Source organism: Mesoplodon mirus (assembly GCF_964341445.2).
Source record: "Mesoplodon mirus genome assembly, chromosome: 14".
NCBI lineage: Eukaryota > Metazoa > Chordata > Mammalia > Artiodactyla > Ziphiidae > Mesoplodon > Mesoplodon mirus.
In genome coordinates, this window is record NC_138990.1 from 28277374 (window position 1) to 28349462 (window position 72089).

Below are 72089 nucleotides of genomic sequence, written 5' to 3' on the forward strand. Positions count from 1 at the left end.
ACACTTTACTTCTGAAAACTTCAGGGTCTTCCATCATGTCCCACTCACTTCCTGTACTGTAATTTGATCTAACTGCTGATAATAAAATTATCCAAAATGTATAGAAAATCTATTACGTGCCAAAGACTCTGTCAGGTGATTTACACATGTTTTCTCTAATTCTCACAATGATGCTTCAAGTTAGATAATATCACCCCCATTTTGCAGTTTGGGAAACTGAGCCAAAGAGAACTTGCCCAGGTACATTGCTAGTGGAGGGCAATTCCAGAAATCAAGGCCAACTCTGTCTGATTACAAAACCTTTCCAATATCTTTGACTAACTTCAAGGGCCAGGTGCCTTTCAAAGTTTTTATCCTGAATTACTTTCTTGTATTCCCAGTTAAGAAGCCATTGAGCAAAAAAATAGGAAAAAGACCATAATCTAGCATTTCTTGTTCATAAAGCCATAGACACTAGAAAGCAAATTTCTCACTTCACAATTATGAAAAAGTCCAGAAATATTAGTACTGGAGCTCAATTTCCTTAACACCAAATTTGTCATTTTTCCTTGAGTAACAGGCCCGCCAGAGATATGGTCCATGAGACACAGACATCAGGACTCCCGTTGTCTTTCAGATTTACCGTCAGCTGCCCAGTGAGGTTTCAACTGTCATTTGGGTCCACATTTAGAAATAATATTTCACATCCCTCCTCAGCAACCACCTGTCCTGAAATAAAAGAAAAATAAAAAGGATTCAGAGACCTCTCTTTAGAGACTGTAAATTTCCATGGAAGTATTTACACAATCTATTAGGTCATATTATAGTCAATTGTGCAGAAGAAGAAAACCTATTCAACAACATTATTTAATGGCATTTTGATGTGTGATCCGCTAGACACAATGATGAATGCAGGAGCGGGGAACAAACAGCTCTCCTGTGATGTTTACTTCCCAGGCTTAAATGAGCTCAGCGCTTACGAATGATTTGCCTTGACATTGGAATCCAACTGGAGTCAGGAATTAGTATAACTGTTTTCGGGTTGGGTGATTTAATCAGCAAATCTTCAATAGTGTGATATGCATGTACTGAGCTGATTCCAGACTGAACAGTCTGATTTATACACACTACTTGCAGACAACCATTACAGCATGCATGCTAGCATCTGTTTGCCTGAATCTTTATAACGCAGATACCCGTGGTAATGTGTCAGAGCAATCGAAGTCTATGCTTTACATCGTTAAACCCAAACAAAGAGACATACGCAGGAGACCATTCAAGGGAGAGGGTTTTTTGTTTGTTTGTTTTATGAATTCTGAAACTCATTCACTCACTTATTTAACAAATAAATATGTGCACTTGCAGTGTATCAAGCACTGTGCTGGGCTCAGGGAAGAAAGGTCAGGAGACAAGGGAAGCAGAGAGAAAAATAAGATGTGGCTCCAACATGCATGGGATAAAACTGTCAGATTATATTAACAGATTGAACACAATATAAAAAAGGGATGCCCTAAACCATTAGAGCTCCCAATCACCACTGGCATGTGCATTTCTCTTGCCTGTGTGGTGGTACTAGGCATTACATGTATTCACTGATATAAAATATGATCACCACAGTTCACACTCTCTACTCCCAGACCCTGCTTCTAATCCTGTTGCAGATGGAATGCCCTGGGAGCTTGGCTTCCTAGAAGAAGGTGTCAGGAGGAAGAACTAGCCTGTCTGCCTCCTGACTCTGAGATCTAAAAGTCTCTGCCTTAGGAGGACACAGCAGATTCCAGACAAAATGTTTAAGGAAATGGGGGATTAAGGGGAACGTTCCCTTTTCTCCTGGCCACCACCATACCTTCATTGTTATGAAGATTCACAGAAAGGAAAGAAAAAGCTTGCTGGGGGAGTTCCAGATGGCGGAGGGTCCTGTTCCCTGATTCTGAGCAGGAACCCCAAGGAGGCAGAAAAACAAGACAGGTGAGAAAGTGGATCTGGGGAGACAGGATTTTGCACGGGGCTGACAAGAAGCTTCTGCCCCCGGGTGACACACAGAGGCAGGAAGACCCCGCATGACGCCCAGCACTGGAGAGAGTGACCAACCAGGAGGGCAAGGTGATACGCAGTGATGCCTCGGGCTCCACGCACCTGGCAGCAGACATCTCAGCAGATGAAACTGAGCACAGATGATTTCAGAGCAGAGGTATCCCCTCCCCTCGCCAAAGTCCTACAATATAAGTCCTCCGACACTTAGCTCATCACAGGATAGAACTATCCCTAAATACCTAAGAGTCAGTCTCTGCCACCTTGGTTGACTGGAGACTCAAGACAAAAATTAAGCTGTATTACAGGAGGACAAAAAGAAAATGATATTTCTGTTAACATCTGAGTTATGGACTGAGATATATAACTATTATCCCTGATTGGAAAATGTTAAAGAATTCAAAAAAATTAAAGTTGTACATCCTTTCTCTATCCCCCAATTTTTTTTTAAATGATATAATTTTAAAACTCATGAATGCTTCTGATGTCATGTGTCCTATTATCCCTTGAAACAGCTCACAAAAGGTAAGAAACAATGGAAACGACTCTGGATAGAATTATAAAGTCTTCAAAGGGGGAATCATTCTGAGCCACTTTGCTTTGCAGGCACCGCTGATGTGCAGGAAGTATCCTGGTGCCAGAGAGAGGGCATGGGGTCAGCTACTGCCCTTTCGCTTACCAGCTGTGTAACTTAAGCTGTCAGCTGCTTTGGTCTTTGTTGGTGGGAAAAAGGACGTCGGATTGGATGCATCCATACTCTGGGATTTTGGTGTGGGTCACATGAGACCAGGTATTTAAAGCATATTGTACAGGAGATTTTACTTAATTTATCATTCTAATTATGTACGTTTTACTCCCCAAACTAATGACCCCTGGTAAGAAGCAAGCTCAAGACCCTTCCTCAAACTGCATTTCAAAGCCTTCTCGGACTACCGACATTCCTCATCTTTCTGAAGCCTCTTCTCAGCCTCTGTACTGATTTGAGCAAACCCTCCCAGGCTCCTTTTTCTGTCTCCTCCTGTCTCTCCTTACTCTCTCACCTCCACCCCAGTTCCTTCCTTCCTTCCTCTTTCATGTACTGGGTGACCCACTACAGTAACAAAGGCAAGTGAGACAGCGCTGATGCTTCTGTCCTTTTCAGTCTAAAGATGTAGTAAATGTACACAGTCAGTGTAATAAAGGGTAGCCATACAATGATAGGAGTATATGCACAGAATAAATCATAGATACATACATAGGTGTGTATTCTATGCATGCAGCATATATACGATATGTACTTGTATACACATGCCTGTTAGTGCGTGTGTGTGTGTGTACACATACATACACACACAGACAGCTCATGTAAGGAACTAAGGAGAATCAGTGAATTCTTCTTTGGGGGAGTCAGAATCCTTCACAAAATACATAAGACTTCACTACTGAAAAACTGCTGGTTACTTGTTTTTTCCATGTGGCGTAAGACACTAGAGAAGATGGGGAGAAAGCATTTCAGGTATCTTGGGGGCATCTCCACAAGCAGCTGCTGAGATGGAGTTGGGGTGCAGGAAGTGTATTAGCAATCAACACCCCAGGAAAAAAAGGGAGGAAACAAGGCTTGGCAGATGTAGTGGGTAGCCAGTGAGGCAGGCAGACAGGGAACTGGGGAGCCCTGGAGCATATATGTATATAGGAGAGAGAAAGGTTGATTTTCAATTACTGACTAGCATGATTGTGGAGGCTTGTAAGTCTGAAACCTGCAGGGCAGGCCAGCAGGCTGGAGACCCAGGGAAGGGTTGATACTGCAGCTCAAGTTCAAAGGCCATTTGGAGGCAGAATTCCCCCTTCCTCAGGGGATCTCAGTCTTTATTTCTCTTACGCCCTTCCCCTGCTTGGACGAGGCCCACCCATATTATGGAGCGTCACCTGCTTTACACAAAGTCTACTGACTGTAAATGTCAATCTCATCTAGAAAATACCTGCACAGCGACATCCAGACTAGGGTTGACCCGATATCTGGGCACCATTGTTCAGCCACATTGATGCATGAAATGCACTCTCACAACCCAGAAGCTGGGAGCTGGGGTCCCAGTGCTGCTGTTGGTCTGGCAGCCACAGCATCATGGCAGCTGGAGCTCATTCTTTCCTCCCTACACTTCGACTCTTGATGCCCCTCATCAGCTATGCTTCTGGACTCAGTGACTCACCGATGGGGGAATCCAGCTCCTCCTGCTTGAGACACTAGTCAACATGCCATCTCATGCAGAGTCACTCTTCTTGTGTGTTTACGACTCCAGGGGTGAAAGAGCCCCAAGAGTCACCCAGGGGACCCCCGGCCCTGCCATGTAGCAGCTGTGAGCCAGCTCTGCTGGAGCCGCTTCAACACCAGCCCTGCCTGCAGAGGAGAGACCCCCAAACTTTTGGCGATGCTTCTGCCACTCTCCCTTGGCAAGTGGCATGTCCCCTGGGCCTCCCTGTGGAACATAAGCACCTGCAGCCTGCCTGCCACCGTCTGCATCATGCTTACAAAAATTTAATTATAAATGGCAATAATAGTGATAGTGATGACCACAGTGATGGCCAAGGTGATGAAGAAGAAAGATGCAAGTTAGTCCCTAGTCAGCTCTATTTGCCCCTAAAATTCAAGAATTAACCAGAATAAACACACTGAAGCCTGGACACAGAAGGTCACCCTTTCTCTTTGAATGAATTAAATTATTTAAGTTAAATCCAATTTACCAGATAAACCTAGGTAGCTCATATTTAACTCCAGTTTATCCACCAAAAGAGGAAAATCAATTAATTGCAATAGAAAAAATCAAAAATGATCACGACCCCTTTCTGGAGGTCATGATTTTTACTTGCTGAGAATTTTATCTGACAATTTTAACTTTCTTAAAGAAAAATGTTTCTTTACAAAGAAAGCCCTGACAGATGTGTAACAACGCAGGGCAAGCACAGAGCAGTCGTAAAGATAGCTGCGGATCAGCATGATTTACTGGACGATGTTGTCATAAAACCCGAGATAAATTTTGATAGTGATTATGAAAGATTGCTCCAAATCTTCTCCCCTCGCGTAATAATTAGGACTAAAAGGTTTTCAGGGTTGGAAGGTTTTCTGTGGTAGATTTAATTTACAGATGGTTTGCTGAGACAAAAGGGAGACATACATTGAAAATCTATAAATGCATTCATATGTAATGAATTGGGCTGATCCTAAATAGCAAAGGGGAAAAATGGCAGAAAGTGGAGGACTGCTTTGGCTTGGGCAAAAAGTTCTGACTTCATTTTATTTCATTTAAATAAACATGGATCGTACTTTTAGAATCGCATGCAAGGGGCGATATCAAAGGTTTAGATGGGAGATCGAGAATCTCCCTGGCATGACATGTGCTTGCATACTTGACGGCTCCTGGAAAATCTTGCAATTCTGCAAATCCCATGAAAGAGAAATTTAGACACTTGTGCTATCAGAAGCAGCCACTTTGTTAGAACTCTACCAAGAAAATCTTTTTTTGTTTCTTCCTGTGTCCCCATTTACAAAGAAGCAAATGATTAAATTTGCTTCACCAAATTAAAGTTACCCAGCTTCCTGCTGGGCTCTGGGGAGCGTTTCCGGAAGACCACCTGCAGGGCAGCTGCTCTGTTCTCTATGGCCTGAATATCATTAAACTGCCTCCCGAAAGGCTGTTGGAAATTTGGGTTTGCCACGGGGCTACACTGGGCTTTGGGGAAGTGGGAAATTCTGAGAACCCTGTTCTGGACAGAGCAGACACCCCAGAGATTCAGGAGAAAGTCTGCTGGTGAACAGAGGGCCAGATGAGCCCTAAAGAAGCAGGACTCTAAGAGAAAAGAGAGGGAGGGAAGTAGGGAGGGAGAGGGGTGGAGAGAGAGGAGGAAAGAAGGAAGGAAGGAGGGAGGCATGGATCCATCCTTCTGCTCGGTAGATTACGTCAACTTGTAGTCTCTTTTTACGTGTGAACTTAGCTGAGATGAGTGTGCAAAGATGGGTGCAAATATTCAGTTTGTGTTTATCTTTACACAGCATTCGACTCCCCATAAGGGTCCTGTACACACCTGAAGAGTAGACCTCATGGTTTAACCATGTGGATATTTACATGGGAATGTGTTCCCTTCAGTTATAAGTCTAGCGTGAAATTCCATCTGCAGCGTCGCAGGGCACGAGCTCCTGAGTCCACAAGCCACTGCAATTTTATGTAAGCAAAACTCTGACCATTCACATTCAAAGATGAAAGTGCTAAAGAATACCACACATCTGAATCCCCTAACATATGAGTGGGAACATAGCCCCTCTCCATAGTTTGCTATTCCATAATCTCAATTAATGAAGACACTTGTTACTATGACCTTCAGTTTATAAGGAGAAAAAGGCTGCAAACACTGCCCTTTAAGTGACAGAACAGGAGAAGGACGACAAACAAACACACGTTAGGGCACAGTAAGGAAAGGAAATAACCGATTTTAAAAAAGAACACCACTGCAGCAACATGGATGGACCTGGAAATGATCATACTAAGTGAAGTAAGTCAGACAGAGAAAAACAAAGATATGCTGTCTGTTACATGTGGAATCTTAAAAAATGATACAAATGAACTGATCTACAAAATAGAAATAGACTCACAGACACAGAAAACAAACTTATGGTTACCAAAGGGGAAAAGTGGGGGGAGGAATAAATTAGGAGTTTGGGATTAACATATGCACACTACTATATATAAAATAAACAACAAGGACCCATTGTGTAACACAGGGAGCTAAACTCAATACCTTCTAATAACCTATAATGGAAAATAATTGGAAAAATAATATATATATGTGTGTGTGCGTGTGTGTGTATAGCTGAATCACTTTGCCATACACCTGAAACTAACACAACATTGTAAATCAACTCTACTTCAATTTTTAAAAATTTAAAAATTTTAGAAAATAAAGATAGAAAAGAATACCACCAAAGCTCACCTGAGGTTCCTCTGAGGGCAGCAGTACAACTGCCTTCAACACTAAAATTCTGGATGTGCAGTTGAAACAGAACTCTGCACCCTTAGGACACTGACCTGCACTCAATCACTGAGAGCAAACATAACGTGTACTTATGTTCACTACACTACAATTATTAAGCAGAAAACACATGGACCACTCCACCTCTAAAATGTATGTAATAGAAAGATTGCTCAGGTGTCGCCAACTTTTAGGTCTATTGGAATTTACACTCACTCACTGTGGCAGTAGCCGAACTGCATTCCAGAAACGTAAGATGATCCAGAGAAGAGAGAGAGCCTGCCCCCACCAGTCATTGTTGATACAAGAAAAACAGGCCAGAGCTCCTGGCCTCCAAGAATTCCTTCTAGACAAAAGGCTTCAATGTAAATTTTCACCGATATTTGACAACATGATATAATGAACTCAGATGTTCCTTCCCTACTTCTGAATAAACAGTGCCCAGGGGCCCCTGTAAATTGAAAACAGGACTCTTCCCTCCTTCTCTATCTGATGAAATCTTACTCATTCTTCAAGGCATTGATCAAATATCATTTGCTTTTTGAGGTTTTTCTGGATCACTCCCCTCTTGGTCTGGTCTTCCCACACAACGTTGTTTCTCTGCTTCACAGCATGTTTTGCTTAGTTGTTTGCACTCCTGACTTTTCCTCTAGATCATAAAAGCTTTGAGGATAGAAACTAAGCTTTTTAAAAAAGGTATGGTTCTCTAGTGTATGAGAAGGGACCAGGCACTTCATAGACTTTCAATAAACTTCTGTTGAAGTGGATTTTGAAATGGTCTCTGCATCAGGCAAGTCAAAAATAGAATCAGGCTCTATTATTTGTTAACTCTGTGACAAGGGTAAAGTGACTTACCCTCTCTGAGACTAAGCTTCTTTATCTTTAAAATAGAATTTCTAATCCTTACTTTATTAGGTGACCTGAGCATTTACTGAGGTAAATGAAAAGAGCCCAATATATAGTAAATCTAAACTTCCTCCTTTTTATTTCACTTTTTTAAACTTCAACTTTATTGAGGTCTTAATTCTCATATAAAATTGCATGATATCTAAAGTGCATGTCTTGGAGTTTTGCTATGCATATACATTGGGAAAGGATTCCCCCATTTAGTTAATTAGCACATCCAACACCTCACATATGTATCTTGGGTTTTTTTTTGGGGGGGGAACATTTAGGTTCCAATCTCTTAGCAAATTTCAACTGTACAATGCAATGTTATTAAGTACAGTCACCACGTTTTATATTAGATCCTCAGATCTTATTTATCTTATACCTGAAAATTTGTACACTTTCACCAACCTCTCTCTATTTTCCCAACCCCCAGCCCTGGTAACCACATTTCTACTCTCTCTTTCTGTGAGCTCTTTTTTTTATTATTCTTTAATTAAATGTATTTATTTGTTTGTTTGTTTGCTTGTTTGTTTGTTTCCAAATATAAGTGATACCATGCAGTATTTGTCTTTCCTTGTCTGGTTTATTTCACTTGTTATAACACCCTTGAGGTCCATCCATGCTGTTGTTGTAAATAACAGAATTCCCTTCTTTCTCGTGGCTGAATAATATTCCATGATATATATTTTTTCATCTTCCTTATCCATTCATCCATTGAAGGACACTTAGGTTGTTTCTGTATCTTAGCTAATTTCCTTTTTCTTTACTGTCATTCCAGTATTGTACAGTTCAGGAAGGTCTAAATGTCAATTGACCTCATAAAGAAGCCAAAGCATCAATCTTTTGAAGGGATGGCGTTTTGATTTCTTACTGGAAACAATTCTTCTTCTCTAAAGACAGGAAGGTTAGAAAGAGCTTTAAGTCACCACAGGATAAATGTATTGGCCCATTTTAAGGAGTTACTGGCTCCATGGCTCCTGTGATTCCTGACCATGATTGTTGACATAGTGGACAATAATACAGAATTGCTTTTCGGGGCCCGTGAGGGCTCCCTCTAGAATATTTGACTTCTCCATAGAGAAAATGATGTACCCAAATATGTGAATAGTCCTAATTTTAACAAGAAAAGAAGATTGGGCTGGAAAGCGTAGTTTGAAAATTGAGCCATGTTTGTACAAATTGATGAGATCTGCCCTTAATCACCAATTTTCAATCTCTGCAGTCCTGGTCCTTTCTAGAGAGTTCAGCTGAAATCCTCTGATGATGTGAGCATCCTGGGAGATGGGACACCTGCAGAGCTCGGCCCGTGGCTCCATTGCTCCACCCCTGGGGGCTGTCCTGTCAATCCTACTGGTTGACCTCTTGGGTTTTGGTTGAACTCTTGGGTGTGCGGATTGTCCCAGGCTCACACCGCACACTCAAGGGCAGTGGAAGTAAAAGAGGATCTCAGTGTTGGATTTAATTTGTAAAACTATCATGGAAGCTGCTCTTCACAAAAATGACCTCTCACAGTGAGAGTTCACAGGAAGACAATTTGTCCATGTTTCAGTGCTAAGAATAATGCATTCTGAAAAAATATCTGGTTTGTCTTTACATAAAGGACCCCAGGAATCAGGTGACGGATCCTGTTTCCCTTTTCATTTTGGTTACTTGCTATATTGAAGCTGAATATTTAGCCCCAAGGAATCCTGATCCCTGTGGGATGCATTGGAGGCATCAAGCTTAACCACTGTTTCACTGGCTTTTTCTAATCTTGATTTTCCTTTGTCTAGAATTCTCATATTTGGTTTTGCTCTATTGTTTTATACACATTTTTGTAAATTGCCTGAACTCCATTTTGAAAAAAAATTTAGACATCCACATGTCTTTTGCTCCAGCACCACTGTTGGTGGGATGTCCACCTGGAGACCAGGGTTTAGTTAGGGAGCAGTAAAGGGCTGGCAGGAAAAGGAATGGCTAGGCCTTCCTTAGGATGCCTGTGTTGGACAGAGGATTCTGTCCTCATTTCAAAGAACTATGGGAATCTTGGAAAGGTTTTGAGCGAGGAAATGACAGGTCAGCAATCCCAGGTCCTCGTCTGGGGAAGGTGGCTGGTGAGGTCCACTGGCCTCCTGGTGCACTCCAGCTTTCACCGGGGGAACTCATGAAAAGGCAACTTCCGATTCAGGGATGAGGTGAGCCCAAAGCCTGCATTCCTAAGAAGCTTCCAGATGATGTCAACCTTGCTGGTTGGAGACCAGGTTTTAATAGCAAGGGCTTAGCCTGGTGAGGATGAGACCAGACAGAAGCGGTAAATTGTGGGAGTGGGAGAGCAGGGTGGTGGAGGGAAATGGAGCACTCAGGACACTGGGTGTCCTTGGTAAACGGCCCACGGTGGCCGGGCCGGGGGTCTGTGCCCAGGGCCCCCGGGAGTCCTGGCGGGTGGCCAGCTCTGTCGTCCAGTGTCCCCCCACCGGCTCCTCCTGCAGCTCGAGGCACCGATGCTCACGAAGCCCCTGGCCCCTCTCTGCCTGCATCCGCAGGTCCTGCAGCTGAACACCTGCCCAGCTGGGGACTCAGGCTCTGGGCGGGAGGTGGCACCATGGTGGCCCTGGGATGCTGCAGAGGGAATCGTCACTCGGGGAGTCTAGGGACGAGGCAGCTGCAGAAGGAAAAGCCTACGGTGGGGGTAGCGGTTTTTATAAAGGGGGGCCTCCCGAGAGATGTGGTTCAGGCAGGTGTCTGGGGAGCCGGGAGTCCTTTCGGAGAAGAGGGAGGCGCCGTCTGAAGGGGCAGCCAAGGGGGGCAGGCGGTCTTCACCGCCCAGCCTGGAGCCCGACGCTGAGCAGAAGGGCGGCCAGGCTTGCAAAGAAAGCTTCCTGGAATGAACGTCTCCAAAAAGGCACCCTGACCTTCATCTAAAGCAAGCACCCTAACAGTTAAACTGAAATAGAATTGGTTCTTCTTTACAGCAGATAGAGAAAAGGATTGTATTTTAGGGTTGGTTTGTTTGTTTATGTTTTAAGAGCTGCTAAAAAGCCAAGTTTTTCTCATTTCAATGAAAGTCTTACTTAGATGCTTTTTTTTCCCCTGTATTCATTTAAGCCACCGAATTTTTTTTGTGATTTTTAAAGCCATTCACTCCAGAATGAGTCATCCTGAATGCCGTGTGGGATTATTCACATAAAATCTATGCACAAGGGCTTCCCTGGTGGTGCAGTGGTTGAGAGTCCGCCTGCCGATGCAGGGGACACGGGTTCGTGCCCCGGTCCGGGAAGATCCCACATGCCGCAGAGCGGCTGGGCCCATGAGCCATGGCCACTGAGCCTGCGCGTCCGGAGCCTGTGCTCCGCAGCGGGAGAGGCCACAGCAGTGAGAGGCCCGCGTACCACAAAAAAAAAAAAAAAAAAAAAAAATCTATACACAAGTGTTAAGGCACAGTGGTAGGTAATTTACATACCTGCATGGGCATATGCTCCAAGTTTAATCAGGTACAATTAATTATCTTCTTATTCAGCACTATTTTCTGACATTAAAAAAAAATCTGTATATATTTTTGGTCCAACGTTGTTCAAACATTAAATATTTGCTACAAATCTCATGGAGATTTCACTTGAGATTTAATCTCATGGCTACTTCCTGTCTTTTCCTACAAGCCATCAGGTCAGGCTGCCCCTGGTTGGAGGACCTGAATTAGTCCTGGGAGAGAAACGTCTGAGACTTAATAGCACATTGACACCAATACGTTCATGTTATTGATTATTTAAAACCATGTTCTTATATAAGAAGAAATTTCTCAAATATCAGAAAAAGAGGTTTTGCGTTATTTATTTAGGTTACAGAGTCAGTCAAAACATTGAGATGAATGAATGATGAATTTCAGGATTAACCCAGAAGAGTATGCAGTACATAGTAGTGGGAAGAAGCCAGATTGGTGACCCTGCAAAAGAGGAGCAAAGTTGAAAGGTGAATCTGACAGAGCTGGACACAGTGTATGTCCAGTGACTTACGTGACACAGGAGCACTCATGTCGCTGACCTGAGCCCCACTCAGCCCAGCTCCACTGCCCCACCTCAGGGAATCTGGGACAACTCTGCTGGGTCTTCTCCGATGCTTCTGTTAAAAGCTTCAGGAGAGAGCAAAAGGCCTCAAGAGGCTGGGGGCACGTGTACCGAAGGAAGAAACACACTTGCAAGCTATCGGTATGTTAACACTTTTTCTTTTTAACGTTGCTTGTTGTTGATGCACTCAGATGCATTGAGAAATTAGTCCAACTTTTTAAAAATCACCTGAATATAACAGTACTATTTACAGTAGCCAAGACATGGAGGCAACCTAAAAGTCCATCCACAGATGAATGGATAAAGAAGATGTGGTACATATACACAATGGAATATTACTCAGCCATAAAAAAAGAATAAAATAATGCCATTTGCAGCAACATGGATGGACCTAGAGATTATCATACTGAGTGAAGTAAGTCAGACGGAGAAAGACAAATACTATACGATGTCACTTATATGTGGAATCTAAAATTTAAAAAAAATGATACAAATGGACTTATTTACAAAACACTATCATACTCACAGACATAGAGAACAAGCTTATCATTACCAAAGGGGAAAGGGGGTATAAATTAGGAGTTTGGGATTAGCAGATACCAACTACTATATATAAAGTAGACAATGAAGTTCTACTGTATAGCACAAAGAATTATATTATCTTATAATAAATATCTTATATCTTATATAAATGTCTTATTGTCTTATAATAAATCTTATAATAAATAAATACCTTATAATAAATTATAATGGAAAAAATCTGAGAAAGAATATACATTATATAAATATATATATAACGGAGTCACTTTGCTGTACACCAGAAACCAACACAACATTGTAAATCAACTCTACTTCAGTTTAAAAAAAAAAATTTTTTTTTGAATAAAGATAGAACTTACATACACGCACACACAGGCCTCTCATCATAGGTCTTAACTCTCTTGGCGCCCATTTGGAAACATACAGACACGTGTGTGGTGATTATATAACTTGGTATAGATAAAGGTCGTTTGACAATGAAAGAAGAAGAAGAAAATACTTTCCATTTTCTATGTCACGTTATACTTTACGATCCTGTTACAAGCAGTTGTCACCTTGGTCTGTAAACAAATCTGAAGATAGACAAGGAAGATTTCATCACTTCCATCCTGTGGATAAGGAGTCTCAAGGCAATGATATGACCTTCCCAAGGTCACGCCTTCAGCAAGAGGTAATGACAGGTAAGAAGGCTACTTCCAGTACACTTGTGACTCCTTTGTGATTCTTGGACTCAGACTTCCAGGACAGACCGTTAAGGACAAACAGCTCCTGGAGTTGCACCATGTTTCCCAGACTTCAAGGCTTGTGTTCTTTCAAACAAACTGCCCACTCTCCTTAACAACTGTATTTCCATAAAGGGAAGAGTAGCAAGCACATTCCCTTTCAAAATGAGTAAATCTCTTTACCTCACCACAGTGGAAAATATCCTAAAGTGATTCTTAGAAGAAAGTTGTGATCCAAAAACTTCTACCTAGTATTTCTTTCTAACAGGTATCTCCTTGTTTAACGAATGGCACTAAAATCCTGAGTGTGTATGTGTTTCCCTCACAGGACTAGGGGTTTCCCTTTACATCTCCAGCACTCGAACCAGTGTCTGGAACGTTACACGCACTCATTAAATACATGTTCAGCTGAAGTAAAAACGTGTCTTCTTCATTAATAATCTGAACATGGTGGCTGGGACTGAACTGATGCTTCATAAATAGTTATTAAATATATAAATAGGTGTATGCATAATCAAAGGATAGTGGTACTTAACAGAAAATCTTGAGACATAACGTGATCTGAAATGATCTTTTTTGTAATAGATCAGACAGATAAGTTGGCCTCTTTGCTCTTTAAATGTGCAATATGCTTTCCATAGCCAAAATAACCCAGAATCTTGAACAAATACCACTGGCTTTGATCAGTGACTTCAGCGAGTATTGAGTCATTCCAAACATGACTGGCTCTTGATGGAACTGTACAAATCGGTGGGGACTGTGTCCTTTAAGCAGAAGCTGTAATTTCATCATGGTGGCAACAGTTAATTGACATGAACTTTAACAACAGTTAATCCACGGTGAGATTGAGCAAATGATGGAAAATCCTGAGCTTTAGTTTGGTCTTCACATGGTTACATGCTTTATGGGCAGAAAAAAACATAACAAATCAAGTATCCTCACTGTGCTGCCTGGAAAATGTTTTTTTGCAGTAGGATTCTCTCAGTTTATATGTGGGTGAAAAAGAGAGACTCGTATTTTCTGAGATTGAGATGGTTACTGTGTAGCTTGGCATCATGCTGCTTCTCTTCTGACTCTGAGACCCTGGAGACAAAATTAATCAGCATCAAGGTATGTTATAATTTACTCTACCACTTATTGATGATCTCCTATATTCTGTCAAATCCTAATACAGTTGAAATTGCAGAACTTCATAAATAGCATGAACAACAGGAAGAACCAAGTTGGCCTGGCTTAAGTGCACCATTACAGTTGAACTTCAACACTGTCCTGTTGTTCCCTGCCAATGTTGCACCTACCCCTGCTCTTCCCAGCTTGACAAGGACCCTGCAGCCTTGCAGTGATGACTACCGGATTCCATGCTCTTGAAATTCCACATCTTAATTTCAACTAGACCCCTAACCCCTAACCTAGCGAGAAAACTTTGTCTAACTGATGCTAATGAGGTGGATTTAAATGTTGCTCTCTTTGCTTTCCATCCCTTCTATCCAGAGAACATTCTGACAAATAGTGCCTACATGATGAACACAGAATAACCACATCTCCAGAAGATGTGGTTGCCTTCTTTCCCAGATGCTATCTCAATTTCCCAAGTGTCTTGGCTCATTTTTGTAAAAATGCTTTATAATCATACAGGAGCTTCAGAAAGTACCTCTCAACCTCTCAGTAACCTTAGGGATAGGTCAGAGGCACTGAGCCATTTTCTCCAGGAGGAAACTGAGGTTCAGATAGGGTAAGTGGAATAATTTAGTAAATGGAGATTCTAAGCCATAAAGTCAGAACTTGTGATTCAAAATTGTGTGTGTTACATACTCAGCATGTGGTGTGCATGAATATGTGCCTGTAATGCTATTGATATCACACTCAGAGACACAGTGACCCCTCTAGACACTGCAGAACATGCAGCACTGAAATATGCAAGCAGTAGTTCCGACCAGTTCATAAAGAATATTGTTGTAAAGGGAATATGTATGTAGTCTGCTTCTTTCTTAAATAGGCAACCTGGATACCATACATTGTCTTTGGATTTAAGGCAGATCACTTCTGTGTGTGTATGGGGAGGGGGGCAGCTTGCATGATTCTCATATTTCATGGAAAATATGGCCAAGCTTAGACTTGATTTATGTGTGTGGAATAGGGCTTTTTATGTCAATCATGCATTTGGTCTTGAATATGTCATATAGAACAGCTAACCATTTTTGTACAGGGCGTAATAGGATTTTGTCACATGGCTGTAATTAGCATTAACACAATAAACAAGCTACAGCTGAGGTAGCTGGGCAAGTAAATGCACGACCAGGAAATACTATAAATATCTTTCCTTTTATGCCTCAGATCCTATTCTTCACTGCCAGAACCAAAAATATACACAGCAGTATCTCACTCATGCTGCCATGTATTCGCCTGGAATACTATTAACTATCCCCTTGCTCTGTGCTTATAAGAAGGTAGACAGAGGCCTGGCATCAGTGTCGACATAACAGAACTAAGTCCTGAGAAAAATACCAAAGACGCAGGATAAACTATGTCGATGCTCCAAGAAATGGAGTGAGCGGGATGAAGGACAAGACACTGTGGAATTATCGCTGTTACGTCTGTAAGTTAATAATTCCAGCCTGAATCAGATCAGTGGTCTCTGTGTCCCCTGGCTCGATGGAGCACAGTGCGGGAGAGGATGGGTGGGCATTAGGACTTCCTACTTTGCTGGACTTATTTCAGATTCATCCTGGGCACGTCCACCCACTTCTGTGAGATGTCCCCGAATGGCCCACTTTTCAAGTTCAAGAATGAACTTGAAAATTCTATAATGACATGTAATACGTAAATTCTATAATGACATGTAATCCGTAAATGGATTGTATGGATCTTTACAACTTGCAAGTTTCCCCAGGAATCTTGTTTCATGAAAGAGGGAGAAATCTGCCTGGAAAAGTCATCCTCTGGGAAAGAGAGTCAAAGAGCTGAAGTTTCTGCATGAAAACTTTGTTGGAAAATGCACGAGAAATGTATCTAAACACAGTGCACTTTGGGCGACCCTGGATTTTCCTCTAGGTCACCCCTGTAGATTCATGCAAGAGGGGAAAACAACAACAACAACAAAGACTGAGAGAACAAATTCACTAATGTGCTGGTAAGATATTGACAGCACCAAACTGCATGGATGGGAAGATAAGAGACAAGTTCAACGTGAAGAATATCATTGGAATGAATGCCAGGTGCAGTGGCCGTGAGCAGGGTCACCCTGTGAGGCAGAAACAGGACAATGATCTACAGAAGGGGGACCGTGTGTCCCCTTTCTTGTTCTTGGTTTTTCTTTTTCTTTCCCTTGCCACCCTCTCAAAGCCACCGTGACCTCTGGGTTTCCTTCCTCTTTTACTTGTTTGTTCATTTAAGGGAGGACCCTCACTCTGCAGCAGGCAACTTGTTAACCTCAGGGAACACGCAAGGGGAAATAAATGGGCTCACTTTTAAGGGAACTTATGGTCAGATAGGAAAGCCTTCTCTTTGAGCCTTGGTATTGTTTGTATTATTCTACCTGTAACACCCACCGTGATGGTGAGATTTCTAAACTGAAATGCTCATTACTATTCTTGTATTTGTCAGCTGTTCCTGTCTCCAAAATATACCCGGGAAACTGGATAGAGGAACTTCATTGTATAGCTGCATCTCAGCACTGAAACAGGTTTTTATAAATAACCCTGAAGGATTTCCTTTATGGTAGACCTCGGTCGGTCCCTCACATGTCCTCTACAGGCAGCCTGGTGGCCAAGTGAATAGATTTGTCTCTGCCCTTACAGAACCCATTGTCACGGGGAAGATTGGGGTGTAAATGTGATAAATCCTGTAATAAAAGTGTTCACAAGGTGCTACAGGGCCGGCAATGATGAAGGAACGATCCTGCTGAGGGCAGAGGTCATGCCATGCTAAGGCGTGGGCAGGAAGTGTGATTAAAAACGTGCTGTGTCTGGCTTCCCCAGTGCCCTATACCTCACCGGTATTTCCTTCCTGCGGTACTCAGAGGAGAGAATGGGAGCCATCACCTCTACAGCACAGTTTACAGTCCCAAACTAACTTAAGTTAATTACTAGAGATTCACTAAAGGGGAAAATTCTTTCAATGGAACATGTAAAAGAAGTGAGCTCTGTGATTTTCTGTTCTCTCTCTCTCTGTCTTAGTTTCCTGGGGTTGCCCTAAGAAAGCACCACATACACAGGGTGGCTGAAAGCCATGGACATGTATGGACTCCCAGTTCTGGAGGCTGGAAGGTCCAAGATCAAGGTGTGGGCAGGGTTGGTTCCTTCTGAGGACTGGAGGGTGGTCTGTTCCAGCCTCTTTCCCTGGCTTGTAAATGATGGTCTTCTTCCTGTGTCTTCACATCTTCTTCCCTCTGTGTGTGTCTCTGTGTCTAAGTTTCCCCTTTTTCTATGAGCACCAGTCCTACTGGGTTAGGGCCCACCCTAATGGCCTCATTTTAACTTGATCACCTGTGATCACCCTATCTCTAAATATAGTCACATTCTGAGGTCCTGAAGATTAGGACCTCAACACATGAATTTTGGGGGAACAAGACTGAACTCCTAACCGTCAATTCTCTGGCTGCTAAAAATTCATGTCCTTTCACATGCAAAATACATTCACTCCATCTCAACACCCCCCAAATCTTAGCCGATTCCTGCATGAACTCTAAGCTCCAAATCTCATCTAAATACCATGTAAATCAGGTATGGTTGACACTGGAGGTATGAATCATCCTGAGGCAAATTCCTTTCCAGCTGTGAACCTGTGACACCAGACAAGTTATCTGCTTCCAAAATATAGTGATGGGACCGGCATAGAATAGACATCTCCATTCCAGGTGGGAGAAACCAGAAGGAAAATAGAGGTTGTGGGCTCCAACCAAGTCGAAAGCCCAGCAGGGATGATTCCATTCATTTTTAAGGTTTGAGAAGAATCCTCTTTGCCCAGATTCTCTGTCCTTAGCCCAACTAGACAGGGCCTTCCTCTTCCCTTTGCCAACCTATGGGGACCATGTCTGGGAGCAAAGGTGGGCCAGCATCACCCCGTGAAGTCCCCATCCTGGGAGGGAGCTCAGGGGAGACTGAGGTGTGTCGGAACTGGTGGTCTCCCAGTATCTGGTCGGGCAAGTGCTATAGATGCTTCTATGAATCAAGGGGCCGTGGAGGAAGGAGGCTGGATGGGGGCTGCCCCAGAAGGACCCAGTCATAGAGGGCTGTGCTCACTCTTGAGAGTGATGGGGTTTTCTCAGCGGAGAGCAGCAGCTGGGAAGGAGCCCCAGGGTCAGGACAGGTCATCCCTACAACAGAGAAGGGCGCCAGGCTGCAGAGGAAGAGGATGCGGTCTCTGCAGAGTCCTCAGGAACAGAAGCTAAAGGAAGTAGAGAGAACATTATAGAGACGGAAGGAGAGGCACCAAAATGTTAGCCCTGGGTATATGCAGGTAACTCTGATTTCTTTACTTGCTTTTCTTTGATTCCACATTTCTGCAGTGAATACAGGCACACCTCGAAGATATTGTGTGTTTGTTTCCAGACCATCAGAATAAAGCAAATATTGCAAAAAAGAGAATCACACAACTATTTGGTTTCCCAGTGCATATAAAAGTTATGTTTACAGGTTATTACAGAATATGGAGTAGAGTTCCCTCTGCTGTACAGTAGGTCCTGGTTAATTAACAATTTTGTACATAGTAGTGTGTAGATGTTAATCCCAAACCTGTCATTTATCCCTCCATCTTTCCCCTTTAGTAACATATATGGGAAAAGAATGCAAAAAAGAATGGATATATGTACATGGATAACTGAATCACTTTGCTGTACACCTGACACTAACACAACATTGTAAATCAACTACACTCCAGTATAATATAAAAATTAAATTAAAAATTAAAAAATAACATATTACCCTGTTTTTCATTGCTAGAGTTTTTCCCCTTTATATGTGTACATATGTGCAAGTATATATGTATACATGACTGTATTTATTTACACTGACACTTTTCCATGTCAATAAATGTATATCTACATTATCTTTATTGGTTGGATAGTATCTCCAGTATAAGTATATCCCATATTAAAGAAAAATAAAGCAAGTAATAATTGATAAAAAACTTATGCTTACACTATATTGTAGTCTATTAAGTGTGCAATAGCATTATATCTAAAAAAAATAATGTGCGGACCTTAATTTTAAAATGCTGTCATTGGGAAAATGGCACCGATAGACTTGATCCATGCAGGGTTGCCAGGAAACTTCAATTTGTAAAAAACGCAATATCTGTGAAGCACAATACAACGAGGTGTGCCTGTATATGCTACCTTTAAATGAAAAAGAAAAAACAATAACTACCATAAAGTACTGGAGTCACTATGAAGTGAACATATTTAAAATATAATGAATCTGTAGATGCCAGATGTATGATTTTAGAGAATGAAACCAAAATGATGCCCCTCAGTTTATGATTTCTGTAAGAATGATGAGTTTAGTCATGTAAAAATTATAAAGTGGTAAGAAGCAGACAGGACCTTGGAAGCCATCTGGTCTGAACTTGTCTTGGACGTGAAGAAAAAAAACACCCAAAGTGGTTACCCATCAGCCCAGAGGTTACACAGCTCATTACTGTTAGCCACGGAGAGGCAGGTCCTCCCGACCCAGGATGCAGCCTTTTCGCTCTGCTGTCCGCACAGGTGTACACGAGAGGCCTCTTGCTGCCCATGCTTTACCACCTCTGGCAGGAGACGCCCTTTATTCTACTTTTGCACAACAGCTAACAGCTACTCTGATGGGGACCACAGGTAGGTAGGTTCGTGAATGCCCTCTTCAAGGAGAGTGACAAAAGCCATCCTCTCGACAGGTTTGCTTTATCTCACTCCATTTCTTGTTCGTGCTATGATTACTTAGAATTTAATAATTATTTGTACTGCACACAGCTCGGCCTATAGCATGGGGATACCACAGATAATACAAAAATTCAAGGCAAAAAAAAAAAAAGAATCTCAGCTATACCAAAGAAAAAAAGATGAGAGAGATAGAGAGAGAAAGAGAACCAGCGCCTGGAGAGACGGTGAGACAGAGAGAGTGATTGATTCAGCAAGGGCCAGAAAAGAAAACAGCAGTAGACACCTGAGTTCAGGAGTCAATTAAGGAAAGATTTAGTTGATTACAGGACTCATGGGGAGAGGAGGGATGCAGCACAGGCCTCGGATAAGTTGCTTAGTCAGAAAAAGTCATTGCTAGGACTTTGCCTCATCACATCCAGGGGGGAGAACAGAGGTGTTGCATCTGACATAACTGATGATCTCACCTTCCCGGTCAGGCCCCTCTGTAGGCATCTCCCTCCCGCAGCTATGCCAACTGCATCCCAGAAATAGACAGGATGCTCACCTGTAAGACAGTCACTAGTTCTCTCACGCCCCCCTTGGGACACATCACCAAAAATAATGACACGGTCATAGCTCTGGACATGGATGTTTTCTCTAAGATGAGATTACGACACAACAACCAGGATAGTAGCCATGTGTGAAGAAATCAGATTTGGTGGATTTTAAAATTGTACTTTCAAAATTGTCTATCCATTCCTTTTTATTTTACACTCCTATAAACACACACACACACACACAACCATACACATTGTCTTCTTCGGTATGTAAGACAAGGATGTTGATACAAAAGGGAGTGAAGTCAGTCTAGGAGAATAGGCTTCTCCATCCTGGGGAGGGCAGACAATTGTCTTCTCTCCTTCCCTTACAGACGGCAACTCTAGGCAGCGCACTCAGGCATGTTTGCAGTGCTTGTGTCTCTCTTTTTTTCCGATGGTAAAGGATTAGCATCTTGTGTAGCAGCCATCCTCCCTGCCCCCATCCCTGTCCTTCCTTTCCCGGAGCAACATGCCAGCTGCTGGAGAAGGACAGCCCCTAGGAGCCGGCAATGTAAGAGGGCAGCTTTGTTGACACTAAAAACACATGCTTTGAGGAAACAGTTATTCACCTTCTTTATATATATATATATATATATATATATATATATATATATATATATATATATATATATATATATATATATATATAATAAAATCCCTGGGGTGCCCAACTGAATGCCTTTTCCAGAGCAGGTTCTCAAAAAAAAAAAAAAAAAAAAAAAAAGAAAGAAAGAAAGAAAGAAAAAAAAAAAGTTGGAGTAATATATTTTTAATGAAAGTAAAGTTTGTTTAAATTGCAAAAGAAATCAAGTTGTAGCAAATGGCTGGTTACTAGGACCAGTGTGAATATGTGAAAATGCTTTATCTGGAACCACAAACATTCACCCCGTAGTTAGCTTCACTTGTCTTTGTGCAGAGGGTGCACGTGCCAGGTTGTGGTGTTAAATGTATTTCGTATGGCAGGTCACCATCCAGATATATGTTTGGAAGCCACTGCCCTGTGCTGGCTGCCCTAGCGCTCCTCTGTGATTTTGCTAATTGTGAAACCGATGAAGCTGGAGAGGCAGAAAGAGAAAACACACATGCCTTACTCAAATTGCAAAGGGGAGTGGGTTTTGATCAAGGGTGAAGGGCTTCATTGAACATGAATTTGGAGAGCCCTGTGTCCAAGTTTCATGCCGGAAGGAAGAGTCTGGTGGTGGTGTGGGAACAGGGAGGCCAGGGGTTTCGTGTCTGTGATAAAATTCCACTAGAGTATTGAGGACAGCCTACATGCACACAGTGATGGTAGAAATAGGCAGAAGAGAAGCGATTCAGGAGTGATTTAGGGGGAAAAACTGAGCTTACTGGGCTGTGTGAACAAGTACGAAAATTCATTCAGTCAGAGGACAGTTTCAGAATAGCTACAGTGTGCCAAGAACTATTTTAGACATTGGAGAATAAAAGATTAGAACCATAGCAACAATCGTGACACTAGTGGTCATCCCACAAAGTACAGGCACAATCGTGACACTAGTGGTCATCCCACAAAGTACAGGCACTATTCTAGACACCTGTGCGTAACCATCACAACCATTCGGCAAGGTAGTGACTACAATCCCATTTTATAAATGAGAAAACTGAAGTACCAGAGGGGTTAAGTAACTTACTTAAAAAAATGCTCTCAAGTGAATGAGAAGACGAGCCACAGACTGGGTGAAAATATCGGCAAAAGACACATCTGATAAAGGACTGTTGTCCAAAATATACAAAGAATTCTTAAAACTCCACAGTAAGAAAATGGACAACCTGATTCAAAAATGGGCACAAGACCCGAACAGACATCTCATCAAAGAAGACATACTGAAGGCAACGAAGCATATGAAAATATGCTCCATATCATATGTCACCAGGGAAATGTAATTAAAACAGTGGCGATATACCACCACACATCCATTAGAATGACTAAAATCCAAAACACTGACAACACCAAATGCTGGTGAGGTTGCGGAGCAACAGGAACTCTCACTCATTGCTCATGGGAATGAAAAATGGTGCAGTCACTTTGGAAGATAGTTTGGCAATGTCATCCAGAACTAAACATATTCTTACGATATGATCCAGCCATGATCCTCAGCATTTACCCAAAAGAATAAAAAACTTATGCCAACACAACCCTCTGCCATGAATGTTTATATCAGCTTTATTCCTAATTGCCCAAACTTGGAAGCAACCAAGGTGTCCTTGAGTAGATGAATGGATAAATTACACTGAGGTATATCCATGCAGTGGAATATTATTCACTGCTGAAAAAGAAGAAGCTATCAAGCCATGGAAAGACATAGAGGAACTTTCTATGCATATTACTAAGTGAAAGAAGCCAGTAGGAAAAGGCTATATATTATATGACTCCAACTATAAGACATTCTGGAAAAATCAAAAACTATGGAGATAATAAAAAAGGCAGCAGTTGCCAGGGGTTGGAGGGAGGAGGGAGGGATGATTTTTGCAGGGGAGCACAAAGGATATATTTAGGGCAATGAAATTGTTCTATATGATGCTATCATGATGGATACATGTCATTATGCTTTTGTCAAAACCTAGAGAATGTACACCAGCAAGAGTGAACCTTAATGTAAACACACTATGGACTTCGGGTGATTATGATGTGTCAATACAGGTTCATCACTTTTAAGAAATGGACCACTCCGGGGGCAGGGGGACGCCCACAGAGGGGAGGCTGTGCACATGTGAGGACAGGGGACACATGGGATTTCTCTGTACTTCCCACTCAATTTTGCTGTGAACTTAAAACTACTCCTAAAAAAAAAATGTGTATTTATTTAAAAAAGAATACACAGCTCATATTATTAATAAAAAAAGGCAAGACATTAATTTCAGAGGCAGTTTGTGTAATGCTTTTGCTATTATTAAATAAAATTCAAAGAGTACGTAAGGTCCCCAATTAAAAAAAAGAAGACACCAGAACCAGAATTTTCAATCCAAGGCAGAATATTCTGAGTTTTAGCTCTCAAACCCTAAGTCAGTGTTTATCAAACTCCAATAGCACTTCCTTAATAGGTGAATTCAGTGGGTTTTAGCCAACAATTTTACTTAATAAGGAGAGATATTAATTTGTGACACTTTGGTTTCTGTAGGGTGTGTACTGCCCGTGATGTAAAATTGTGTTTTATAAGTTTCAGAGTTCCTGCCCTGTGCCATACTGCCCTACTGCTCGTGCTTTAATGGAGCATACTCTCTGGCTGGGTGATTCAGAGAGTAAACAAGTGAGATTACAAGAAGATTATTTTAGCTTTGGACATGTGATGGACCAAGCAGGGTATTGACAGTCCTTGGCAGCCTGTTTTGTTGGGAGAGGGGCATTGCACCTGAGGTCTGAATGCAGTGAATGGGCTCTAAATGCAAAGATCCGGTGAAAGGAAAGTTCCAAGTGGGTAGAATAAATGCAAAAGGCAGTGCATCATGAGAAGACTGGGGCAAGCTGGGATTTGGAGAGTTAGGCGGGTGTCAGATCATGCTGACCTTGTGGAATTCTTTGCAACAGAAATATTCACCTTATGAAAACTTCAGAGTTTAAGTATATGTGTCTGGGGTAATGACTCTGAGATGGTGTCCACATTCTATTTTAGTGAACATGTATGCTTTGGTAAGTTTCACCAAGGTAGGAAATATATGAAGTGAAGGGTAGTATGTGTGTGTGTGTGTGTGCATGTGTGTGTGTGTGTATGCATGTGTGTCTGGATAATAGGTAGAGTTCAGTTTATACCTACTACCCTGCTGGAGGGACATGAAAGGGGGAGGTCCCGTAGATGGAAGATATTCAGGTCCAAACTCAGGATTGAGGTCTGATATAGCTGAATGCAGAAGAGCTGAGAACTCACCTTGGGAGAGTAGGTCCAAGGAGAAGAAAAAGGAAGAGCCACCTTGCACGGCATCCTTTCAGCAATGGGAACACACATGGAGTCAGAATACTTCTAAAAATGGCATGTTCCATTCAGTGAGTCAGATATTCACCCAGTGATATTTTTAGTGTATTATTTACTTAGCAAAATGTTTCTTCTTCAAAGGAAAAAGGGACATTTCATATTTGTTCTAATTGCGTTTTTGTAATTTTGAGAGATTTTGTAGAATATCTTACCCTCTTATATAACAGTCCTTATAATTTCTTTTTACTAAAGATGCAATTGTAAAAAAGATAATAATAACCATAAAATAGTCATTTGTAGCTCTGATAATCAAAAGTAAATCTTAAGACTCTGAACATTAATTATATATCCAACAATGTTTATTGTTAGTAAGAAGATTGTATATCTTGCTTCTAAACAAGTACCTAGGTGGATATACACACAAATAGGACGTGTATATTCACTATTAAAAGACGGAAGATGTGTCTAATCCTGAGGTACATTCAGGGGTTTAAAAAATAGCAGATACATTTCCGTTTTACCAAATGAGACTTCCAAGAGGTGTATCATTAGAGAAGGCCGCATTTTTTGTTAGCCTAAAATTCCTTTAAATAGTTGGTTATTGCTGGTGTTGAAAACATGTGTTTCCCACGCATAAATACTCTTCCTGTGAGAAACATGCAGGTCTCAAACACGTGCCCACTTCTTTTTTTTTTTTTTTTTAATGTTATACTTACTTAAAACATTTTTCCTTAGGAAACCAAAAAAAAAAAAAGTATACAGAGAAGTTATTTAGTTTTCTTTTTTCTTTCCTCACTCCCCTCACTAAATGAGCTAACATTAAATTTGTGGGATGGATACATGATACACAATAGCAATCCGGTTAATCCCTCCTGAAAATTGTGTTTTGCCTTTTGCCCAGGGCACAGAGGGAGAAATCCGCTCTACCACATTCCTGGGCACACCGGCAATGCCTGCTTTCCCCCCTCCAATCTCTGTTTATTGAAAGCCTCGTCACATCACAGGGTTTACCCTCACCCACTCACCTCTTCTCATCATTTCCGGTCCTCTCTAATAAACAACCTCCTTCCTCCACCTTTAACTTCCCCAACAAATGGCCATCTTTCTTTGAACAGAACTTACACTTCTTATTTGAAAGAGTAAATTTTCCCTTATACTTCCTCTAAGAAGATCCCAGTACTGTTAAGAATAAAGCCCATTATTTTCAGCCCCCACATAATTCTCATTCTAAGGTTAAACCTAATTTCTAAAAACAAAGTTGAAAAAAGAAATAAATGCTTTAAGAAAAATAGGAATGTGGCTTACTTATGTATTCCAAAGTCTATATTTTTGGACTCTCAGCAACAAAGGTCAAGAGAAAAGGAAAACTAAAAGATCTAAATGTGTTTGCATAAAATATTAAATAAGAAGTTAGACCTGATTTTTGCTGTCGAGTGAAGGCGCATAAATACTGAATTCGCCAAAGATTTTCAAATGCGTCCTCTTTCAGAGTCTAAAATGCTAGGCGCCCTCGTAGTTTGCGTGAAAATATTGCAACCGAGCTAAATTCTTTCAAGCCCTCTAGCCGGAGTGTGGGGTGCAGCACGGGTAGGGTCACTACCCAGGCCACCCCTACCCTCCTGTGGTGTTCCCAACGGCTGGAAGAGCTGGGAAGCCTGTGAGGCAGGAGAAAAACAAGATGCAGGGCTGGCCTTGCGGGGCGAAGATGAATTTCCACACACTGCCTTGGGTTTCATACATCTCCAGATTTCAGGTTACCCCCTAAGAACGACTGTAAATTCTTACCGTTCCTCTGGCCCTTAAAAAAACAAACCACCAGCCTTATTGGCCTGAGTACTACAAGTATTTGATGCAGTGTTTTTTCTTTAGGATGAACGTAGGTGGGGGAGGGTATGGCCATGAAGATTAAAATAATAATAATACGGATCTGTGAAAACATGGTACCATTTTGTGTCATTAAAGACGTCAGAAAAACTGCAATGCTTAGGTAATGCAGTATTTTTTTTTCACAGAGAGAGCACCTGAAAGGAAGCAGGTTTGGCTAATTTCACTAGTCCTGAGCAGCTGACATTTCTTGTGAAATTCTCAGGGCAGCATCTTAGGAACTACTCAAAGTTGCCAGCTCCCCAACGCCGGAGGGTGTGAAGACGGTGATGATAACAACAGAGAATGCATAGGAAGCGGCGGTTTTCTCTAAATTGCCCCCAGAATATCCAGAGACGGGTAACAGGGACACACAAAGAAAAACGCGTTTGGAAATATCAGAGTGAGACGGACGGGGCACGGGCTTGACATCAGCTAGCCTGCTCACCGTGTCTCTGTTCTACGGGCAGTCGGTCCCACCTTGCCACAGATTTAGGGAATATTTCGACTGGAAACTTGGGGTGCTCCTGGTTTTCTCTTTGGTCTGGGTTGTTCAGCTACAATAGCGAGTGACCCATAAGGCGTGCTAGCTCGGGGCGAGATTTCAGGACGAGGCTGCTCTGGAGGGCGCTGGTGACCGAGACAGGGGGAGGGGACAAAGAGGAAGGGGAGGACTGAGAAGGAGGGGGAGGGGGTCAGGGGGGAGGGGACGGGAAAGGGGCGGGAGAGGGGAGGGGGGACGAGCGACGCAGGGGCGGGGCTGTGCCGAAGCTCTAGCGTCCCGGACCCGGTTTAGCACCAGCCCGGGGAGTGGCTGGATCGAAGGCGAGGACCCGGCCCCCGCTGAGCCCCACGGACCGTTACTCCGGCCTCCGCCCGGGGCGGGGCGCGCGGGGGCCCGGCGCCGCCAAACCCGCACCGCGGCGTCTCCAAACACCGCGGAGGAGGAAGAACAGACGGGGGAAAAGGACAAAACGGAAAACGCAAACGGAGGAGGGGGAATCCAGCCTCTCGGGCTTTAAACGGATGTCTATGCCTTAGAGAAAAGGAGAAAGGGAAAAGGAGGAGAGAGTCCACGTGCCCCGGGAAGGTTGTTGTGTTAAAGCGCCACCTTCCGTCGGCCGGGGTGCGGCGGGCGCCGCGGGCGGACTCGGGCGGCGCGCAGCGCCGGGGAGCGGCCGAGCCCCCGGGGGCGCGCCGGGGAGCAGCTGCGCCCACCGGGCGGGCCGGGCCGCACCCGCCGTCTCGGGCTGTGCGCGTGCCCGAGCGTGCGCCCGCGGCGAGCGAGCGCGCGCCTCGTCTGCTCACTCCGACCGGCCTCCCCCGGACCCGGCACAAAAGGGCGCCGGGCCTCTCCGGGGACCTGGTCCTAGGTTCGCTCCGACGCCGGGACTAGCCCGGTTCGCCCCGGGAGCGCCGGCCCGCCGCGGGGCCGTGCGCGGCTCCCGAGCATCCTGGGGAGAGGCGCATCTGTGCACACACGCGGATTTTTTAAAAATAACATATTTCCAGACAGGCCTCCTCCTCCCCCACCCCCCATCTTTGCAAAGCAGCCCCGAGGGCGGGGGAGGGGGAGGGGCCGCGGAGTTAATAAAGGCAGATGGGCGGAGCCGGCCCCCAGCCATTGGCTGGCCCGGGGAGTGATGTCACCCATATGACACCCTGATAACTAGTTGGGAGAGAGCCCTCAACTTTTTGCAGAAGGAGCGCGCGCGCCTGGAAGTGCTCGGGGTCCGGCGCTCGCGGCGGGAGCCACGAGCCGGAGAGAGGGGTCCCGGGCTGCTTCGACCGCCGCCGCCGCCGCCGCCGCCTCTCCAGTCGCGGCCGCAGCTCCCCGCGAGCGGGCGGCCGTCGCCGCCGAAGCCGCCGCAGCCGCTGTGTGCAGCCTGGAAGGGGGGGCGGGGGGGAGGGGGGGAGCCGCGGACGCGGGGTGCCGAGGACTTTGCAACTTGCCCGGGAAGGTGGAGGGGCGAGAGGGGGAGGGGGAGCTCCGCACGAGACCGAGCGGCCCGGGTTGGAGCGCCCAGCCCCGCAGCGGATCATGGTGCAGCAGGCCGAGAGCTTGGAAGCGGAGAGCAACCTGCCCCGGGAGGCGCTGGACACGGAGGAGGGCGAATTCATGGCTTGCAGCCCGGTGGCCCTGGACGAGAGCGACCCGGACTGGTGCAAGACGGCGTCGGGCCACATCAAGAGGCCGATGAACGCGTTCATGGTGTGGTCCAAGATCGAGCGCAGGAAGATCATGGAGCAGTCTCCGGACATGCATAACGCCGAGATCTCCAAGAGGCTGGGGAAGCGGTGGAAAATGCTGAAGGACAGCGAGAAGATCCCGTTCATCCGGGAGGCGGAGCGGCTGCGGCTCAAGCACATGGCCGACTACCCCGACTACAAGTACCGGCCCCGGAAAAAGCCCAAAATGGACCCCTCGGCCAAGCCCAGCGCCAGCCAGAGCCCCGAGAAGAGCGCGGCGGGCGGCGGCGGCGGCGCGGGCGGCGGCGCGGGCGGCGCCAAGACCTCCAAGGGCTCGAGCAAGAAATGCGGCAAGCCCAAGGCCCCTACGGCCCCCGCGGCCGGCGGCGCCAAGGCCGGCGCGGGCAAGGCGGCCCAGCCAGGGGACTACGGCGGCGCGGGCGACGACTACGTGCTCGGCAGCCTGCGCGGGAGCGGCGCGGGCGGCGGCGGCGGCGGCGGCGCGGGCAAGACGGTCAAGTGCGTGTTCCTGGACGAGGACGACGAGGACGATGAGGACGACGACGAGCTGCAGCTGCGGATCAAGCAGGAGGCGGACGACGAGGACGAGGAGCCGCCGCACCCGCAGCTCCTGCAGCCGCCCGGGCAGCAGCCGCCGCAGCTGCTGAGACGCTACAACGTCGCCAAAGTGCCCGCCAGCCCCACGCTGAGCAGCGCGGCCGAGTCCCCCGAGGGCGCGAGCCTCTACGACGAGGTGCGGGCCGGCGCGACCGCGGGCGCCGGGGGCGGCAGCCGCCTCTACTACAGCTTCAAGAACATCACCAAGCAGCACCCGCCGCCGCTGGCGCAGCCCGCGCTGTCGCCCGCGTCCTCGCGCTCCGTCTCCACCTCCTCCTCCTCCTCGTCCTCCTCGTCCAGCAGCAGCAGCGGAAGCAGCAGCAGCAGCAGCGGCGGCGAGGACGCCGACGACCTGATGTTCGACCTGAGCTTGAATTTCTCCCAGAGCGCGCACAGCGCCAGCGAGCAGCAGCTGGGGGGCGGCGCGGCGGCCGGGAACCTGTCCCTGTCTCTGGTGGATAAGGATTTGGATTCGTTCAGCGAGGGCAGCCTGGGCTCCCACTTCGAGTTCCCCGATTACTGCACGCCCGAGCTGAGCGAGATGATCGCGGGGGACTGGCTGGAGGCGAACTTCTCCGACCTGGTGTTCACGTATTGAGAGGGGCGCCCCGCTTCTCGCTCTTTCTCTCGGCGGGTGCAGAGCAGGGTTCCTTGGGAGGAGGTCGTGGTGGTCGTGGGGGGGGGGAGGAGGTGTCGATGGTGGTGGCGGTAGGGTGGAGGGGAGAGAAGAAGATGCTGGTATTGATATGTCGTGACACAAAGAAATTGGAAAAGATGATGAAAATTTTGGTGGAGTTAAAGTGAAATGAGTAGTTTTGAAACATTTTTCCTGTCCTTTTTTTGTCCCCCCTCCCTTCCTTGATCGTGTCTCAAGGTAGTTGCATACCTAGTCTGGAGTTGTGATTTTTTCCCCCTCAAATGTGTTTTTGTAATTACTATTTCTTTTTTTCTGAAATTCGCGATTGCAACAAAGGCGGAGGGGCGGGGCGGGGGAGGGGAGGGAGGACCCGCTCCGGAAGGCGCTGTGTGAAGCTGGTCGGGCTTTGAAGTCTGGAAGACGCCTGCGGAGGACCCTTTGGCAGCGCGACTGTTAACGCTAGGGAGTTGGTTGGAGAATTTTTTTTTTTTTCCTTAAGAGATCTTAAAGAACTGGTGATTTTTTTTTAAACAAACACAAAAACAAAAAGGGACCATGGCAAATTTTTTTATTTTATTTTATTTTTTTGGAGGGAGAAAACTGATGTCTTCTATGCATCCGATTCTTAACAAAACTGCAGGGAGCTTGAAAAAATGCAGACTGTACAAACGCTTACAAAAAAAAAAAAGAAAAAAAAACTGTGAACTGACTTAAGATCAGAGTTTACTTTTCAGATCAAATTGTTTATGGTTTTACAAATGTGATTTCTACTTGCCAACTTTTTTTTTGTAACTTGTTCCCTATACCTCCTTGATTGAATACCAGACAGCCTAGACCTCAGTACAAAAGGTATTGAAACATTTTTGATACATAACAGACCTCAGTCTTTTTTAAAAATTAATATATTTTCAGGCGTATTTTTGTACAGTGAAAAGGGAACATTCTTGCTGTGTTTTTTCAGTAAGACTTTCAGGCACTTCTTCCCTTTTGATTTCTTTTTTTCCTCTGTTTTATTTTAGCATGCAAGTATGTTGGTACGTTACGTCCTGGTTTAAAAAGGATTAAAATTTTAAAATAATCCTTGCATCTAAAGGCCTTGTGGTTTAAAAAAAAGCAAACTTTTTTTTGTACAGCTATAGTAGAGATTTGTTCAATATTTGTAGGTAAAGATTTATTGAAAATGGTGATATAGACCTCAGAGCTGTTATCTTAGTTTAAAGATTGTATATGTACTGTACTATAGTAGGATTTTATGTATCTCATACGCTGTGATATGTGGATGGGGCCCCAGATGGAAGGTTTGAAACTGGATTCTCGATTTTTAGCAAAAAGAAAAAAAGGCACATAGTTTAAAAAGTTTCTCATTTTGTGCAATATAATCTAAATAAAGTACAGACCATCTGCATATTTTGTAGCAAATGGTGGCAAAGCAGACTCAATGCACTGTCGACATCATTGCCTGTTTTTTTTTTTTCCTTTTTTTTTTTCTTTTTTTGGTGCTGGAAGTCTGTATCTTGACAATTTTAATAAATCAGCTGGAACTGATAGAAACTCGCATCGCCCATAGTCTCTATGGAAGTCATCCTGGCCGTTCTGTAGTCGCAGCGCAGAGACAAGGCCGGTGTGTGCTCAGGTGGGAGGTGGCAGAAGAGGATCCCACACTCCGGGGCTTAGGCTGAAAGTGGTCAATGGGCAGGCCGATTTCTTTTTTCTCTTACTCGGTGGCCGGTTAGGAAAATCCGGGGACGCTTTCTCTCCTCCTGCCCTTTCCTCCCCACCCCCCATTTCCTTTCTCACCTCCTCCTTCTCCCCGGCTGCCGCCCTCCTCTCCCTACCCATCCGAGCGGGGAGGCGCGGGGAGGCGCGGGGAGCGGGCCGGGCGGGGCGGGCTGGGCGAGGACCGCGGTGCCAGCGCGCGGTCGGCGTCCTGCGCCCGCGGGGGTCTGCGTTCTCTGCGAGGGGCCGCGTCGCCGCTGCGCGTCGCGGTGACAGCCGCCCGTGGGTGGCCAACGCTGAGAACGCTTGGATCCCTGCCGTTCTCCCTCCTTAGAGGGTGGGGACAGCCGTTTCCAGTTTTGAATTTTTTTTTTTTTTTTTGACGCTGCATCTCCGCCTGTGCGCAGAGGTAGACGCTGGTGGGAGGCGCCGCTACCCTTCTTGACCTCGAGCGGTGACCGGCGCAGGGGAGAGGTGGTCGGTGTCCGTCTCTTTCCGGCGCCCCCTTCTCGGTGGGAGCGCGGGGCGCGGCGGGTCCAAGGCTGGGGAAGGAGGGCGCGGAGGGTTGGCTCAGGGCGGAGGAGGAACGTGGTACGGCCAGGCCCTCTGCGGCCGGAGCCGCGGCCGTTGGGGTGTCTGTGCGCGCAGAGCCGCCGGAATGGGCCGGGGGAGGGGGGACGAGGGCGCCTGCGTGGCGGCCGGGGACACAAGGGACAGAGCCCGGGTCCCGGGCGCCTGGCTCTCCCTGCGCGGCCGCCGCGTGCGCCTCGGCGCACCGCGCCCTGGGGCCTGGAGGCACGCGGGGACAGCCGCCCCTGTGCCCCGAAGCCGCCGGGTGGGGAGGGGAGCCGCCGGGCTGCGGGGCGGGAGCGAGAAAGCCAAGCCGGACCCCCGGCTCCCTCGCTGCGCGCCGGCTCGAGGGCCGCCCTGGAACGTGCCTGGGGCGGGGGGTGCCTCAGGGAAGGGGGTTCGGCTTCTTGGTTGTTATCCCCCTGCAGCTGCCGCCTTGGGGCTCGCTGGGAACTGTTTGCCTGGCCAGTCCACCCGCTTCTCCCCGCACTCTCGTTTTCCCAGACCCGGCCTGTATCTCCGAGCCCTCGCGACGGGCCCCGGCTGGCGGGCGCGGCCCGGCACGCGCGCCCCTGGCTCCGGCTCCCTTTCCGTGCCTTCCGCCCTTCTTGCCCTGGGGGCCGCGCCGAGGGAGGCAGGGAGGCTGCGGGGAGGCCGCGCAGGGCCCCGAGAGCCAGCCCTCCAGCTCTGCCTCTCCGAGCGCAGGCGCTTGCCGTGGCTAATTGAAAAACTCGGTGCAAAATCATCACGACTCTCTTCCTAACCTACTGAATTGATTTACCAAGGTTTGGTCTCCATTTCTGCCGAGGTTTGGCGAGACCAAAGGGAAGCGGCCACACACCACCGCTAGCTGTTAGGCCAGAGGGTCCCCGGCGCCCTTCGGGCCTCGCTTCCCCTCTCCCCTGCCTCTTTGGCCCCTGCTCTCCCAGCTCGGCCTCCCGCAGCCTCGCTCCTCTTCGCCTCGAGCCTCCACCCCAGACCCCACCCCTGCGATGCGAAGCCAGCAAGCTTTGGCAGTAGACGGACAGATTTTTTTTCTGTGGCTGTTTTCCTTTCTAGGAACCATCAGATTTCAGTAGAACACCGCTTGGGAGGAGAAAGTGCTGAGGGTGTTAACAAGCTTCTCAATATTAGAACTGGATTTCTGGAATTGTTTACCTTTTTTTTTTCTTTTTTTCCCCCCCAGATGATAGACTGATGTAGTCGTTGGTGGGACATTCGTTTTAGCCACGAATAATTGAACCAGCGGTTTACAATTGACACTTCTCTGTGCTGGGGATTTTACGTGGCGACCCTCTGCTGCAGTTCTAAAACTTGTTGAAAACACAAACCCGTTTATAAGACTGAGTCTATGTACTTTGAAAACCTGAAAACGTTGCATGTACTTTATGTTTCAATCATAGATGAATCGGACATTTTCTGTGGTGAGGTAGAAACTTTAAGTAAATTAGTAACATGTAATGATTTGGCTTCAGAATGGAAACACATAGTCTGGATGAAAATTTTAAAAAGCTATGTAGCCTAAGTTCTTGATAGTAAAAGAAGAGAAAAACAGATGATCGGCGATCTAAAATTAAAAACCTGTTAGAACTCAGGACAGGCGCTTGAATGCGCTTTTAACAATATTTAAGGCTGTTTTGATGAATGCATTGTGAAAGTCATTCTTAATGAATTCTTTATTGAATGTCTGAAACAATATAATACACAAGGTATATTCTTGCCACTGGATAGTCTTCAATAAAAGTTTAATTGCATTTTTTTGGTCTCTTAAGTAAGTCTTATTTTGAACTAAGCATTGACAGAATATTTTTAAATAGTAACATGGGGCGGGGGCGGGGAGGCGCTGAGTGCACTGCAGCCTAGCCAGCGGGTACCCTGCTGTTTTTAAGTAGTTCCCAGACTTATGATGGCATTTTGCTAAGATTTCCATCTTTAAGAACTTGAACCAGCATTCTCTTATTAATTCTTTAAACTGTGGAAATAATCTTCCAGTCCTTACACTCTGATATGCATCCCTTTTATTAAAAAAATATAATGCTAATGAAGGCAGTGTATTTAAACTGTGCTTTGCAAATGTTATGTATGTTATGAATGACTACAGTCACAGGGCAAATTATTTGTAGAAAGAATATCCTTTAGCTGGATAAAAAAAGTCATTAAAACCATTTTGGGCAGAGATGTTTCTTTTTAATGTTAATGGAGGGGAAGTGATTTAAATATGCATGCCTATAGCAGTCAGGATGATTTAGTTGGTTTTTGTTGTTTGTTTGTTTGTTTTGAGAAAGAAAAAGACTCAAAAAGCAAGACTTGTTTTTCCCATCTCTGGGAGCTGAAACCAGAATCACTTGATATTGGTATAGTTCGAGAAACTTACATTTGTTTTTCTCTTCAGAATTTAAATGACTTGCCCAAGGAATCTGAGAAATAAAGCGAATAAGTTGCTCTCTTTAAAAGTAGTCATTCAATATGAATATATTATATCAGTCTTAACTTTTTTATTCTCTGATATGATTAATAATATGTATATTCTTACTTTTTCTTCTAATGGGCATATGTATCCTTGTGAACACTTTGGAGAGGTTTTCTTGGACTCTCCCGTTTATAGAATCTTTATACTCTTTTACTGTGTGGTCCCTTGCTTTTAACAGATTTCTGAGGCCAATATATTTGTGCTTTTTTCTTATGTAGGATGACCAGCAAAAATAGTTTACTGAGTTGTCGATTTTATCAGTAGATAAGAAACTTTCTTTATTACAGCTTCAGGGAAGATTTTTCAGGATATTTCTCAGTTATTGTAAGGGCCAAATTTTGTAAAATTTCCATTAGGAATGTCAGTTTCAAATACCCTTTGTATAGCCTAGGCCTGTGAGGATACCAAGACTGAGCCTTATATATCCAACACGGGAATTCACAAGCTCCCAAAGTAACGTCTCCATGTAATGACTCTTACACATGCTTTTCACAGATCTGGCTTATTTTAATCATTAGTTCTTTCTCACTGTTCATTTATTGGATTTATTCTACCATATCCCCTTTTATTTGATGATCTGGCGAATACTGCTTTTTGATAACAACTCGTCCCCCCCCCTTTCTGTGGAGCCCACATTTTCAATCACAATAAAGATTAAACACAATTGTTAAACTCAGCTCTCTTCCATTTTACTTTGCTACTGGATTTTTTCTTGAATCCTAACATAGGTTCTTTTTTTTTTTTTCACTGTAGTTATTTTTTTTAACACTACCTATATCAATTAGCTGCCTGATTAGTTTTATCTCTTCCATGTGGATGCAGTGAGTTTTTAAGAGAATTTCACAAACAAGTAGTTTTTTAGTGAACTTAAACAATTTTAAAGGAGACCTATTTTTGTACTCAATAAAAGCACAAAAGTGCAGAAAGTATACAATGGCTTACAAAGGGAAACATAAGTTCATAGTGTTCCATGTATAAAAGTAATAATTTTATTGGGTAGAGATACTCTGAAAAGATTCAATACCTCTGCCAGTGCACAGATAGGACTGTTTTACATGATTTGGGAACTTCTGTTGCAAACGGATCACTTCTCTGTAGAGAAAAAACGAACCACTAAGAGCAATATGGTCGAGCCGAGATGTGCTTTGACATGAGCAATCGATGAATTGAGACAACCTGGATGGGCAGCCATGGAGGCTTCCTTCTCAATGTTTGATCAAACTTCTTTTACGTAGTCACATAGACGTGGATTTTCTCTGCTGTGAAAATGACACAATAAAGCAATATGATGAAAAGTTTGAAAATGTGTAAAAAAAAAATGTACTCTAGGGTCCTTGAAGTGATTTTGATGCTTAACCTTATTTTATTAGACCTATTACATTCCCTCTTTAAAAAAAGAAAAAAGAACAACTGGAAATACTGATAATATACGACGTAAAGAATTTTGATCAAATGTATATTGACAAAGGGCACTCTAACACATTTTTCTTCATCCAGTTTCTGTTCAGAAACAATGCCCTTGAATCACATCGGGCGAAACATTTTACGCCATTACCCTTCATTTCCCATTTTGTCTATTTTTACTCTTGTACATATGTGATGGGTTTAAGAGTCTTTGGCATTTGTTCCGTGACACCTTTTTTTGAATGGACTGCTTTAGGAGGGAGGCCTGCTTTTCCGGTTTGGGACTCCTAGTGGTGATGGCATTCCACAGTGCTTCCTGAAGGCCACCAGGACAGAGCCACCTGATGTTTCCAGCATGACACTGTCCAAGTCTGTATTTTCAGAGCCACTCCAGGTTTGGGAGCAGGAAAGCTGAAAAGCCCTTTTGTTTAGAAGTCTGAGTGGTTTGTGGGGGGACCGTTTTTTAGAGTTTGCATGCCAGCGCATGCCTGAAGGCTGTGAAACAGAGGGGACCGCTCCCCGAGGCCATGCGCTGGAGGATGACGTGTGTCTGATAGCACTAAGGGGAAAAGAAAATGCATGGCAAAGTTTCGTCTTCTGTACCCTGTCTAGCATGCAGAGTTTCGTGTGTTAAAACAGTGTATGACATTGCTGTATCAAAGTTGTAAAATTAAGCATTATTTATTGAAAACTATGTATTTTTTTGTAAAAACCTGATCACATAGAGCATATCAGTGGCTGTGCTTGTGTTTCAATGGAACCAGCTTCTTGCCTCACCCCCTTGGTATGCAGTGCTATTGCTCAGGGTTGAAAATAGTATACCCCAATGTCTCTTTTGCAAGAGTTTTTCACAGAGGAATACATTTCTTCAAAAGACTCTAATAAAATTGTGTGATCGATCTGCACTTGTGGTTTTCATGTGACTTTTTTCCAGTTTTGCATTTTGATAACTACTGTCCAGTTCCTAAAATGTTGCCCTCCATACTGATACTATGGACAGGTTTTGGAAAATACTGGGTGTCAGCCTGGAGAGGAATAGGCCCCCTAAAAATGCTCTGGTTTGAGAGCTGCTGACAGTTTGAATAAGCATGGTAATAATGTCTCAAGAGTTTTAACTGAGTGAGTCAAAGCATAGACGAAGTATAGAAGGGTAGATGAACATGTATTGTCAGAAATGCTTGAAGTAGAAAATGAAGGAAAAAAATCAGGGGCAGTTGCTGCTGTTGAATTCAATACCAGCAAACTCCATTTCTCTGTGTCTTTTTTTTTTTTTTTTCTATAACAATTTACAGTGTAAATGTATTTTGACATAGAAATCGTTCTGTATTGAGATTCTTGATATAAAATACTTTTATGGAAGCCTGTAAGTGATCCTTGGAATTATTATCAGATTTTTAAAACGATGTGTTTACATGGTGAGTGTTTGTTGTATATTAAATTTGCTTTTGTAGAAACGTTTGTGTTGTAAGAAATCTCCAAGCACACAATTAACACAACCACCCATAGGCTTTTAGTTGTACGAATTTTCACTACGAACCAAAGGACAAATAACAGAGCTATCTATGGCAACACTGTCTCATCATTATATTGATATAATATAGTCGATGCTTTTGCTTCATTCATGAATATCTTAGGATGTCTTTCACTTGGGTAGAATTTTATTTTGATTTATATTTTAAAGGAAACAAAAAATAGAGCCTGTGTAAATTATACCTGGCATAAAACATTCCTTGCAATTAACACTAAAGGACCCTGAATGTGTTTCAAAGTCCTCATTGGGACACCCTGTGCTGTTTGTTATGCTCCTTGCCTTTCAATGATGTGGGTTTCATAAAAATAGAAAAACATTTTTTTTTAATTCAGTGGTTAAATTTATTGAAGAGACATCTATGGCTAAAATATCACTGGTAAAAAAACATAAAATGTGAAGTTTGACTTTGCTATTCTCCCAGGAAATCTGGGAGTGAAAGGAAGAGGTGATGTACCCTACCCCAGTGCTGGCTTATCTATAAAGGGCAGTGAAAATAGTATACCTGGACAAAAGGATGGATGATAATATTCTTGTTGGAAGATAGACTGATTCTACCTGAAAGTAAATACTTTTATGATATGTGTAGCTGGTGACTTTGACATCACTGAATCCTGATTTTGACATTGGGTAAAGCACATATGACTTCATTAAAAATGAGATGTACTTTGATCTTTTGAGAATAGTGGGCGTGGAAGAAGGCCATAGCAGGAGAGCTCTCTATCACTTTCTATTTTGTCAACTGCTAGAACTGAATTGCAGAGCTACAGATTGTTTCTTCTATGATCAGACAGAAAGATGGATCTCATCATAATAGGTAGCACATTGAGTAGATCTAAAAAAAATTAGGAGAGATAAGATTGACCCTTTCGATTTCTCTTTCTATGAAATAATCACCAGTGTATATATAGCTTGAGTTTGCATACCATAGGTGCCAATCATTTGTGGCCCATTCTGCCAGTTTTAGCATACTCCCCTTTTCAGCTGCACTAAATGACTGCATTCTGCCCGGTGCCCCTGACTGGGGCTAATTTGGCCTAGTGGCCCCCAAACTAAAGGATAGTTCATGTGGACTTCCCTGGCAGTCCAATGGTTAGGACTCTGCACCTCCACTGCCGAGGGCCCAGGTTTGATCCCTGGTCAGGGAACTAAGATCCCACAAGCCACATGGCAGTGTGGCCCAAAAACAAACAAACAAACAAACGAAACCAACAAAAGAAAGGATAGCTTATGGATAAGAGGCATGCTTCAAACCCGGAATCATTTGGTCTCTCTGAAGAGCTAAGCTGAACTAATAATCAGACTCCTCCTCCCCAGATTTGGACTTGAAAAACATACAGATTGGTCTAGTTCTCTGCAGGATTTGGGTGGGGAGGTCGTGAGGGGCTCTTAGAGCTGGAGTAGGCATTACAGGCTGAAAGGAGGTCAAAAACAAATGGAAAACCTAGGAAACAGAAATGGGAAGCAGAGAAATCATGAGGGAGTATCCTGGGACTCCTGAATGAGGGAATCCCAGTGTCCATGGAGGGGGGATCCCTGGTGGCTTTCTGGCCCCAGTTCAGTGGGGTTTACCAAGTAAATCAGCAGCCACTGGCAGCCTACCCAATAGTTGTTCGGCCATTTTTCTTTACTAAAAAACTCATTTTGGCCTGAATCACAATATGACCAGCCAGAAAGGTGGCTTCCTTTGCAGAGAGGTGACCTGTGACACGGTCCTGAGCAGGGAGCTGTTAGTCAGACCTCCAAGAAAATGCCTCTGCAGGGAAGCACATAGAGTGGACACGTGCCTCTCTGCAAATGCTCCTCCCTTGCATTTGGGATATAGACGTGATGGCTGGAGCCACAGGTGTGAGCCTGAAGCAGAGGGGAAAGGAATTCCAGAGTCCTTGACCAGCAGCCAATCACTGCCAACCACAGCTCATGCTGGAGTGAGCGGCTGTTCCTCAGATTTTCTCCTAAATGTGGCCAAACCCAAACCGCACTGAACCCCCATTTCCTTGGCATTATTTGAGTAGATCTGTGTTTCTTTTAACCCAGGGAGAACAACTAAAAACAGCTTAAATAGCCAAAGAGTGAGGATAGTGTGTTAAACATTGGAAAATAGAGTTTAGTAAAATACATAAAAGTGAAAAAAATGTTTTAAAAAATGGTAAAGAGGGAAAGACAGAAATGTCAAGCATTTTCACAGTAACACAGGACATTGGATTTACCCACCAAAAGTTTAGATTCATTTTTAAGAAACATTTATATCCAAGATGTGTTTGAGAACTGCCTCACATTTGTAGAGCCTTTCAGCTTCAGGATGACACAATGTCCCTCATTCATCTTCATCTCTCAAGTGTGTGGTGACCCATTTGCCATGAAACAGCTCTTCTAGGTGCCTGGTCCCTCAGGCACAATCTTCCTCACTGTCACATTAGATTAGGGTTCATTTGACTTAGTTGATGGCCTCTCAAAAAGAAGAGGTCCTCAAAAACTATTCATCCTACTTTGTCCCTCATAGGTAAATTTTTGATTTTCTAACTCATAGAATATCAAAAGCCACAAGTTTAGAGGAGTGAATGCAGGACCTAAAGAAGCAGCGGTGAGGGGGGAGGAGAAGGAGGGGAGAGGGGGAGGGGAGGGGAGGCAGAGGGAGAAGGAGAAGACAGATTAATAAGGAATCTATAAAAAAAACAAATAGCTCAAAACTCTAGGGTCATTTTGTGTGAGGATAAACAGCTTGACTCAGGTGATTCTGAGTGTGTCACTGTTCTATCACATTACAAAAATCAGTGTTTATCGTAGTGTCACTGAGTCATTAAAAAATGTTTAAATTGTGTTCATTTATGACCTATTTAATAAAGCTGGGAAGTAGGAAATCTTGTCTTAAATATTTCTATACTCAACATCATTTTAAATCAGACCAGAATGTTCTAGAAGAATCACTTTTGCCTAAGTCCTTTTCACTTGCTAGTGTTTTATAAATCAAAAAGTACTTTTGGGGCTTCCCTGGTGGTCCAGTGGTTGAAAATCTGCCTGCCAATGCAGGGGACACGGGTTTGAGCCCTAGTCTGGGAGGATTCCATGTGCCACGGAGCAACTAAGCCCGTGAGCCGCAACTACTGAGCCTGTGCGTCTGCAGCCTCTGCTCCACAACAAGAGAGGTCGCAATAGTGAGAGGGCCGCGCACCGTGATGAAGAGTGGGTCCCGCTTGCTGCAAGTGGAGGAAGCCCTCACACAGAAGCGAAGACCCAACAAAACCAAAAATAAATATAAAAATAAATTAATTTTAAAAAAAGACCTAAAGAAGAAATACATGGCAAATATCTTCTCAAAAAAACAAAAAAAGAAAAGAAAAAAGAAAAATGGGAAACCCTATAGGGCTGTAAATAATGAGCAGACTGAGTATTTAACATAGTTCAAACACTGTCCTAACCTCTCAGTCCGTTTTATCTTCTGGAAAGTGATGCACAGCAATGAGAACGATAGCGGTTCTCAAATGGTGGGCAGGTGTCAATGTCACTCAGACTTTGTAGGTTTTGATTTTTACCTGTGAAATGAGGACCAAAATCCTTGCTTCATAAGGGTGTTCCCTTGCTTCATTAACATTTGCAAAGCTTTGTGAGGCCTGCTGACTTAAATTAACTGGCACTAAAACTGGCCTCCAAAGATACAAAACCTTGGGACTGGGTACAAAAGGAGAGAGAAGAAAAGGAAAAAAATGCAGGTTGGGACCAACGGTTTGTTATGTGTTTTAACATACAAAATAAAACAGAAGGTGGAGGTGTTCTGCAAGAGATAACAAAGGATAAAACAAAAACAGGACATTTCCCACATAATTGCAGGGAACAGATTTAAAAATTAAAAGAAAAAAACAAACAGCTAGCCCCTGTGTAATGTCAGGGGAATGATTATCTCCTGGATACAAGAGACTGTTGATGAAAGACTTCACAGAGTTGAAACGTTGATGGAGATGCATAAATGAGATGGGAAGAACAGGAGGATATGGTACTGTACACTTGAATGATTTATCACGCTAATTCGATGCTGAGAGGTGGGGTTTGTATACTTCAGAGAGAAAGAAGAATGGAAACCAAGTTTAGTTGCAAGGGGAGGCTGCTACCCATTGGCTAGACCAGACCTGAGCCAGGGAGGAAGGTAGCTAAAGAAGAACCAAAGGACAGATGGTTCATGCTAAAGTCCAAGGGTGGTGGGAATTCTGAAAGTAGAAAGCACTTGAGAAATTGACCAGACCCAGGAAACCCACTGAGTGACACAGTCAGAGCCCTTCCAGGACTCAGCCTGGCCAGAGGTGGTTCCTGTGTGGAACTTACGCCAGAGGAAGTTGCACAGCTGGCCCAGAGAGTGGTCTGGGAGAGTAACAAACTGGACACGTCAGAGGATTACAGGGATGCCACGGATGCATCTTAGTACTGCTTTGGCCACTGTTCCCCTGATCAAATTTCACTTACAGAATTACTCTTACCAAGCAGCTGGATTAGAAGGTGTATTAGTCAGGATTCTCCAGAGAAACAGAACTAATGGAATGTGTATGTATAAAGAAAGAAATATATCATGAGGTATTGGTTCAGGTCGTTGTGGGGTCTTGGCAAGTCCAAAAACATCTGAAGGGTTAGACCAGCAGGCTGGAGACAGCAGAAGAGCTAGGCTGCAGCTGAAGCCTGAGGACCCTCTGGGGCAGAACTCCTCTCACTTGGGTGTAACCCGTTTTTTTATTCTCTCAAGGCTTTCACCTAATTAGATGAAACCCACCCATATTGTGGAGAGCAATCTCCTTAAAGAAAAGTCAACAATTTAAATGTTTGTCTCGTCCACGGTCCCAGAAACAGCCAGGCAGCACAGGTAATCAAGGGGGCAGCACCAACATCTAACTCTCTGACTTCTCAGGCCAAGAGCCTGTGCATTAGGGCACTCCACCAGTCCCCATGCCCTAATCAATAATCTAGCTGTTGTGACTGTGTTACTTCTTTTAAACTTTCTATGCCTGTTATATTTTTTGTTGCCCTTGTGACTCTGAAGTTCTTAACAAGCATTTGTGGAATGAATGAATGAGCTGAGGAATACCATGTCTCTCTTTTATTACATAGAGTTAAATCCCCAGGGAAAAGAGAGGTTGGAGTTTGGTTTATAACTGAGAGGGTGATGAATGACTGACCGAACTGCTGAAGGTTGTGTGCCTGGGTGAGTGTGATTATTCACTATGCTGACAACCATCGACCACAGCACTTTATTTAATAGGAAAGGCCAATCAAAAACCTTTGGAAAAAATATTGGGGTGCCCAGAGTGGACACTGGGATGGTTAATTTTCATGAATACTTGACTGGGCTAAGGAATGCCCAAATAGTTGATAAAACATTATTTTTTGGTGTGCATGCAAGGGTTTTATGGGAAGAAATAAGCATTTGCATCAGTTGACAGAGTGAAGAAGAACCACCCTCACCAATTCTTTGAGGACCCCAATAGAAGAAAAAGACACAGGAAGGTTGGGAGTGTTTTCTGCCTGACTTTCTGCTGGGACGTCCATCTCCTCCTGCCCTCAGACGTCAGAGCCCCTTGTTCTTGAGCCTTTGGACTTGGGGACTAACACCAGCAGCTTCCCTGTTTCTCGGGTCTTTGGCCTCAGAATGAATTAAATCACCAACTTTCCTGGGTCTCCAGCTTGCAAATGGCAGATCGAGGCATTCTCAGCCTCCATGACCACAGGGGTCAATTCCCATATTGGATCTCCTCTTTCACATCTCTGTGTATCCTACTGGAGAGTCCTGGCTAATGTAGATCCCCAGTCCTATTTCCAAATCCTAATACCCATAAATATTTTCTCCTTCTTCCAACTAATTCCATTCCTGAAAACCCAAACTAGGTAAAACACATTAATTGAAAGACAATCAGGAAATCATATTAATTATTAGGAAAAATATTTGGTAAGTTTTTAGTAGTTTAAGCTTCATATATATTTATTTTTCACTGAGATGTAAGACTTCAAATACGCTAAGCAAACAATTGCATAGCTCTATTTCAGTGATGGATGGTGGTTCTATTAGCTTTGGGGTTTTTTTTTGTGTTTTTTTTTGATTATTTTTCTTTTAGTTTGTAAAGGCTTCTAATAATCTTCAGGATGAAAGATACTATGTAATGAGTCTTATCATTATACTTAATGAATTTTTGCAGTTAATATTTCACAAACAAAACATATAAGAATCATTCATTTCATTTTCTAGATGGAGAAATATTAACATAGTTACATAGCCATAAATTTACTATGCCATAGATAGAAAATTACTATTGAATACATAATGTAGGTAAGAAAATAATGATAGTTTATAATACAAAAATAAAAACATGCATGATTGCTCACATAATTCTATTTGAACTTCTCTAATTATTTCACAAGAAGTCAGAAGAAGGAGCAGACACTAAGCATTGAGTAATGTCCTGGTGCCAAATGTGACTCTTGCTACTTTTGAAATAGTTGATTTTCCCATTAGCAAGATTCAAAAAACGCTAATAATATATTTACTAGCAATTAATTTTCATGACCTATTAGTGGAGTTCGCTAATGGACTCAGGCTTCCTAAATGGAAAGTTCTATTTCTTTAGCATCTAAGCCAGGACCCTGGCATCCTATATGATGTCTGCAATATTTTCTGAACTGTTTTCTCATGTGCTTTTCAAGGTCACATTTGGCACTGAACCCAAGGCACTGCTGTGTAGCACATACAGCAAGCAGCCGAGGCTCTTAGATACGAGCAGTAGAAATCAACTCTGGTCACGAACACAAATAGACAAACGTCCTGAACGGTAGAATCTTCTGGAAGGCTGCAGAGCCTAGTTTGGAAACAGAGACACAAGGAAGGCTGGGTAGCAGCTAGCACCAAGCCCAAAAAACCATGCCCCAAAAGCCATCCAGTGGTTTCTGTGTCAGCACTCCGCAGGGGACACTTCCACTGTCCCTGCAGCTATGACCCCCCCTGAAATGTTCCATTGCAGCCACCCAGGGCATATCTCCACATTTGTAATTCCAAGTTCAGAAGAGGTGCATCTAGTTGGCTGGGAATGTGTCTTGGTCTTTTTCAGCTTCTACAACGAGAGGCAGCAATACTTAAGGTAGGAAATTTTCCAAAGATGGTAAGAGGACTTCAATGCTGGGAGAAATAAGCAAATGTCACATATATACACTTGTGTGTGTGTGTTTGACGGCACATATACAAGCACACAGATTCAGGTGATTACAGATATATGATTTATACTATCATGTGTCAGGTTTCTTAAATCCGTTTATTCTCTATCTGTGAAAAGAACTTGGGTGCTCATTCTGTATAGTCTGGTAGAGTTTAACTAGCACCAGAATTCTCCCGTGAAACTCCTTTACTATTTGAGTTGGCTTGAAAGAGAAATAGAAGTAAAACAGATTTATTTTGATGTCTTTTGTCCTTGCCTTTAATCACCTAATATTGTAAAGTAGGCTTTTGATATTGTTAATTTTTTCAAGAATGATTTCAAAACGTTAACATAATATGTTTACACTTTGAACTAGTTAACATTTCCCCTATTGCTAGGCAATAGTTTTGACAAAGAGGTCTTTTTTAATGTTTCTCCTCCATGAGATCCTACCAGAATGGTTTAGGGATGCTAATCGTAGGGGCGTCTGCATCCACCAGCCCCTGAAGGCACTGTGTTGCCTGCCAATGACAGTAAAGTTTCCTTTAGCTCACTCAGACTTTTCTAGGTGACCCAATGGATTCTTTTTAACGTATCAAGTCATTTATTTAATTCATTAACAAAATCGGGAGGAGTACAGCAATAAAAAGGGATGAATAAAATGTGCAGTTTATTCTGGGAAGACAGTATTCACTATGTAGCTCTGAAAATAATTTATGGACTACATTTACGTTGAGAAAACTGGAGGAGCACACAGGGGTAACCGAGCTTCACTCCATCCAGGTGCCAGGAAAGGCTCCCCCAGGGTGCAATCCACCCTACATTTATTCAAATTTGTTTCAAATTCCAGTTCTGCCCCAGTAGCCCCAATAAGACCCTGAACATCACTGAGACTTTGCTGTCTCCTCTTTAAAAAGAAGGTGCTGAGAAAGCCACTGTGTGCAGCGGTAATGACCTTGAGGAACGCCTACTAGGTTTGAGGACCTTGACCGTTGGGTGCTGGGGGCTGGCTCCAAACAGTGGCGACGGACGGAAGCCCTTCAGGCTGCTTGGTCGGGACACCATCCTCCAGGCATACCAGCTGGTGAAGAATCAGAAACCATAAATTTGACTTTTGTAGACCTAGAAAACCATTGCCTGCACATCTTTTAGTCAAAAACATGTGTTTTTCAACGTTTGACAGGACTGAAGTGCTTATAAAGGACAAAACAAGATCAGCCTGGAAGGTGGGTTCATACTGATAAATACAAGCACTAATGCTCCTCTTCCTGGTAAGTTATTTCTCTAACCTCAGCTACTGGAGCACCACCCAGAACCTGCAGAGGGAACCATTAGGTCCCAGCTCCCTACTTGCCCAAGCCTCTGGCAAGTTGAAACAGATAATGCAAAGCCTGTCCCTCGTTAATTACCATGGCTTCTGGAAGGCTTCTTCAGTTCACATTAATATATATATATATTTTTGCGGTATGTGGGCCTCTCACTGTTGTGGCCTCTCCTGTTGCGGAGCACAGGCTCTGGACGTGCAGGCTCAGCAGCCATGGCTCACGGGCCCAGCCACTCCGCGGCATGTGGGATCTTCCCGGGCCAAGGCACGAACCCGTGTCCCCTGCATCGGCAGGCAGACTCTCAACCACTGCGCCACCAGGGAAGCCCCACATTAATATTTACTCTAATCTTGGGAAAAGTCTCACAATCTCATGTGTCTCATTCAGCCAACATACGTTTATTACAGACCTCCTTGTGACAAGTGCCATCTTGGGCTCGGGAAGCAGCAGGGAGCAAAACAAAGTCCTTCTTCCCATGGAATTAGTGGAGGAAACACTAGATAAACAGATGCACGTATATCCATCAGTGAAGAAAATTTAAAAGGGGTGTGAGAAGGGAGCGGGTTTGTGCAAAAAAAAGGTGGGCTTTGATGTAAGACACAGGGCTACAGGACGGCCAGAGAAAGTCCTTTTGTCTAGGTGACACTGGAGCAGAGACCTGAGTGGAGAGTGGGTCCAAACCATGAAGATAGTTGATGTGAAAGAGCCAGGTGGGGGGATAGTGAGTGCAAAGGCCCTGAGGTGGAAATGCACTTGGCATATGTGAGGGGTAGCGAGGACAGCTCTCCAGACTGGAAATAACACATTCGGGGATTAGGATGTGGCTGTGAAGGGAGGCAAACAAAAAAAGCCTTTACGGTAGGAGACAGAAGAACTGTCAGATACAGACATTAGAACCTAGCAAGAATAGCTATTCAGAGCCACTTAGTGTTGGTCTAAACTGTCCCATGCCCCTCCTGTCCCTCTGAAGGGGCTACTTTATTGTACAGAGTACAATACAGTTGCTATCTGTATGATAAAGCTGACTTATGATTATGAGTTTCTATTTGTTTTCAGCACTCAATGTGTTTCAATTCCAAAAGCATCTATTCAGCCCTTACTACATGTGAGACACTATGCCAGACTTTGAGAATAAAATGATGAATAATTTAGTGTCATCACCTCCCACGGTTCACCATCTTGCTACAGATAAAAGGTGTAACTCTGTACCTTGATTAAGAAACAGGGAGATGCTGACAGATGAATAGACAAAGAAGATGTGGTACATATATACAATGGAATACTTCTCAGCCACAAAAAAGAATGAAACAATGTCATTTGCAGCAACATGGATACAACTAGACATGATCATACTAAGTGAAGTAAGTCAGAAAGAGAAAGACAAATATTATATGATATCACCTATATGTGGAATCTAAAATTTGACACAAATTAACCCATCTATGAAACAGAAACAGAATCAGGGACATAAAGAATAGACTGATTGTTGCCAAGGGGGAGGGGTGTGGGAGAGGGTTGGATCAGGAGTTTGGGATTAGCAGATGCAAAGTGGTTTATATAGAATGGATAAAAAAACAAGGTCCTACTGTACAGCACAGGGGAACTATATCCAATATACTGCAATTAAACCATAATAGAAAAGAATATGAAAAAGAATGTTTGCATATGAATGGCTGAGTCACTTTGCTGTACAGCAGTAATTAACAAAACATTGTAAAACAACTATACTTCAATAAAAAATAAATTAAAAAAAGAAAAGAGGGCTTCCCTGGTGGCGCAGTGGTTGGGAGTCCGCCTGCCGATGCAGGGGACACAGGTCTGTGCCCGGATCCGGGAAGATCCCACATGCCGCAGAGCAGCTGGGCCTGTGAGCCATGGCCACTGAGCCTGCGCGTCCAGAGCCTGTGCTCCGCAACGGGAGAGGCCACAACAGTGAGAGGCCCGCGTACCGCAAAAAACAAAACAAAACAAAACAAAACAAAACAAAAGAAACAGGGAGATGCTGCGTGTGTCTTAGAAGGCTCTCTACCCAACATGGTTTCACTTTTATTTAAACTACTTAATGCTTAAAGGATAATCTTAAATTGCTGAAAAATTCATTGACATGGAAATCCTTATTCCTAACAATGTCAGCCTCAGTGTATTTGTACATACATACATACAATTATACACATAAACCAATAAGTATATAACACTGCAATACTTTCTAGACAATGTCTCCAAACTGATGAAATGCATTCTAACAATCAACAGCATGAGTCTGCTTCTGCCCTACTACTAAGAATGGGTTTCTTGAAGCTTCTTCTCAAAGCTCCAGATTTGACAAGCAGATCGACCTTTGGAGCACGGCTGCATCCCCCCGAGGGTTAGGTGGCCTGGCTCTGTTCCTGTACCCAGCGCCTCCTTTGTTTCCCTAAGGAGAAGGACATGGCAGTTTTAAAGTTAAGGGTGTTGGTGACCCCTTGCCCCTACATCAAGGCCCTTTGTGTTTGACCTAGCAGCTCCTCCCTCCAAGAGATGGAGTCCATTTTCTCACCCCTGGAGCTGGATTGTTCCACGACTAGCTTTGGTCTGTAGAATGCAGTGGAGATGATGCTGTACCGGATCCCATCTGGCCTGGGGGAGCCATGTGTGTCTCTGCTTGCCCTCTCGGAACCTTGGTTGGTCACCCTGGAAGCGAGCCTGGAGCTCATGAGGCTACAAAACCAGAGTCTAGCCAGCTCAGTGATCCCGGCTGAGGTGACCGATAGAAGGGAAAGCCAACCTAAAGTCATCGGGCCTGACTCACGGCTGACCTGTGAAGGAGTCCACAGGAGACAGAAGAACCATCCAGCTGAGCCCACCCTGAACTGCAAGGTGGATGGCTGAGGCCAACAAGTTTTAGAGTGGTCTTTATGCAAGAAAAGCTTACTGATGCAGCCTCTGTGAAGAAATACACCCATGTGCATACCTCGATCCACGTGTGTGCTAGAGAAAGGGATGCCGGATAAGAGGGATGACATAAATGTACACTCAGATGTAAACTTGCAGAAAATAAAAATCGGCACAAAGAAACCAATAGGCATGTACATCTCATCCCTAAGACTACCTTAATGATTATTTCAAAAATGTTGATTCACTTATTTTCACCATCTGAACACCTGAATGGGTGCTCAGTGAAACAGACAGAACCAGAGAGTTTTGGTCTCTTCCCTGAGGTTGGAGGAGCACAGTGTGTCACATGCTGTGGCTGATGCAGCATTTTCTTGTATGTTTTTTATTTTAAATAAAACATAATTGGGAGGCAAAACAGGGCTAGAATCTGTATCCCTCCTTTTCAGATACTCAGAGAGGTCCATGCAGTTCACTCTCCTGCTTCCTGCTGGCGAGTTTGCAAAGACGTGTGTGTTACTGGCTAGATTTCCTTCTGTCCGTGTTGTCGCCCCACTTACATCTATACTGCTCCTTCCCCCTCCTAATTAGTATCATTTCCTGTTTCCAAGAAATCTGCCCATGAACTCCTTCTTTTTAAATCACTGGCTTGAAGCTACATCCCTAGGTTGGGTTAAGTTTCAGTCTGGGGATGGAAAGGACAAAAATTGGAAAAGAGTAAATGTTATCATTTTCCCACCAAAGCTGACTTAATTCGATGGCATACAGGTTTATAAAACCCCTCTAAGCAGTACGCAAATAATAATTTTCTGGTGTAAGAAATCGGTATGTATTATGGGTAGAATTGTGTACTCCCCCAAATTCATACATTGAAATTCTAACCTGAAGTACCTCAGGATATGTCCTTATTGTGAAATAGGGTCATTGCAGATGTCATTAGTTAAGGTGAGGTCATACCAGAGTAGGGTGAACCCCTAATCCAATATGACTGGTGTGCTTATAAAAGGGGAAATTTGAACACAGACACGTGCACAGAATGAATGTCGGGCGAAGATAAAGACAGAAATCTAGATGCTTGGGATGAAGCATCTCTAAGCCAAGAAATGCCGAAGATTGTCAGCAAAGCCCCCGAAGGTAGGAGAGAGCCTGGAACAGACACCCCCTCACAACCTCAGAAGGACCCATATGTGCTGACACCTTGATCTCAGTCTTCTGACCTCCAGAACTGGGAGATGAGAATTTTCTGTTATTTAAGCTGCCTAGTTTTTGGTACTTTGTTCCGGTGTCCCAAGCAAACTAATACAGTATATTTACCATTTTACCTGTCATTTTCTTTAATAACAGAATGCTTTCGGTTTGGTGTGTTCAGCTTCTCACCTCCCCTTTCTCCCAAATCCCGCAGAAATGACAGTTACTATGTACCTAGGAAGTACAACCATAATTATGTGAAGAACATTGGAGGAAGATGCACTGGTGGGTCGGAGATTTTATCATATGTTTGGGAAACCAAAAAGGACCTACAGCGAGATGAAGCCATGTGGAGAGAGCAGCACCCAGGATACACATGACAGGGGTCTGTGGTGCAAGAGCCCCCTGCTCACCACAGAGCTACTATGTTCCTGTGAACAGAATCTGGGCTTGGGAAAGTTGTAGCAGTCTCCTAGGAAGAGATGTGTCATGTGTGAATGATATCAAGTTGTCACGCTTGTCATACCCGGGAAGTGGTTTAAGACATAGAGGCTGAATGACAACTGGAACGGGAGTCAGAAAGCCACCTTTTCTGCCACTTTCAGTGCAGCATCCCCCAAAGATGCTGCCTCTGCAGGGACAGCCCTACTGTATAAGGGGGCGATTTGTATACACTGTGGGGATGAGAGACAGCACGGAAGTGAGACAGGACCTGAATGGGATCCTGTTACTGCCTCCCTGCAAATGAAGCCTGTGAGAAACCTGACGTCATCCAGAAGAGAAGCAGGGTCCGTACCACAAATAAATCATTTCACAAAGTGAAAAAGTGGCAACAGGAATACCACTTCTTATGATGCAGTATTTACCATATTACCTGAGTCAGCATTGCCAGAGGGTATTTTTCTTTCTTGTGGAAATGAAGGCGGCAATTTTTAAAGCATACTGGTCCTATTGAGGTTTATTTAAAACATTTATGGATACATTTAAATATTATGTGAAATGAAATGAAAGAAGCAGTCCGCGGTTTCTTTTGGTTGTTTCCAAATTTGTAGCACAGAATTTTCAGGAAAGGGTAGAGGCTTTCTAAGTTTCTTCTACTGGGAAAATTTACCTGAATTAGTCAGGATAATCTATGGTGTGGTGATTAAAAAAATAAAAATAAAAAAAGCAAAAAGCAACCAACCAACCAACAAGAAAAGCCCTCTGGATCCTCAGTGGCTAAAAACAAGGAAGTTTATTTCTGGCTGCCATATTGCATGATTCACATCAGCCAGGGCCACTATTCCACACGTCACTCCAGAACCCAGGCCACTGCTAGAAACGTCTCTGGTCACTCCAGAAAGTCTGCAGCAGCAGCAAATTCGCTTGGCCCAGAAATTCCATATGTCAAGTCTTCTCACGTGTCATTGGCTAAAACTAGTCACATGGCCCCGCCCAACCACTCTGGTCCAAGAAGTGCATCTCTGTGATCAGAAGGTCCAAAGCTGCACATATGGACTGAGAAACAACATTCATGATTAATATGTTACTTAGATAATGGCTACTTCATAAAGTGAAAGGTTGTGATTAAAGCCTACATGATGTATTACTAATAAGCAGGTAAGATTATATAGGGCAATTGTTTTATGCAAACATTATCATTTTCTTTGTTTTCTGTCACTGAACACAATTTTTTCCTATCAAGCCTCTACTTGGCCCAAAGGCAGAAACTTACTATTAGACAATTAGGGTCAATTTAGTCAAATAGATGTTTATTTAGTTCAGTGTTTTGTATAAATTACAATGAAGGGCTGGCTTCTGTGGCAAAGGGATAAGATTTCCTCAGTAATCTACATCTGACCATGTGGGCATTTTCCGAAATGTAAATTACACTCTTGGGCTGGAGGTCCTGAGTGCCTGTGACATTGGAAATCACTGGAAGGTAGGAGCCTTCACCTGGGTCCAGGCTTCTGGGTCACACATTGTTCTTGCTACATGAAAGGAGACATTGGCCTCTTCCTCTGATGAACTGGAGGTGATGGGAACTTCTCTGCTCAGCTCCACTTCTCCTCGGGCTCACACCTCCTGGGAGGTTACAGAGGAATTTTGCACCTTGCTCACATCCAGCCCAGGATCAACCAAGGGCTGCGAGCTGGGGGCGTGAGCAGCTTAGATTTCCCAGCAAAGGTGCACATTAACTCTGCAAGTGTTCATACAAATCTCAGCTTTACACCCAGAAGCCCAGGAGTCACTGCTCGCGTTCTTTTTTCACGTTTCTGTTAATAACAACTCACCTCTAAAGACCGTGAAAGTTAATATCTCATTTGAATGGAAACGATGATGAAGTCAAAAGTCATGGTACCACTGCACTGATGAACATCTTTAAGTGTTATCAAGACACACATGGGGACATATCCAAGGAAATGTGCAATCTCAGTAGTAGTTTTCCCAATAATACAACTGAAAGCTCGTGGATTTCTAACGGCTTAAGATCAAATCTCCATTCAGACATTTACCCGTTGCTTAAGATTGGGCAAAATAGTTCATCCATCTGGGCTTTATTTTCCTGGAAAATATGTGGTGTGGATCAGCGCTGGCATAGAATGGATGCTCAGTAAATAATAGTCCTTATTACTACTATTAATATACTACTAATTCATTAATGATTAATGGTAGGAGGCCTGCTAGTGATCCATCTTGTGGAAGGATGGGAAATCAAGTCGTATCTAATCTGTGCTTTACAATATAATGTAACATAAATTAATTCAAGAAAATCACTGGTTACTAAGTTCTTCTGTATCATTATAAACATGTAAAAAGAACTATTTAAAAATCACAGGATCGATATGATGTTGGGATTTGCTTCAAAATAATCTAGTAGATAACAATAAGGTCCTCCTCTGTAACACAGGGAACTATATTCAATATCTTGTAATAAACTATAATGGATAATCTGAAAAAGAATGTTTATATACATATATATGTATCTATATGTATCTATATTACTGAATCACTTTACTGTACACCAGAAACTAACACAACATTGTAAATCAACTATAATTCAATAAAAAAAATAAGAAATAATCTAGTAGATGAGTTATTAATGAAAAGAATGGCCATGAAGTATTGATTATTGAAGAGGGATAATATAAACATGAGGTCCATTGTATTTATTTTTCTGTATGTTGGAAATTTTCTATTACATATTTTTTAATCACTGGTACACACATTTGAAGCCAAATAGACAAGGGGATTTTATGCTTATGGGTATATTGAATCAAATCACTTTTACAAAACATTACCTCTTTAATTCCCCCCTCCTAGAATGGGGATGTCTTATGAAATTAACATGGAATTTGAAGATCTGAAAAGGGAAAAAATAATTTAAAGGTGACTTTATTAGATAAAATGCAAGACAGTTACCATTTTTAAATAAATTATTTGTTTTTTAAAGTCTAATAAATTTCAGAAATATATAATTATTAAATAGATATATATTTATTAGATTTATAATGAAATACATATATTTGTTAGCTTTTTTATTAGAATATACCTAATTTAGTATATTAGAATAGATCTTTTGTTTTGTTTTGTTGTCTTTGTTTTTTTTGTTTTGCGGTACGCGGGCCTCTCACTGTTGTGGCCTCTCCCATTACGGAGCACAGGCTCCGGACGCGCAGGCTCAGAGACCATGGCTCACGGGCCTAGTTGCTCCGTGGCATGTGGGATCTTCCCGGACTGGGGCACAAACCCATATCCCCTGTATCGGCAGGCGGATTCTCAACCACTGCGCCACCAGGGAAGCCCTAGAATAGATCTTGAATACCTATTATGAGCTAGTCACTCTATAAGACACCATCTCATACCGCTCCACATACCGCTCTTTTGTGGGTGTAATGGAGATATTCCCATGTAAAGTAAGTAAGTAAACCAAGGAGCAGAAGGGTTAAGTAGCTAACTTGAGGAAATTCAGCTAGTAAATGACTCTTTGTAGCCAGCCGTCTCTGGTCTTGATTCTTCCACTATGCCTTCTTACTGAGCCAACACAGCTGTTCATTAAACACCTAGACCTCAGCCTTAAATAAGAATTCATGAATGAGGTCATCCAATTAGGTCAACACTGAGAATAACCGCTTAAAATCAGCTTTCGGTGCTGTTTGTTACGGGGGAAGTGTGACGTATAGTTAATGTGAGTGCTGACTCTAAAGGCTGCCCAGCTTGGCCGTGACATCAGTTGCCACCGCCTCGGGTCCCCCAGAGCCCCCGCCGGTCCTGTTCTGAGTGCACTGTGTCCAGGCACCAGGCGAGGTCCATGCCTCTGGGCTCCTGCACTGCAGCTGCTGCACCCTGGCCTGCTGGACAGGCCACCCAGCCCTCAGGAGTCCTGCGGTGACCGCTCCACCCGGAGGGCTCCCTGCTGCCCCTGTGGTCAACCCGCCTGCCCTCTGGAGTGAGTGTTAACCCTTGGACTTTGCCCTTCCAAACGGCATTTATCACTGGTGCCTGTGTGTTTATACAACGGAGCCCATTGATTACGGGTTCGTGTCCTCTCCGTTTATGGCTGTGTCATTCACTTCACATCAGGCCTCTCAGAGGACTGGCATTCGGCAGGGGATTTCTGTGTCCCTCCCACTTTGTTTAGCCCGTCAGCCTATCTGTCTGAACTCGTGTAGGTTCTAGTCAAAAGTTATTAACAAATGATACCAACTCATTTTTAACAAGTGGTGGTGTTTACCCACTGAGTGCAGTGAAAGAGTGGATTTGGTCAGTGCGTGTGTGTGCGTGTGCGTGTGCACGTGTGAAACGTGTTCTACGGAATTCTGGGAAGCCTGAGCTCTTCTCCTTATTCAACCACTCGCCTGCTGCGTGGTCCCTGGCTAAGCACCGAACTGCTCTGGGTTCTGCCTTCTGACGCGGTTGTGTGTCATGTCTGGACTAAAGGCTCTGATGTCGAGGAAACTGAATCTGGGCTTGAGTTCTGGCCGTGCTACTTAGGCCTTGGGCAAGTCACTTAGCTTTCCTCTGTCTCAATTTCCTTATCTGTGAGAAGGGAATAGTAGTCCTCATCTTAAAAGTTCTAATGGGGGTTAAAGAAGATGACTGACGCAAAGAGTTTAGTTAGTCCACGCCTGGGACGCAATAAACTTTTCCCAAGTTCCGTTTTTCTCTTGCTGCTGAGTCCCAGGACTCCTTGGGGACTAATGTGTACATGAGGCGTACACTTCATCACTCCTCCGCCCTCTCCATTTCAACGATGTCTTTTGTGTTGATGATATTGTTTTAAGTCTTACAAATCACTTTTCCCCCCAGGAGTCTTCAATCCTTTTATGTTTTTATAGCTTCCCCACCCCTGCCCCAAACATCCAGAGAAATCCCACAGTAGTAACATGGAACAATCAAGTCAAGGAATGCAGAAAAGTAAAGCAACAATTTAGGGGGAAAAAGAATATCGAATCAGCAAAACTTCAAGGGAAATGGAGGGCAGCAGGGTCACCCTGCAAGAATCGAGGGGACCAATGTGTCGTAAATGCTCCTCTGAGCAGTGCTGGGTTGCCTCACCGCCAGCAGAGATCCTGGCTCCAGCTCACCAAGGTGGGTGTCAGAGCCCCTGATGGATCAGCCAGCAATCATTCATTAACAAGTCCTTTTCTCGCCTCTCTCCTAAGGACCACGGGCCGGGAGGGAAACACAGTCTCAGAACAATAAAGCAGCTTTGGAAGTGGAAAGGGCCTCAGGAAAGAGAAAGAAAAAGTGACTTCTCAGGATCTGGCTGTGGGATTTGGCAGAGTTCAACTTGGAGCTTTTGCCACTGCGTGGCGTGGGCATTTTCTCCACACCTTGCCGACCTTCTCAGATTGAAAACTGGGTCGGAGGCATTTGAATGGGCCCACAGGACCCCTGCCTGCCAACGCCCTGCTCCCTTTGTCATGGCTTTCAGAATTAGTGCGGAAGCATGCATAAGAAAGCAGCAGACTTGTGCTGGCTTCCTCAAAAACACTCCTTGTTTAGGGGCTTAGGAATTCCAAGTGCTCCTGGACCCAAGAGCATACTGCAGGTACCGACAAGGGGCTCTGAAATATCACTAAGGAGGCCTGTCAATTGCATTCCTATATTTTTCATTACAGATAAGAAGCAAAGGGGAAACTTCGGCTGTAGTGCAGAAGGCCAACTCTAATGCTGAGACCTTGGAAAGAAATTTAACCCTTCAGACCCTTGGTTCACTGTTTCCATGGTCATAATGAAGATAATATGAGATTCAGATCCAAGAATATATGCAATTTTTTTCTGTCTTTAAATACCATATAAACAAAGGCTATATTATTCCTCATAGCTAAAGATCTAATATAATTTGCATTGCTTTGCTTCTGTTGTAAAAATTCCACTTATTAATTGCGGCAAATGAAAGAAAACATAAATAAGCATAAAAAAAGCAATGAAAGTAGCGTGTAGTTCCACAGTCCATTGTAAATATATTGTTTATCCCCTTTCGGTACTTAAATGAATTTGATGTTAGACTGTGTGTGAATTTATTATTATTATTATTATTATTATTATTTTAAATCCAAGGCATTGACAGATTGCTTTAGAATTTACATGTGTCAGGGACCGTTCTAAGCTTTACCCAGAGTAAGTCGTGTAGCACAGCAACCTAATGACTTGAGTATGGCTATTATCACCTGCATTTTTACTCAAGTAAACAGAGGCACAGAGAGGTTAAGTAACTCCTCCAAGATTACTCAGCAGTGGGTGGCAGAAGAGAGACTCAAAACCGAGCATCCTGAAACCAGACAATGTGCTCTCATCCACTAGGCTATGTGGCTTCATTTCTCTCTGGAGAAGTGTTTTTGGTGAGGGGAAAAAGTAGATTTGATCATGAATGACTATGAATATTTTAATTGCTCTTATTGGCAGGCCACCGTACTCAAAGTTTCCCACACACACACTACCGCGCATCAGTGTCGGGCATAGGACATCTTCACTGAGCTGCATTCAAATTAAATCAGACCCTCATCCAGACGAGACCCACCACACCCCGCAAGTCCTGCTCACACACTGGATTCTGCCTTCCATCTCAGGAACGGTAGAAGTCCTGCGTGTTCCGTCACCTCCCTGACCCCTTCATCTGCAGTCACCGCTCTCTCCTCTAAACTCTTAGCACTGACTACCCACACTGCTCAGGTCACATTTTAAAATTCAGTCTCCCTTTTACTGACATGAAATGCACACACATAGCTGTAGGGAGTAGATCTAAACTGCGTACCCAGGTCCTGCATTTTCCCCGTTTGTCTCTGTGTGAGCAAACCGCACCCCGTCCAAATCACCAGTGAAGCCCCATGTCTCCTTGAATATAGAACAGTTCTTCTCATGCACTGCCTGGTGGGAGAGACGATGGTCAGGATGGGCATTGCTTAACTACCTCTAACTAAAAGCTTGAATGGATTCAAGTTAAACATTCTGGAGAAGAATACACACAGGTGAAAATTTCATTCTCTTGGAAATTATGTGAAGTCTCTTAATGTTAAGAGTGATGTAGAATTTCTCCTATAAGACTGCATGTGACTGAAAAAAATAGTCTTCCTGATTTTCCTTCTTTTATAACCCACAGTGTCAGACACAGGTGACTACTGGCTTCAGCATTATTTATAAAATCAGTGGGTGGATGACTAGGGACACAGACTAGTTAGAGGGCTGGTACTTGTCCCAGTAACCTGTGTGTTGGTGCGCTCACCCTGCCCTCTGTTCTCCCTTTAGCGGTGAGGTTTGCTACTACTCATCTGAAGTGGGTTCTGGAGAATCAGTGTTTCAGAAAGGGGTCTCCAGAATCTACTCTCCTTTTCCTGAACTATCCCATACATTCACACTTGGCAACTATTAAAAGCTACCCAGTTTTCTGATGTTTACTGATAAGCTTTCATGTTCCCTTTGAAGAATCGTCTCCTATTCTAAGAACCCTGGTTATTTGAGCAGCCAGGGAAAGCACACGTGTCCAGTGCTTTGCCAGACACCCTGGGAAGCGACCATGGCCATGGAAAGAAAACTAGTATCTGCTGGGGCTCTCTATGACCCCGGGACCACTGTCCTCACTTCACATGTGTAAGGTTTTGAATCCTCACGAGCCTGTCATGTTAGCCATGCTGTACAGATGAGAAAACCGAAGCACAGAGAAGTTCATGAACTTTTCTAAAGTCACACAGCTCATGAGCAGCAGCTTGAAAACTCAAACCCATCCTTTCGGGTCTATGCTTTTAGTTGCCCACACCTAAGGATACCGGTTGAAGCTACAAAGTTGGGTGATTTGAAAGTGCTGTAATCTACCATTTTTTTCTTTTTAAAATTTTTATTTATTTATTTATTTATTTATTTATATTTTTGGCTGTGTTGGGTCTTCGTTTCTGTGTGAGGGCTTTCTCTAGTTGCGGCGAGTGGGGGCCACTCTTCATCGCGGTGCGCGGGCCTCTCACTATCGCGGCCTCTCTTGTTGCGGAGCACAGGCTCCAGACGCACAGGCTCAGTAGTTGTGGCTCACAGGCCTAGTTGCTCCGCGGCATGTGGGATCCTTCCAGACCAGGGCTCGAACCCGTGTCCCCTGCATTGGCAGGCAGATTCTCAACTACTGTGCCACCAGGTAAGCCCCTGCAATCTACCAATCTTTATTCTTCTTTGGAAATTACTTGATCCGGCTGAAATCCCCCAGCAAGTGCTCTTTTGTTCCTTGAAGGCCCTCATTTCGCTTTCCTCCGACCTGAACTCTGCAGGCTGACCCACCTTCCCCCCAGGTCTCTGGCCCAGCCCATGGTTCCCCCTTCACCCTGCGGTCCTGGACACGGAGCTGCACAGGGCGAGGGCCTGGGATGCGCTCGTTCCACAGGAGGATTAGCTCCCGGCTACCACAGGGAAGCTCTGTTCGTGTCCCTTGCCCGGGGGTTGCTGGGTTTTCAAAGCCTTTCATGTACCCAAATCCTATAAAGGCCTCTGACAGATGAGAATTGTACACAGTTTCTACAGCTTAGCGGAAGCGCTGTGGGATGTAAGCCTGGAGGCCTTTGTGTGGACAGATCTGAGCCAGAGTCCCTGTCCTGCCACACTCTGCTTACCCTTCCTGCGTCCCAACCCCATGCCCCCGGCTCCGCGCCCTCTGTTTCTCCCACGTGGCTGGACATCCTCCTCACGGTAACCTGTCCAACTGCCACCTGTACTGAGAGCTGGCTCCAGTGTCCCTTCCCTCAAGGGTCAGAGGGGCAACTCGGCTTCCTGGATGAGAGCACATGTTAAACGTCAGACGGCCCTGGGTTCCAACTGTCCGAGCTCTATGATATTGAAATGTCTCCATTTCCTTGAGGACAGAAGGGGATAACTGCATTTCTATCTTTGGAGGTTATTAAAAGGCAAAGGGAAACTGCGCACATAAAGCTATGAGCAGTGCATCTGACCAAGAGTGAGTGCTCAGTGATCAGGGAGTTTTCTCATTATGAGTGTCTGTGTGTGTGTGTGTGAACACGTGTGTGTAAGCTTGCACGCCCACGTACAGCGAGGGGTAGGTGGTCACAGGGCTCGCCAGCTTGGTGGAAGCAATTTCTTCTTATTCCAAACCTGTCATTCCTTCCGGCCTTGGTTCCTAGACTTGGTCAGTTTTCACTCCTAACGTGGCTGTTGGTAAGTGTGCCCTCTCTTTCTCCCCCTTTGCACATGTTCCAAAGTGGCTGTGAGCTCCTGAGGACACTGTCCAGATCCACGCTAGTCTTCTGTTCTCGAGAGAGTGGTGTGGGCGTGCTTTCAACGACAGTCGTCAATGTCTGTTGAGTAAACACATGGATCTGTGAGTGTTTGTGCTCTCTGAGTTATGATTTTTACCTGCCAAGTCCATCATCAGAAAGTATTTTTTCAGTTACTAACTTTGTTCAGCCCAGAACAGGGCAGGGATGCCCAAAGAAACGAGAAATTCAAGTCTTGCCTCCAGCTCACCCCTCAGGGGACTGGTCCACTCAAGCTCCGTTATCACTGAGCTGTGAATCAGCCGGGGCTCAGGCTTGATGGAGGGGCTGTGGACCCAGAGCCGCCCACCTGCACAGTCTGTCGTAACTTGACGGCGCTCTGAGGATGAGCCCCGCCGTGCTGTCCTGAGTGCCCGCTTCTGGTCCGTCATGGACTCACTCAACGTTTACGAGCCCCCAGCTTCACGAGGCCAGGTCACACCCTGAGAGACTAGGACGGGTGAGTCCAAGCTTCCTGACACCTCGGTCCCTCCCGTCTGTCCCGCAAGGACAGGAACTAAATAAATCCATCAGTCTTAATGAAAAGTCACTGTTTTTCTTTTAATAAAATAGAATGAGTTCCCCAGAAAATTAAACTGAATTTTACTGTTGAGTCTTTGTATTTTGTCCTTTTTTACTGAGCAAAGCATTAAATATACAAGCCGATCCCTGAAGCTAATCTTCCTCTTTATCCACGGAAACAGAAAGTAGATTAGTGGTTGCCAGGGACAGGGATGGGGGTGACTGCTAATGGGAATGGGATTTCTTTTGGGGGTGATGAATTATGTTCTGCAATTAGGCAGTGGTGGTGTTTGCACAACTCTGTGAAAACCACTGACTTGTATATTTTAGAATGTTACGGTAGGTTAATTGTACCTCAGTAAAGCTGTTATTTAAAAACAACAACCATAATACAGGAAATCTCCACCATTTTTCCCCAGCTGCCCGTCTTGTCCTCTCCCAGGCGTGTTCAATCCAACGAAGGATGCAGGCACAGTGGATAGGAAAGTGGAGGCTTCTGTGGCCAGGAGGGAAGATGCCTAACCCACATTAACTGCCAGCAGGGAGTGCACATTTGTTGCATCTCCCTCGGCTGATAAGGAGAGCTACTGCTTCCTTTGTGTCATGTCTAGGTTGATTAGAAGGTGCAGCCATAGGATAAAATACAGGATGTTTGCTCTGTAGAACTCTTAATCACACCTTGAAACTTGAAACCAGAGGTTGCTGAAAAGAAACAACTGGTTCATGACAGTCAGGAAACTTTTCTCCAAAGAGGCATGTGTTTTATTCTTGAGGGTTGGCCTAAAATTAGTTAGTGATACTTGCTACTTTTATTTGAATGCTAAAAATATTTACTAAGAGATTCCCTTCAAGGGTCAAGAGATTAGCAACCCAAATATATTTAGAGAAATACCAACTACGTGCTCTCAAATAACACTTAATGAGAAGTTCCAGAAATGAAAATTCTATTCTCAGGGGTGGATGCATTTAGGGAGAAATCGGGCCTCTCTGTCTCTTCCTGTGAAAGATGCAGATGTGGTCCTGAAACACTCAAGCCTGTTCCCTCTGTAAACTTCTCATGACAAGCACCCAGGTAGATCCAGCATCCTCATGGGTATGTTGATGGGACAAATCCAGTACTTTCTGGCTTCCTCCAGGACCCTCTGTGGGAAAGGTGCAAGGGACGACGGGGATCCCTCCCCGATGGAATTTACAGCCTCAGAGAAGAGACAACCCTCATCGATTTGAAGACTAGGAGAACTCGGAACAACTTGTCAAGCTGACAGCCATTTTTCTTTTCTGTCCCTACTCTGGGACCATGGTGGGCGGGACCCAGCCTAAAGATGTCTTCACTGCTTCTGCCCTCAAGGAGCTCAGAGAAGTGGGGCAGGAATCAGGAAGTGAAATAGCCCGTCTCCTGGGAGCCTAGGTGTAGCCGGGGTATATGTATGGGGGTCTGTGGGCCACATCAAGGGGGGCCTGGCTGGGATGGGAGCGGGACATGCAATGTGAAGAGGGGATTTATGGGTTGATCGTGTCCCCAAAAGAGGTGTTAAATTCCTCTCCCACCCCCAGTGCCTGCGACTGTGATTTTATTTGGAAGCTGGGTCTTCACAGATGATCAGGTAAGAATGAGATCACTAGGGTGGGCCTCAACCCAGTATGGCTGTATCCTTATAAAAAGAGGGGAATTTGGATCCAGACACGTGGGGAGAAGGTGAAAGATGAAGGCAGAGTTTGGACGATGCTTCTACAAGTCAAGGGATATCAAAGATGGGCAGCAAACCAACAGAAACCAGAAGAGGGATATGGGACAAACCTCCTTCACAGCCTCAGAAGGAACCCACCTTCCCATGCCTGATCTCAAACGTTCAGTCTTCAAAACCATGAGACGGTACTTTTCTGTTGCTGAAGCCTCCCAGGCTGTGGTGCTTTCTCTGCAGCCTCAGCAAACTGACATAGAGAACATTGGATCCCATCTAGAAACAGAGGGCATTTTCCAGGGGGATGAAGGGGAAAGAAAACTCTCAGCAGAAGGCACTCAGTGCCCCAGCTGGTAGAAAGGGCAGGTGGACAGAGTGAGAGGTCTTAGGCTCAGTGCGGCTCTGGCATGAAGGAGAGAAACAAATGAGCCCGGAAGGTGGGCCAGAACTGAAGCACCTTCAGGGATGGCTTGATCTGGGAGGCAGGTGTAGGGGCCAGGAAGGGGCGATGAAGTCTAAACAACAGGCAGGTTCATGAGAAGACTGAACGTTACTGCTTCCGTAATGACCCAAGGGGGCTTATTCTTCCACTGACCTTGCTACTCCCACTCCCAGCCTGAGACCCCTGGGGCTTCAGAATCCTCTGCTGTGGGCTTGGGGGGCTAGCAAGGTCTGCACGCCCTGCCAGCCCTGAAGGAGGGACGGCTCTGCTTCATCCTGGCTTTTACAAAGGTCGGTGTGGCCTGGCACCTGCAGCAGGGACCCAGGCTCTGGGACTAGCTGTTAGCTGAGGGTCTGCTGGAAGGGACCCAGACCCTGTTACACTGGGAATCAATTGTATAGCAAGTTTGCAGTAATCTGCACCCTGGACGTGAGTCTACGCTTCTTCTAGTTATTATGGCTGGCGTCTTCAGAGTTGCTGTGTGGTTATTTGGCTTTGCTGCCCTGTGTGGCTCTTCCTCATTAAGGGCAGGCCGATGTATGCTGATGCCCTGGTTTTTAACAGAGGTGCAAATAGCTCTGTATTTTATATTTGCTTCATTGTAGTCACTTGACTCAGTTGTAAATACAACCCTAATACCACAGATCCCAGAGAGCAGGGGGGCTCCAAGAGGGCGGGGGAGAAACTGAGCGCTCACTACCCATGGAACACGTGCCAAGCTCCCTGGTGATCCCACAAGGTGGGACCCTGTGAAGGAATGTCCAGGTGCCCTAGACCAGGGACCTAGGAGGTGTTGTCTTAGGCAGTGGGTTCACCATCCACCTTCTTGTGTCATTTTTATTTTCTTTTATTCACTTTTTAAAAATGTCTTCTCTACTGGTGAATGGGGCATATCATAAAATAAGAGGTTTGATTTGACTCAGTGCATTTTCATGGAGTCCTAGTGATTTCATAACTGGGGTGAATACTTTGGAAATTGATGCAGCCACTGGAAGACTTGGGCTGTTGTCCTGGGAAACTGGAGCAGCTAAAATCTTGTTACCAAGCTCACTGCTGTCTTCCTGTGTGTGGTGAGGCTCCCAGCAGGCCGTCCACTCTCTCCATGAAAATCCAGGACTGAGCCTCAGGAATTTTAGTCAGGATTCTCCAAAGCCTTTGCCAGGGCAACCAGAGTGGTGATGTTTTACTGCAGATTTTAGATTAAAATGCCTACCTCTGAGCGTGAGTACTTTTTATTTCTTGTGTGTGTGTGTGTGTGTGTGTTTAACAAGTCTACTTACAAAGCCATTTCTCTTACCTGTGTTGTTGTCCATCTCGGTGGTAAACTTCTAGGGGATGTAAAGTGAATCCATTTATTTCCTTTCTTCTGTGCATGTTAATGTGACTGCTTTGCAAAAACAGAGGCTTCTTGTTGGCTTCTTGTGGAAACTGTGAAACATCATCGTGTTTAAAAAGACAGAGAGAGGGCATCCCTGGTAGCGCAGTGGTTGAGAGTCTGCCTGCCAATGCAGGGGCCACGGGTTCGTGCCCCGGTCCGGGAAGATCCCACGTGCCGCGGAGCGGTTGGGCCCGTCAGCCATGGCCGCTGAGCCTGTGCATCCGGAGCCTGTGCTCCGCAACGGGAGGGGCCACAACAGTGAGAGGTCCGCGTACCGCAAAAAAAAAAAAAAAAAAAAAAAAGACAGAGAGAGATAGACAGACCGAGACAGAGAGAGATTTACCCCAGCCTTCAATCTTTGTTGAAGAGCTATCATGTCAGGATGACTAGCAATTACTGCTCATTTGTAGGTATCACTGTGGTGCTTGACATTAAAACTAAGAGTGTTCTGTAAAAGGGACATTTGTTTCCAGGAGTAGGTAAACACCAACAGCGTTTTATGGTGTGTTCGCACATGTACATTATAAACTACAGAAAAATCAGAGCCCAAGGGCCCATGAACCTTGCACACGAGAATCCAGAGTCCTTTCCTCAGACCTTTAAAGGCTCAATATTGTATCCCTGTAACATGCACTTAACTAGGGCCAGTGAAGGAGGCATGGAGAAGAGAAGTAGATGAGCCAGAACTGAGGGCACCTTCAGGAATGGCTTGATCTGGGAGGCAATGAGGCGCCTGTAACATGCACTAAACCAAGACCAGAGGAAAATTCACCAGGTCCTTCCCTTGAGGTGACGTCCTCAATTTAATACAAATGTGGTAGGTGGGGCATTTTATTGTCCTGGTGGCTAATTTTTAGAGATAATGGAAGATGAGACATCTTTTGAATTTTCTCCTAAAAATTGAGCACATGTCATTAGTTTGCCTTCTATAGACGTATTTGGCTTTTTTTAAGATTTACTCAAGGTGATGACCCAGGTTTTCTCAGAGCATAAGACTGCATTGCACAATTAGCTGACATTCAGAAAATAATATGGATATCCAGGAAAAAGAGAAAGCTGCATCTGAATAAAATTATCAGCATGATTCGGGGATGCGAAGTAGGTACACTTCTTACTCAATTTCACTTTATAAAAGCAGCCAGGCTCCTAAAGTAAACTGCTGAAGGCAACCAGAAGCACTAGGCTTATTACTAAACATGACAGAGTACTTGGAATTTGCTTGAGGAAGAATTTATGAATGAATGACACCCCAAGAGTCATTCTCATGGTGTGTTTCAACCATAATTAGACAAACCATTCTCAGGGTGGGCTCCAGTAATTCATCTGTAAAGAAATTTTATCAAGTTCTTACTCTTACTGAATTTTGTGTATTTTATGTTTAAAATAAATATATACATTCATTCATCAATCTTTAAGTATGTACCCAGGCTGCAGTAGAAAACAGACTTAACACATAAACCAAGTAATTTCAACACCGTGTGGATAAAGCAATAATAGAGGTATATTATATACAAGATAAAGTCCACCTAACCTGGAAAGGCAGAGGTAATCAAGGAAGGCTTCCAGAGAAGGTTGTGATTTAACTGAATATCAAAGATTGAGAAGGAATGCATTCAGGCCACTTCTGCAAATACGGGGAGAGTCATTCCTAATCGGCAAGGCTGTTTGGAGGATTAAATGAGCTAAAAAAAAAAAAAAAAAAAAAAAAAAAAAAACTAGCAGGAGACAGCAAGATATTCCAGAAAAATCATGGTCCGTGGTGTCAGACAGAATCTGGGTTCTATACTTATGAGCTGGGTAAGCCTTGGTCTCCTCATCTGTAAACGGGGAGCGGCCCAGCTCCCACAGTTGTGGCACAGACTGGAATGGGAGTGGACACACGGGAGTCTATTTATACCACGTGCACGTATCCAAGGGTGGCTGTTGACTCTTTGTGGAACATTCTACATGAATCAATCAATATTTCTTTCCTTTTCTTTCTATTCCTTTCTCTGACCTTTCTGATAAATTCCTGAGTCTTGAAAAAACAAAAACAAACAAACAAAAGTGCCCTTCACCTCACCTGTTGCACTGATTACACACTTGTAATGTCTTAGGAGATGACAAGAAAATGACCAAGAAAAGAAGGCAAATGTTGCAATGTCATTTAAAAAAATGACAAGACTGGACTCAACTGTTTTCTAAAACAGGCAGCTTTCCTTCTTTAATGGAGCACACCAAATATGAGCACTGGCTACCTTTGGAATGTTGTTTTTACTGCATTAGAAAAAAATTCTACTATTGAGGGCCTCTTGAGTAACATTCCAACATAGTCTACGGTTCAATATTTAAGGAGAAATATTAAGACTTTGTATCATTTTTAAAAACTTGGAGAAGATTTGTGTTCAGGAATATATTAGTCAGAACAAAGAATCAATTCTGAGAATCCAGAATCCATGATAAATCACATGGAATGCTTCACAAATGGAAATACAAAATAGACAGAATTTTTGGCTTGATCCTTATAAGCAATATCCCTTAATCTACAGCATCTCCTCACATGGAAGTTACCCTCTCTAAGCACTGCTCCCTTCCTCTGGGGCCCAGAGGCCATGACTTGTCTTATAGGTGATGCACATGAGTTAGGTTGACTGATTGACCAAAACGAATGGTGGTGGTGTACTTGCCATGCAGGGTGCTTACAGGGAGTCAACCAAGTGGGTGCTTTGGGAGCTGGGATGATTCAGGGGTAGAACTTTTCAATGTGTATCATCAAAGGATCTCAAAAACTTCATTGATATTTCCTTAAAAGAGCTGAGAGGTACTTTAGCCAGTTTCAACACCAACTCATACTACAAGTTCACAGGCATGGTGGCATTCTCCTTTTAAGGGGAAAAGAGGGTAACAACCTTGAATACTGGGTTTTATGATAGCCTGCAGAGTTGGGCATTTTTGAAGTTTTCATGAGTATTAAAAGACATCCACTCACAGAACCCAGATCCAGTCAAAGGCATGGTTCCTGCCTGCAGTGTAGATGGAGGCATGGTTGCTTTCCACCTAGTTTCCACAGCTGTCTGCCATCCTCCAGGCTGGCCTGGATGGCCCCCACTCCTGTGCTCCCCCAGAACTGTGCAAAAATGTCTCCAATTTCATCTACTAGCAGAGCTGGCCACCTGTAACCTACACTGTCAAGAGACCACTTCACTTACTTCACAGAACTTGGGGACCATAAAGTAAACATCTGTCCATCTCTTGTCCCCAAAACTGCAAAGGTGTGATCCCTGCAGGTACCCGTCTTTCCTGTCTCCTCCTAGCTGGGGTGGCTTCTCCCATCTGGGGTCTCCATCCTACCCTTCCAGATGCCTCCGTGGCCTTACTCTACCTGATGCCCCTTTTCCAAAATCTTCAACTTTTCCCATACACTGGCTCCTTCCTGCTTTTAAACAAATATCTCAAGCATCTTCAAACTTGGAAAAAAAAAAAAAAAAAAAAACCCTCAAAAACTCCCTCGACCTCCTTCCCTATCTGGGTACCACCGTCTCTCTCATCCCCTGTTGATGCATTCTTACACCGTGTCCTACACTCTGCTTTGGCTTCTGCACCAGTCCTTACTCACGGGGTTTCCCTTCAGTCCACACACTGACTCTGTTCTTGCCAAAGTGGTGGAGGTTTCTCTGTGTATCTAAACCCAACAGGGACTTTTAAACCTTAATTTTTCTTGGCTGCTGTGAACATCGGACCAATTTCTCAATGTTTAGACTTTATTTTGCCTCCTTTGATAGTGCCTTTTAGTGGTTATATTTTCTTATCTAGTACTTTCTCCTCAAGCCCTCTTTATTGCTTCTCTGTTTTCTGCTCACTTTTTTTTTTAATAGATCTTTATTGGAATATAACTGCTTCACAATGCTGTCTTAGTTTCTGTTGTACAGCGAAGCGCATCAGCCGTATGCACACAGAAGTCCCCACGTCCCCTCCCTCTTGAGCCTCCCTCCCGCCCTCCCCACCCCACAGGACTCTCTTCTCTTCTCATTTTGCACCTTCGCCGAACGTAATACCACCCTAGTCCCACAGAGCTGAGCACGCCCCAGATCTTTTCCCAGCCTGGACTTCTCTGTCCTCTGGGTTCCGGGAGGTTCTAACGGCCTCTCCTCCTGGATTCCTCAAAGGCATCCCCAAGCCCATCATACTCAACTTTGAGCTCACCACCAAGTTCTCTGTCCCTTGAAAAACCTGCCTTTTCTTTACTGTTCCCGACCTCCCAAATGCCACCCTTTCTTCCCTCGATGTTCATGGTAGGGACCTGAGTCATGAGGATGGCCTTGGAAGGAAGCTTACCGTTTGGGTCTCCCTTGAAGAACATCCTCTGCCCAGAACGTGTTTAGCAGTCACCCCAGCTGCCAGGCCTTGGGGCCCACACTGGTGCTCGTGCCAGCCACGCTCTCCCTGGTGGTGCCCAGCGTGCAGTTCCCAGGCGGGGCTCCTCTAAGGGGCTACCTGTGTTCCTGGTCTCTCCATCAGCCTAGCTAAGGCTCCTTAGAAAATCCAAGAAGTGGGGATATATGTAGTGTGGCTGATTCACTTTGCTGTACAGTAGAAACTAATACAACATTGTAAAGCAACTATACTCCAATGGAAAAAAAAAAAGAAAGAAAAGAAATGCATTGCAGTTGAAAACTCTTCATCCGCAAGCCTCCCTCATCCGCTGTCTCCTCCCACACATGGCAGAGCCCCGTCAGCCGGGCCCCCACTCCCTTTCCCCTCCCCCTTCCTCCTCTTTCTCTCTGTACCATCATCCTATCCTCATTCAGGTCCCAGCCCCCTGCAGCACTGTAACCACCCCCCTCCATCCTGCCCCTGCTTTCCTCCCGCTCTGCAGAGCGACCTGTCCAATGCACATCTCATCAGGCCACTCGCCGGCTGGTCGCCCCTCACAGGTCCTCCGTTCCCCCGGGTCCGAGCTCCCTCCTGAGACTGATGAGTCTGCATCCTGGTAGTGAGGCTCCTTTCCAGCTTTATGTCCATAAGGCAGCCTTGCTCCCACCAGGATGAACCTTCTTAGTTATGCAAAAATTGAAGATGAGAATTTACTCTTTTCTTTGTCTACGGTCTGGCTAACGCCCAATGCATACTTGTCCTCCAAGTCTTATGTTATCTGTCCAGAAATACCCCAGGCTGCCCTGTCCCCGTGCTGGCCTGGCCACTGTGGTTTTGGCTTTTGGTGGCACCCGCGCTTACCTTTGTGGGTTCCCGTGTCACGTTGAGGTGCACTGCTCGTCCAGCAGCTCCACGCCCGTAGCAAAGGGTGAGCCTGGAGACGCAGACCCACTCCTCTTCACCACCATGTGCTCTCTGAGCCCAGCACAGACCCGGCCCAGTTGACTTAAATGGATGAGTGTGCAAACAAACCCACGTCTGCTTAAACGCATGAATAAGTGAATACAAGACTCATTTTTCCAGAGGACCATGAAGGCAGCTGAAACGACAGGAAACGGAGAGGCAAAAATCTGAAATTCCATCTCTGTTTTAGAGACAGGTCCCAGGGCAGGTTCTGGTACTGCGAGCCTGAAGGGGTGGGAGGGGACAGAGATGTTCCTCTCCCCGGTTTCACATCTTCCCCAGATGGAGGGTAACTCATGTCGCTGTGCCTGGAAAGCACAGTTTCTCGGAAGCGAGCTCCCAATCTGCAGCCTGTGTCTGTGGTTGATCTGGCTGCACCTTGTGTCACCTCCTCTGACACGGGAGCCCATTCTTTTGCCCGCATCCAGGAAACGTTCTGAAGCCACCAGGCTAGGTTCCCACTTGCTCCAGGGGAGGATGAGAGGCCCTGAGATTGCGTTTGGAATCCATCTGACGGGTGACACTTTCTATTCCCTGCGAAGCAGGGGGAGAGGGGTGTGGATCCTGGGTAGACAGAGCTCCTGGCTTCAGGCTGGCTTGTCAATGACAGTAAATCAAGTTAAGGTCGTACATAAATACAGACTTTCTTTCCAAAATCCCAACCCTGCCTGGTTGCACAAGCCAAAACGAGAGGAGGGATTTTTCTCCTTCTTCTCTGACACGACAAAACTCCTCTCTCAGTTAGACCCTCGGTATGCGGACACGCCCAGAGAAGCCCATTCTTTACAGGAATCTGTGCCTTTTTCCCAGCTTCTCCCATGTGAGAGATTTTGGCAAAATGTTGCTTTTTTCGTTTCTCTCATCGTCACTATAACACAAAGCTTTCTTTCTTTCCTCTAACAGACTTTCCTATTTTATTTCTCAAATCCAAACACACACTTGAATGTCACCTCCCATTACTAACGATAAAATTCATTAATCATTTTAAATCTGATTCACAAGGGTACCATGTATGGAGCGCTAGATATTTCTTCATTCTTTTGATGAAGGTTTTAAAAAGACTTTCTTTATGGCAGGTCTGGTGCAAGGGGGTTTGCAAAGCTCTCTAATGTTTATGACTCACTTTCTTAGGGGATATGGAATAGGCTGCACGGATGAGAAAATCCGGGCTCCAGGACCTGACTCTCAGCCCCGGGCCCCTGAGACAGCCTGCTGGTACCTTCTCCCCCCTAAGCAGCCCTCCCACACTCAGCCTGCCTAAAAACCACCTGCACTGGGTACCCGGTCCATCTGTCCAGTCATTCTGATTTGCTGTTTGCAGGATTCTTGTGCACCTGGGCCTGAGTATTTCAGAAAGTGTGCTGTGCCCCCAGCTTCACCTGGTCTGCTCATTAAGATGGAGCTTCTTGGCCCAAGGGCCCTGATGTGAGGACAGGGAGGGGTACAGAGGGCGTCAAGACCCCACGCTGCTGTCCAGTCCCTGTCCTACAACCCCAGTAGGAACCAACCCACAAGTGCCCTTAAATTTCTCTGGTGCAGACGGGCAAGGCTGCCTGTCCTGCTCTCTGACTTGCGATGGGGATGCAACCATCTCTTACTGGGGCCCCTTTCTCTAACCTTGTTTCTCTACCATGTCTCATCACTGCAGCAGGAGCAAAGAAGAAGCTTCAAGAGAGAGTAGCACTGTGAACGGGGGCGAGGAGGCTGCAGGGGTGCTGGGGGTGGGGAGGCCCTGTAACCTGAAGAGGGCTTGAGTTGGAAAGAGACGCGGGAGTCGTGCAGAGGCCGGAGCCGGGGATGGAGGACCGGCCCGGAGGAGGGGGATGCGGGAAGCCCATCAGCACCCAGGAGACCCAGGGGCTGTCCGGGGCACACACCTGATGGAAGTGTTGCCTTGGAGGACTGTGGCCATCCGAGGACCTGAGGAAGAAGGGTCTCCACATGGGGGAGCAGAGGCTGATTGTGGATGGAGCAGTGGGCTTTGGGGAGGAAGCCACTCTGCACTTCCCACGGTGAGCTCTGGGCACTTTAACAAACCTTCCTGAGCCTCAGTTTTCTTATCTGTAAACTGTGTCGCATATGTGTGCCTACCTCTTAGGGTTAGAGTGAGGGTGATGCAGGTCAGCGCTCTCTTGAGGTAGTGGGAAAAGCGCTCTGCATGGGGCATGGAGCGGGCCTTTGGCAGACGCTGGTCACTGTGGGTTGGTAGGATGACAGCTATGGTATTTGTCGGCAGGAGGTGACCTGTGACACACAGCTGCTTCCGGGACATGACAGGCTCAGAAACCAGATTGTAACAGGGGGTGGGGTAGCATGAGGGTTAAGGAAAAGCAGAGAACATAGACTCCATTCCTTCTTTATGGTCTGTTTGGGCTAATATGTTTTATAGACTGGGGATGGACCCTGCCCAGGTGGGCTTTTAATCCATGAGGTTTTCTACAGTTTGGATGGTGTTCTAGAGTTAGCAGGCTATGTTGTCTACAAAAACGACTTATCCAAACCTCCTCAAAGCCCTGCTGTTATAGATGCCACTCCACTCAGTGGAATGCTAGGCCTAGGGTGAGTGTTACCTAAATACTGGCTGGATGTGAAATACCTTCTCCAGGGATTTTGAACACGTCAGAATCCAGAGAACATTTTAAAATGGAAAAGGTGTTCTCCGATCCCTCGCTACCTCAGAGTGCTTGTCAATCCCATTCGCTTTGAGAGACGGACAAATAACCGAAATAAACCCAAATGCTCAGGGAACAGGAAAGCCCATCAGGTAAAGCCATGTCTCGGGTCACAGGAGAGGCCCATGCTTGAGTAGGGCTTTATTTTATTGGTTTCTCATCTCAGCCATTTACTAGCTGTGTGACCTTGAGAACATTACTGAAACTTCCTGACCTCCGTCTGGACAATAAGAGGAAAGATG

At 44.7% G+C, this 72089-nt stretch overlaps 1 protein-coding gene across 1 annotated transcript; it reads left to right on the top strand.

Annotated features, from left to right (window-relative positions):
• Nucleotides 1-28392: 28392 nt before the first annotated feature.
• SOX11 (SRY-box transcription factor 11) lies at nt 28393-29902 on the top strand. The gene has a single exon (XM_082641794.1). It carries the CDS (start codon nt 28466-28468, stop codon nt 29828-29830), a length of 1365 nt encoding a protein of 454 aa, XP_082497920.1. The 5' UTR covers nt 28393-28465; the 3' UTR covers nt 29831-29902.
• The last annotated feature ends 42187 nt before the right edge of the window (nt 29903-72089 follow it).

What these genes read in the sequence shown, in the direction of transcription:
- SOX11 (XM_082641794.1), top strand. Translation starts at nt 28,466, where the DNA reads ATGGTGCAGCAGGCCGAGAGCTTGGAAGCGGAGAGCAACCTGCCCCGG.